This window comes from Mus caroli, unplaced genomic scaffold, assembly GCF_978045245.1.
Source record: "Mus caroli unplaced genomic scaffold, Mus_caroli_1 scaffold_44, whole genome shotgun sequence".
In the NCBI taxonomy this organism is placed as follows: Eukaryota; Metazoa; Chordata; class Mammalia; order Rodentia; family Muridae; genus Mus; species Mus caroli.
In genome coordinates, this window is record NW_028227299.1 from 914,782 (window position 1) to 986,870 (window position 72,089).

Genomic DNA, 72,089 nt, shown 5'->3' on the forward strand with positions numbered 1-72,089 from the left:
GTTTGGGTTGTTTTTAGAACTTTGGGGTTTTGGGTGGGTTTTTTTTTTTTTTTTTTTTTAGAATTTTAGGATGTTTTATGGGTTTAGGATTCTTTTTAGGGTTTCAGGTTTCTATTTAGGATTTAAAGGTTTTGTAGGTGTTTTTTTTAGAGCGTTTTAGCGTTTTTATTTGGGTTTCAGGTTTTTGATGTCTCTTTATTTTTTTATTATTATTATTTTAGGCTTTTTTTTAAGGGTTTTAGGGTTTTTTGGGTTTTTTTACTTTTTTTGTTTTTTTTTTTTTCCTTTTTTAGAATTTTAGGGTTATAGGGTTTTTTTAGTTTTATTAAGGATTTTAAGGTATTTTTTATAAAAGTTTTTTAGAGTTATTTTAGGGTTTTTAAATGATCTTAGATTTTTTGTTTTTTGTTTTTTATTGAGTTTCTCTGGGGATTTTTTTAAGGCCTCATGGTTCTATGTTTTATGGTTTTAGGGATTTTTTTGGAGGGTCTTCTTAGTGTTCTTGAGTTTTTCAGAATTAAAGGGATCTTTTTAGTGTTTCAGGGTTTGTTTTTTTAAAGAATTTTAGGGTTTTTTTAGGGTTCATTTATGTTTTTTTAAGATTTTATGTTTTTTTTCTTTTGCATTATAAGTTTTTTTTTTTTAGGGATTTAAGGATTTTTAGTGTCTTTTTAGGGTTCTAGAGATTATTTTTTATGTTAGGTTGTTTTAGGATTTTTAAAAATAATTTAGTGTTCTAGAAAAAGAGAGAGAGAGAGAGAGAGAGAGAGAGAGAGAGAGAGAGAGAGAGAGAGGAAGGAAGGAAGGAAGGAAGGAAGGAAGGAAGGAAGGAAGGAAGGAAGGAAGGAAGGAAGGAAGGAAGAATTATTTTATGGACATTTTAGGCTTCTGCATATTTTGGTTTTTTTTAGAATTTTAGGTTTTTGTTTTTTTTAAGTGTATTAAGGGTTTTTTTTAAGATTGTTTTATAGTTTTTTATGCTTTTCTGGTTTTCAGGGTTTCAGTTTATGTTAAGTGGGTTTTTTTTAAAGGATTTTCCATGTTTTTTGTTTTGTTTTGTTTTGTTTTTTCGGTTTAGGGATATTCTTTAGGGGTTTTCTCCTTTTTTAGTTTGTGTGTGTGTGTGAGTATGTGTGTTGTTGAGTTTTTTTTTTAATTTTTAAAGTTTTATTTTTGGGGTTTAAGAGTTTTAGGGTTGCCAGGAAGTGGTGGCCCTTGCCATTAATCCTGGCACTTGGGAGGCAAATGTAGGTGGATTTTTTGAGTTTGAGGCCAGCATGGTCTATAGAGGGAGCTTCAGGACAGCCAGACATACACAGAGAAACCCAGTGTCCAAAAACTCAAAAACTCAAAAAACAAAAAAAAAACAAAGAAAAAACAAAAAAAAACAAAACACACACACACACACACACACACAAACCAAAAACCTCAAAACCTCAAAAAGAAAAAAAGAGTTTTAGGATCATTTTTGGGTTCTTGTGTATGTTTCTTCTTTTAGAATTTTAGTATTTTTGTTAACTGCTTTTAGAAGAGTGTTTTAGATTTCCTTTTTTTTTTTTTTTTTTTTTTTGGTTTTCAGGATTTTAATGTATTTTAGGTCGTTAGGTCGTTTTCTTGTTTTTTTAAAGATTTTGTTTTGTTTTGTTGTTTAGGCTCTAAAGGTTTTTCTTTTAGGGTTTTTGGATTTTTTTGTTTGTTTATATATTTGTTTTTTAATGTTTATGAGTATTTTTTTTTAAGGTTTTATTTTTGGATTTTAAGAGTTAAGTGTTGCAAAGAAGTGGTGGCTCTTGTCTTTAATCCCAGCAGTTGGGAGGCAGAGATAGTGGATTTCTTAATTCAAGGCCAGCCTGGTCTACAGAGGGAGATCCCGGACAGCCAGGGATACACAAAGACACCTAGTCTCCAAAAAAAAAAAAAAAAAAAAAAAAAAAAGGAAAGGAAGGAAGGAAGGAAGGAAGGAAGGAAGAAGAAAAAAAAGTTTTAGAAATGTTTTGGCTTCTTGTGTATTTTTTAGACTTCTAGAGGTTTTTTAAAGGGTTTTTAGAGTTTTTAGAAGAGTGCTTTACAGTTTTTTGTTTGTTTTTTGAGTTTTTTGTTTTGGTTTGGTTTGGTTTTGGTTTTCAGGCTTATAGTGTGTTTTTAGTGTTTTTTCTTGTTTTTTAAAGGGTTTTAGAGTATTTTAGTATTTGGGGGTTTAATTTAGGCTTTATTTTATTTTTTTAGCCTTTTACTGTATTTATTAGGGTTTGTTGTTGTTGTTTTTGTTATTCTTGACTTGTTTAATTTTTTTTTTTTTTAGGTTTTATATTTTTGGGGTTTAATTGTTTTAGGGTTGCCAGGCAGTGGTGGTCCATGCCTTTAATCCCAGCAATTGGGAGGCAGAAGTAGGTCGGTTTTTGAGTTTGAGGCCAGCATTGGTCTTCAGGGGGAGTTCCAGGAGATCCAGAGATACACAGAGAAACACAGTCTCCAAACACTCAAGAAAACAATACAAAAAGCAAACAAAAAAATGAGTTTTAGGGTCACTTTTGGGTTCTTCTATGTTTTGTTTTGTTTTGTTTTTTAGAAATTTATTGCTAGTACTACTATTAATATTATTATTATTTTAAATATTAAAAAATTGTCACCCAAGGAGCTAAAGGGATCTGCGACCATATAGGTGGAACAACAACATGAACTAACCCGTACCCCCAAAGCTCATGTCTCTAGCTGCATATGTATCAGAAGATGGCCTAGTCATCCATCATTGGGAAGAGAGTCCCCTTGCTCTTGAAAGAACAATGCAAAACAATTCATTTAACAAGTATTGGTTCTTTGATAATATCACTAATATCAATAAACTCTTATCTAATTTAGCTAAAATAAAAAGAGATAATATCCAAATTAGCAAAATCAGAAATCAAGTGGGGGGACATAAAAACAGACACCTGATAGATCAGAAATTTTCCCAACATGCTTCATCCTACCAGAAGGACACTTGCTCAACCAAGTTAATTACTTCTGTATTCATAATAGTCAGCAACTAGAAACAACCTACATGTCCATAAACTGAAGAATCGATAAAATATGTTATAGTTATACAATGGAGCATTACTCAGCTGTTATGAAAAGTTGACATCAGGATTCTGCAGGCAAATAGATGGAAATAGAAAAAAAAAAAACACATCCTGAGTAAAATATCCCAGTCCCATGAAGATAAATATGCTATGTGTTGATTTATATGTTGATATTGACTAGGGTGGAGAGTTTTTTGTCAACTTGACACAAAGTAATGTCACTTGAGAGTAGGGAACCTCAATCGAGAAAATGTCTCCATGAGAATGGGCTGTGCAGGCAAGACTGCAGGGCATTTTCTTAATTAATGATTGATAGGGAGGAATCCTTCCCATTTTTGGTACTGCCATCAATGTGCTTGTGATTCTGAGTTCTTTATGAGAAAGCATGAAATCATGAGGAACTAGCCACTAACCAGCATCCATCCATGGTCTCTGTATCAGCTCCTGCCTCCAGGTTCCAGGCCCATTTCAGTTCCTGTTCTGTCTGTCTTTAATGATGAACAGCAATGAAAAAGTGCAAACCAAATAAGTCCTACCCTCCCCAACTTGCTCTTTGGTCATAGTGTTTTGTGACAGTAATAGAAACACTAACACATTGAACATTACAAAAGTGATAGCCTGTCTACAATCGGTAGATCCACAGAAGTTAGGTATAGAGGAAGGGACAGGGGTGGAAACAGAATAAGGAAATAGAATGGATCTTATTAGCGGAGAGAAGTGGTCAAGAAAGAGATGATCAGGTGGCATGGTGGGGGGAGATGGGGTTGAGGAAGGGAATGCAGGGAGAGATAGTTGAAAGAGAGGGATAGTAGATGAATGATGACAGAAAGGCAGTGGATTTGGAGGGAAGGAGAGGTAGGATAAGAACTGTGGGGAGTAAAAGTTGGGGGGGACAGTAAGCAGGGTCTATTATATAAGAGATTAATATATTTTCAATTTTACTAGAATGAAAAATAAATTAAGCATGGCAGAGGGGCTCCCAGGACTATACATTTTACCTTCAAACTACTGGGCTTTAATGGATTCTTGGTGAGGTGAACCACCTAAAATGTGAAGTGTACTAATTCCATAAGTATCCACATGGGCAATAGTGATGATATCATGTACATTTGGGAATAAGGGTTTACATAATCCTTTAAGTCAGCTTTATATAACACAGTATTGGGTAGCTTTGCTAGCTAATCTGTGTTTGAACCTCAAGATGTGAATGGTAGAAGGAAAGACAAAACATTATGACCTATACTTCTGAATTCCATATGTATTTTATATACCCTGCAGTAACATATTGGATAAATACATGTTGGGTGCTGTGCAAGAGGAACAGCAAAACCATTAGAACTTGGGATGTGGCCCAGCAGATAGCCCAAGCAAGGTGGTTGTGCCTGGGAGAGGCAGTGTCTGAGGATTGTGTCCTGAGGATTTCATGCTGTTGTGGAGTTTGGTTCTATTGCTAACCTCACATCACATACCTCATAATGTATGAGTTACATGAAAACTCTAAGGGGTGTTCCAGTCCCTCACTTTGGCAATGTCATTGTCATCCACAGTGTTAGTTAGATTGAATTTTTTAAAGCATTGCTGCTGGGGCAGATTAATGATTCAACCACCACTCTTAGAAAGAATTACTGTAAAAAAAATGTTTGTTTTTTCTTTTCAAAAGCTGGGCTGGTGATCAGGGGATGATTAATTCCTTGTACCCACTTTCCCCCCTCAGATTCCTGATATGATTTCATAAAAGCAATCTATTCATTAGAATAGATGTGCACCATGAGGATTAAAAGTAGAAAGGGATGATTGGTTTTATTTAAATTTTTAGTTCTCTGATTCTTTTAAGATTTTTGAAGGATTAATTTCTGAGGTATAATGAAGTAATTGATCTTTTCTTTATAACAGCAAATTACCATCTGCCAGTAAGAGAAAGTGGCTGAAAAAATTACTTTAATGCTTACACCTTGGTAATCTATAACAAGTTGCTTAGTTAGAAATGTGTGTGGGTTCTTGGAGATAATTTTTTTATGTGTAATTTCTAAATGGTTCATCATGGGAGGATATTGGGGGAGATGCTTTTTCTTACATATACTCATAATTATTCACTAGAAGAAAATAAAAAGTAACCACAGTGTAATTTTTATACTACTTAAAAGATTTTGCAGGGATAAGTAAGCAGTGCAAGAAAAATATAAAGTTGGAGTTTTGCTCCATCCACTAAATGTGTGTACGTGTATGTATATATGTAAAATTGTTTGAGCTTCTTAAAGTTTGCTTCCTCTACCATGTGTGTAAATCTGTCTGGCCACCAAACCCACATCCCCTCCTTGGATCACTGAACCCACTGTCACAGCTAGTCTTGGATGGACAGACAGCAGACAGACAGATGTCTATTGGGTATGAGTTTAGCATGTATAGACCTCAAAACCCAACAGGGCTACACCTCCTAATACTGCCTCTGTGGACCAATTACATTCAAACTAACAAATCTACCTATCTACATGCATACATATATTCATAGATGAGAGATAAACAGAGAAACAAGGGGGAAGATAGATAGATGATAGATAGTTAGATAGATAGATAGATAGATAGATAGATAGATAGATAGATAGATAGATAGATAGATAAACAGCTGCATACATAACTACATAAATACATTCATTCATACATTCATACTTATACACATAGATGATTGATAAACAGGTAGATGTGATGATAATCTAATCACTAATGGCATGATGTCATTTAGTTCACACACACACACACACACACACACACACACAAAACATAGTTTACTGTCCCCAATTAAGATATCAAACTGCCAAGTCTTCTACAAATATACCCACAAAATACACAATGTTCATTTGATGTGCATAGATTTGATTAATGACTAAGGTTTCTTTATTTCTGGCTAGTTTTAGGGGTTGCAACCTAAAAACGATTTCTCATACTTCTTCATTGCTTCAGATATTATTTTATAATACTTAGTTCAGTAGACAGAAATGCTATAGAAGGTATTTATTGTGTTGGAGATATTCGGTCATATGCCCTTAGCAACAAGGTATATCTTTTTTAGATATATCAGTAAGAAATGATCTTCCAAATGACTTCAAATATAACTGTCATTAGGTGGAAAACACAGCACAAGAAGCAGTTTTGCACATAAAATATACATTCATGTGAATATTGATTAAAATGAATACATTTGTAATATAGAATTACGAAGTGGTATGTCTTTGAAACAATAGGGAAAAAAGGTATGCATACATTCTGATTTCAAAAAGAGTAGGAAATGTGAAACATTTAAGCAGTGGGTTACTGGTTTATAATGCCAGTAGATGACTCGCATAACAACAAAATAACAAGATGTCCTCTTCTAAACTGAAAAGAAAACAGCAATAACAACAACAACAAGAGAACAACAACAATTAAAAGTAACCGTGTCATCTGTGGCATCTTCAGGAGGATGTGCAGCAATCTGAACATGGTTCCAAGAACGTGGGCATGTGTCTAGTGCTCTGTCAGCCTGACAGGTTTGTATTAAACAATCAATGTCTGTATACTAAGGTTGGGACCACTCCACTGATGATGAATGCCCTGAAGATGATGAGTGCTACTTCTGGATCTACTTGCTGCTCTGGAGACTTTAAACCTGAGGGGAGGAATGTTATAATGATGACCAGGAGAATGCCCAAAACCTCTTTGTCCACATTGTGAAAAATCTGATGTCTCTTTGAGGGAAGTGGAAGATCTGCTTGGCCAAAAGGTACAACAAGAGTCATGTTGAACAAAGATGCTAATATAGACACCCGACACTTAATGAGAAAGGACTTTCTGAAGTACCCTTGGTCAGAGGTGGAGTTTTAAGATCCCATTAGTCATGGTATGTGGACACTATTGACAGCCTCATATTCCTCAGAAGAAGAATGTACCCAACAATAGTCAGAGAAGTATGACTAGTAGTCTCGTAGGTTAGAAGACAAGGGACAAAGGAAAGAAATAAGATGTGATGTACTACTCTTCAGGAGAAATTGGAGATCATAAAGCTGTTTATAGAGGAAAAGAATCATGTTTGGTTGGGTAGAGTTTAAATTTTCATACTCTTTCCTTGATATAAGATCAAAGTTCCAGCCTACCTCAAGCAGTGCAGCACATTCCAGTTACTGCTTTAGCAGCTAGCAGCTCCTCATCAAAGACTAGAGCATCTGTCCACTGTAGTGAAAGTTGTTCTGGGTCAGGCAACAAGTCTGAGCATTTATCAGAAAACCTTGTTGACAGTCCCACACCAATTCTCCTTCTTAAGAATATGTTCATATGCTAGGTCTAGGTATGAAATGTGAGGAACATATCACTGTAGTTTCTGCCTTGAGGCATCCAGCTTCTGTTCTGGGCTGTACTTGCTAAGCTTAGGCTCTGGAACCTTAAGTCTGGGTGGTCTGGAGGTCCCTTCTTGTCGATTGAAGTATTATAGGTCCTAAAGATAGGGTGGGGAATGCATGAGGACCCTAAATCAGAGGAGGACAATGCAAGCTCCTCCTTGGTCAGAAAAGCTTATTTGAAGACAGTTTGGGTAAAATGAAATCTGAGGTTCTCTGGTAAATCAGAGGCAGTAGAATAGAATCCCTTTGATCCCAACAGAAGGATCTGAGGCCCCATTAAATAGACTTAGTAAGTCTATTCCCACAGGACAATATTTAGAACATCTGAGAACCCTTTGGATATTAGTGGTCTGTAGCTCTCTATTGGAACCAACAAGTCTGAAATTCTATTGTTAAGAAGAGAAGTAGCTGCTGTATAATTAGGAAGAGGGAATAGTCTAAAATCCAATTCGGTAAAAGAGGATACTCAGATTTCCTTGGGTAACTGGAGACATATCCAATATCCCTGTTTGCAGAAGAGGAATGGTTTCTGACTCTCTGGGCATAGGTGATGGATCTAAGATGCTCTGAAGTAGAAAAATGAGAGAGGATCTCCCAAGGATTGTACGGAAGAGGCTCAGCCTTCTTACTCTTATGTATACAGCCCTACTGAGCAGAAGTCGAAGGTTGACTGATACCTTGAGAATTATAGAATGTTCCAGCACTTGCTACATCAACAACTCCAAACTTGAAATCACAATGAAGAATATGCATCATTTGAATATCCTTGGTAGGCAAGACAGCAGTCTTAGAAGTATTCTAAGAGGGTGCAATGCAGTAGTCTCAGGGATAGTATCCTCCTCAAAAATATATCCATCCATATAGTCCTATGCATGGAGGACAGGAGATCTCTGTCTAAGGGTAGACAACAAAGACAATAATCTGATTTACCCTTGCATTGATACTCTTCTGATTGGGATCTCAGTCCAGAGTGCTCTGAGATCTCTTAGCTCAAAACAGTTCTTCCCAGGCCATGAAAATTAGAAGGGAGTTAAATGATATGCTGGGAAGGTGGGTAATCTATGGGGTTTACCTGATCACACAGGCCGTGTCTGGAGCACTTTCTGTTATGAATGTCTAAATCTTCCTCTGTAAGATGGGGGGAGGAGTTTGTGCAGCTTTGCACAAAAGTAGGACTGTTGTACCCTTCATCAAAGAGGTAATGTGTCAAAATTCATGGGAATAAGGGAGGTGAAGCACCCTGATCATAAGCAGGATTTCTGAAAAACTCTGTGCAAAAGTGAAATTCTATATCTACTTGTCTCTGGCTATTTTCAATAAACTAAGAAAAACCATTTCACATTGGAGAATATATAAATACCTTATAGAGCATAGGAAGTTCCAGATCAGCTTCCAATGCTTTTTCAGTATTTAGAATATACATATATTTTGTGTGCTGTGTGGACAGCAGGCAGCAATTGTTCCAGTATTCCAACAGGTTGGATGGTTATCTTTGATCTATGATTAGTCAGATGAAATAAGTCCAAGACCCCTTTCTTCAGTAGAGGAATGTCTCAGAATATTTGTAGCAGGAAGAAGTTTGGAAGTAATTGTAGACAGTTGAGATGAAGCAGGCACACAAAGTCAAAAGAACAAGATCTATGGACACCTTACAAGAGAGGGTAGGCATGAGTTCCCCTTGGGCAAAAGGAAATAGATCAGGCATTTCTAGAAGGCTTTGTTGTCTACTAGTCAGAAGGGAAAGAGAAAATATTTATGAGTAAATGTGGAGTGTCTGTGGCTTACATAGGCAGAGGGAGAGGTGCTGGGACAGGATCACATTTACAGACCTCTTGGACGGAGGGTGTGAATTTGAGGACCTCTGGAATAAAAGGACTCATTTTGATGTCTCTTTCAGATGAGGTGTTTGATGTGAGCTACAGTTAAGTGGAATATTTGTGCCCTCCTTTATCAGGAAGAGAATGATTTGGAATCATTCTTAGTCAGAAAGGGTAGTTACTTAGGACTTTTTAGCTGGAAATGGAGTTTGGGGCCTGGGGCAGGTAGAGATGATCTCAAGCCCTGTCAGTCTTACAAGATAGATATTGAACCCTCTTGTATACAGAGAGTGCATTTGATATATGATGGATAGAAAATGGTGGTCTAAGCATTGCTGTTTAGGAGTAGAAGATTAAAGCAGACTTTGTGTCTGTTTAAAGTCCCAAATCTCTTTACAGATAAAGGAGTGACCTAGCTTAACTTGAGCAGGGCAGGTGGGACTGCATCACAGCTTAGAAGATTCCCATCGCCCTGAAGGGAGCGCCATCTTGGCTCCAGGACTCCGCCGAACTTAGTCTGCACAGGTGAGAGTGAGGACCACAGAGGCAGACAGCTTCTGGGACAAGCGGGAGCCACAGAGCCGCTGAGACAGCACCCTTTTGGGGCCTCAGACATCCGGCACTCTCCCAGCCGGAGGACAGTGGTCCACCCTGCAGGGAGAGCCTTCTTGGCTCCAGGACTCCGCTGAACTTAGTCTGCACAGGTGAGAGTGAGGACCACAGAGGCAGACAGCTTCTGGGACAGGCGGAAGCCACAGAGCCGCTGAGGCAGCACCCTTTTGGGGCTGCAGACATCCGGCACCCTCCAAGCTGGGAGACAGTGGTCTGCCCTGCACAGGAGCCCTCTGCCTCAGGAGCAGGGAGCACATCTTGGATCCAGGACTCCACCGAACTTAGGAACTTAGTCTGCACAGGTGAGAGTGTGCACCACAGAAGCTGACAGCTTCTGTGACCTGCCAAAGCAACACAGCATCTGGGAAAGGTCCTGTTTTCGGCCTTCTTCTTCGGCCAGGAGGAGGTCCAAACACCAGATATCTGTACACCTTCCCTTTAAGAGGAAAGCTTGTCAGCAGAGAGTGTTCTAACCACTGAAACATAGAGGAGAGAGCCTGTCTCCCAGGTCTGCTGACAGACGGTACTGAGAATCACCAGAAGAACAACCTCTGAACAGAGACAACTATAACAACTCCAGAGATTACCAGATGGTGAGAGGCAAACGTAAGAATCTTACTAACAGAAACCAAGACTACTCACCATCATCAGAACCCAGCACTCCCACTTCGCCGAGTCCAGGGCACCTGAAAAGCTAGACCTGGATGTAAAAGCATATCTCATGATGATGGTAGAGGACATCAAGAAGGACTTTAATAACTCACTTAAAGAACTACAGGAGAACATGGCTAAAGAGTTACAAGTCCTTAAAGAAAAAACAGGAAAACACATCCAATCAGATGATGGAAATGAACAAAACCATACTAGACCTAAAAAGGGAAGTAGACACAATAAAGAAAACCCAAAATGAGGCAACACTGGAGATAGAAACACTAGGAAAGAAATCTGGAACCATGGATGCGAGCATCAGCAACAGAATACAAGAGATGGAAGAGAGAATCTCAGGTGCAGAAGATTCCATAGAGAACATCGGCACAACAATCAAAGAAAATGGAAAATGCAAAAAGATCCTAACTCAAAACATCCAGGAAATACAGGACACAATGAGAAGACCAAACCTACGGATAATAGGAGTGGATGAGAATGAAGATTTTCAACTCAAAGGACCAGCAAACATCTTCAACAAAATTATAGAAGAAAACTTCCCAAATCTAAAGAAAGAGATGCCCATGAACATACAAGAAGCCTACAGAACTCCAAATAGACTGGACCAGAAAAGAAATACCTCCTGACACATAATAATCAGAACAACAAATGCACTAAATAAAGATAGAATACTAAAAGCAGTAAGAGAAAAAGGCCAAGTACCATATAAAGGCAAGCCTATCAGAATTACACCAGATTTTTCACCAGAGACTATGAAAGCCAGAAGATCCTGGACAGATGTTATACAGACACTAAAAGAACACAAATTCCAGCCCAGGCTACTATACCCAGCCAAACTCTCAATTAACATAGATGGAGAAAACAAAGTATTCCACGACAAAACCAAATTCACACATTATCTCACCAGGAATCCAGCCCTTCAAAGGATAATAACAGAAAAAAAAACAAAAAAAACAAACAAACAAAAAAAAACAATACAATGATGGAAACCACGCCCTAGAAACAACAAGAAGGTAAGCCCTCAACAAACCTAAAAGAAGACAGCCACAAGAACAGAATGCCAACTTTAACAACAAAAATAACAGGAAACAACAATTACTTTTCCTTAATATCTCTTAATATCAATGGACTCAACTCCCTGATAAAAAGACATAGACTAACAAACTGGCTACACAAACAAGACCCAACATTTTGCTGCTTACAGGAAACTCATCTCAGAGAAAAAGATAGACACTACCTCAGAATGAAAGGCTGGAAAACAATTTTCCAAGCAAATGGTATGAAGAAACAAGCTGGAGTAGCCATTCTAATATCTGATAAGATTGACTTCCAACGCAAAGTCATCAAAAAAGACAGGGAGGGGCACTTCATACTCATCAAAGGTAAAATCCTCCAAGAGGAACTATCAATCCTGAATATCTATGCTCCAAATACAAAGGCAGCCTCATTCATTAAAGAAACTTTAGTAAATCTCAAAGCACACATTGCATCTCATAAAATAATAGTGGGAGACTTCAACACACCACTTTCACCAATGGACAGATCATGGAAACAGAAACTAAACAGGGACACAGTGAAACTAACAGAAGTTATGAATCAAATGTATCTGGCAGATATCTACAGAACATTTTACCCTAAAACAAAAGGATATAACTTCTTCTCAGCACCTCATGGTACCTTCTCCAAAATTGACCACGTAATTGGTCACAAAACAGGCCTCAACAGATATAAAAATATTGAAATTGTCCCATGCATCCTATCAGATCACCATGGACTAAGGCTGATCTTCAATAACAAAATAAAGAACAGAAAGCCAACATTCACCTGGAAACTGAACAACACTCTTCTCAATGATACCTTGGTCAAGGAAGGAATAAAGAAAGAAATTAAGGACTTTTTAGAGTTCAATGAAAATGAAGCCACAACATACCCAAACTTATGGGACGCAATGAAAGCATTTCTAAGAGGAAAACTCATAGCTATGAGTGCCTCCAAAAAGAAACTAGAGAGAGCACACATTAGCAGCTTGACAACACACCTAAAAGCACTAGAACAAAAGGAAGCAAATTCACCAAAGAGGAGTAGACGGCAGGAAATAATCAAACTCAGGGGCGAAATCAACCAAGTGGAAACGAGAAGAACTATTCAAAGAATCAACCAAACAAAGAGCTGGTTCTTTGAGAAAATCAACAAGATAGATAAACCCTTAGCCAGACTCACTAGAGGGCACAGGGAAAGCATTCTAATTAACAAAATCAGAAATGAAAAAGGAGACATAACAACAGATCCTGAAGACATCGAAAACACCATCAGATCCTTCTACCAAAGGCTATACTCAACAAAACTGGAGAACCTGGATGAAATGGAGAAGTTCCTAGACAGATACCAGGTACCAAAGTTGAATCAAGATCAGGTTAATGATCTAAAGAGCCCTATATCCCCCAAAGAAATAGAAGCAGTCATTAATAGTCTCCCAACCACAGTTCTATCAGACCTTCAAAGAAGATCTAATCCCAGTTCTTCACAAACTATTCCACAAAATAGAAACAGAAGGTACTCTACCCAACTCATTCTATGAAGCCACAATTACTCTGATACCTAAACCACAAAAAGACCCAACAAAGATAGAAAACTTCAGACCAATATCCCTTATGAATATTGATGCAAAAATCCTCAATAAAGTTCTTGCTAACCGAATCCAAGAACACATGAAAACAATCATCCATCCTGACCAAGTAAGTTTCATCCCAGGGATGCCAGGATGGTTCAATATTCGGAAATCCATCAACGTAATCCAGTATATAAACAAACTCAAAGACAAAAACCACATGGTCATCTCGTTAGATGCAGAAAAAGCATTTGACAAGATCCAACACCCATTCATGATAAAAGTCTTGGAAAGATCAGGAATTCAAGGCCCATACCTAAACATGATAAAAGCAATCTACAGCAAACCAGTAGCCAACATCAAAGTAAATGGTCAGAAGCTTGAAGCAATCCCTCTAAAATCAGGGACTAGACAAGGCTGTCCACTTTCTCCATACCTATTCAACATTGTACTTGAAGTCCTAGCCAGAGCAATTCGACAACAAAAGGAGATCAAAGGGATACAAATTGGAAAAGATGAAGTCAAAATATCACTTTTTGCAGATGATATGATAGTATATATAAGTGACCCTAAAAATTCCACCAGAGAACTCCTAAACCTGATAAACAGCTTCGGTGAAGTAGCTGGATATAAAATTAACTCAAACAAATCAATGGCCTTTCTCTACACAAAAAATAAACAGGCTGAGAAAGAAATTAGGGAAACAACACCCTTCTCAATAGTCACAAATAATATAAAATATCTTGGCGTGACTCTAACTAAGGAAAGTTAAAGATCTGTATAATAAAAACTTCAAGTCTCTGAAGAAAGAAATTATAGAAGATCTCAGAAGATGGAAAGATCTCCCATGCTCATGGATTGGCAGGATCAACATTGTAAAAATGGCTATCTTGCCAAAAGCAATCTACAGATTCAATGCAATCCCCATCAAAATTCCAACTCAATTCTTCAACGAATTCGAAAGTGCAATCTGCAAATTCATCTGGGATAACAAAAAACCTAGGATAGCAAAAACTCTTCTCAAGGATAAAAGAAACTCTGGCGGAATCACCATGCAGGACCTAAAGCTTTACTACAGAGCAATTGTAATAAAAACGGCATGGTACTGGAATAGTGACAGACAAATAGACCAATGGAATAGAATTGAAGACCCAGATATGAACCCACACACCTACGGTCACTTGATCTTCGACAAGGGAGCTAAAACCATCCAGTGGAAGAAAGACAGCATTTTCAACAAATGGTGCTGGCACAACTGGTTGTTATCATGTAAAAGAATGGGAATCGATCCATTCCTATCTCCTTGTACTAAGGTCAAGTCTAAGTGGATCAAGGAACTTCACATAAAACCAGAGACACTGAAACTTATAGAGGAGAAAGTGGGGAAAAGCCTTGAAGATATGGGCACAGGGGAAAAATTCTTGAATAGAACAGCAATGGCTTGTGCTGTAAGATCGAGAATTGACAAGTGGGACCTCATGAAACTGCAAAGCTTCTGCAAGGCTAAAGACACCATCAATAAGACAAAAAACCACCAACAGATTGGGAAAGGATCTTTACCTATCCTAAATCAGATAAGGGACTAATATCCAATATATATAAAGAACTCAAGAAGGTGGACTCCAGAAAGTCAAATAACCCCATTAAAAATGGGGCTCAGAACTGAACAAAGAATTCTCACCTGAGGAAAACCGAATGGCAGAGAAGCACCTGAAAAAATGTTCAACATCCTTAATCATCAGGGAAATGCAAATCAAAACAACCCTGAGATTCCACCTCACACCAGTCAGAATGGCTGGTGTGAGGTGGAATCAAAAATTCAGGTGACAGCAGATGCTGGCAAGGATGTGGAGAAAGAGGAACACTCCTCCATTGTTGGTGGAATTGCAGGCTTGTACAACCACTCTGGAAATCAGTCTGGCGGTTCCTTAGAAAATTGGACATAGTACTACGGAGGATCCAGCAATACCTCTCCTGGGCATATATCCAGAAGATATCCCAACCAGTAAGAAGGACACATGCTCCACTATGTTCATAGCAGTCCTATTTATAATAGCCAGAAGCTGGAAAGAACCCAGATGTTCCTCAACAGAGGAATGGATACAGAAATTATGGTACATTTACACAATGGAGTACTACTCAGCTATTAAAAAGAATGAATTCATGAAATTCCTAGCCAAATGGATGGACCTGGAGGGCATCATCTTGAGTGAGGTAACACAATCACAAAGGAACTCACACAATATGTATTCACTGATAAGTGGATATTAGCCCAAAACTTAGGATACTTAAGATACAATTTGCTAAACGCATGAAACTCAAGAAGAATGAAGACCAAAATATGGACACTGTGCCCCTTCTTAGAATTGGGAACAAAACACCCATAGAAGGAGTTACAGAGACAAAATTTGGAGCTGTGACGATAGGATGGACCATCTAGTGATTGCCATATCCAGGGATCCATCCCATAACCAGCTTCTAAACGTGGACACCATAGCATACACTAGCAAGATTTTGCTGAAAGGACCCAAAGATAGCTGTCTCTTGTGAGACTATGCAGGGGCCTAGCAAACACAGGAGTGGATGCTCACAGTCAGCTATTGGATGTATCACAGGGCTCCCAATGGAGAAGCTAGAGAAAGTACCCAAGGAGCTAAAGGGATCTACAACCCTATAGTTGGAACAACATGATGAACTAACCAGTACCTTGGAGCTCTTGTCTCTAACTGCATATGTATCGAAAGATGGCCTAGTCGGCCATCACTGGAAAGAGAGGCCCACTGGACTTGCAAACTTTATATGCCCCAATATAGGGGAATGCCAGGGCCAAAAGAATGGGAATGGGTTGGTAGGGAAGTGGGGGGCGCTATGGGGGACTTTTGGGATAGCATTGGAAATGTAATTGAGGAAAATATGTAATAAAAATATTAAAAATTAAAAAAAAAGAAGATTCCCATCTTCAGCTACACCATGGTAGGCCTGCCAGCAATACAAGCATCATTAATGAGTCATGAGTGTCAGTCTCTAAGCACTCTTGATGCTTATCTTCAGTTATATGGGTGTATACATGTAGGATGGTATGAAGGACAGAAGACCTAACTTTCAGGCTCTGTTAACACAGAGCAGAACTAAGTAAAATTCCCTGGGTCACATGTTTATTTTCCTAGAGGCCATGGTTAGAGGGAAATGATCTAAAGCTCACAATTGGAGGGCTTTGTTTGAAGCCCATGTGTAGGTGGAGAATGCTCTGAGGACACTTTGATTTTGGTCCCCTTAGGCAAAATGAAAATTCTGAGATCCCAAGAGTAAACTCCAGTCATTCTTATAACAGACCTTTGACAGAGGAAGAAGGTTTGGGGTATTATTTGTAACGGTAGAAAGGCCTGAAAGCTACCTATCCTAATCTAATGAATGGTATGAGATGCCTGGAGAATAGGTGCAGTTTGAGTAGCCTGTATTCATAACTGCAACCTCTGGGGTTATCCTGAAATGTTTTGTTTAAAAAGAAAGTGCCTGGGGCAGGAGAGATGGTTCAATGTTTAAGAGCACTGACTGTTCTTCCAGAGGTCCTGAATTCAATTTCCATCATGTACATGGTGGCTCACAACATGGTATCTGGTGCCCTCTTCTGTGTGCAGTCATACATGCATATAGAACATTGTGTGCATAATAAATACATACATATTTAAGAAAGAAAGAAAGGAAGGGAGGAGGGAGGGAGGGAGGGAGGGAGGGAGGGAGGGAGGGAGGGAGGGAGGGAGGGAGGGAGGGAGGAACAGTATCCCTGGCCACGTATAACCAAATAGCAGGATCCAGTCACCAAACTGTGCAGAAGAGGAAAATCTAGTTTACCTTGGATAGTCGGAGAACAGAATATTAGTGCATCATTTGATTCCATCTTTTCTTCCCAGTTTCCACTATCCATATACTGTATATACTATTGGAAGGAGTACAAGATCAACATGCTCTTCCAAAAGGGTTAGTGGTTGTATGAACTCTGAGACTCCCTCATTGTTGTATTAGTCTGTAGATATCCATAAAGAGATGGGAAAACAGCAGTTCTGACAATAACTTCTATTAAGATTACATGCAGGTTAGTTTCTATTTTCTGTCCACTGTCCTACACCCAGAAAGATGTGAGGTCCCACTGTGAGGTTGCAATTGTGTTTGCCTGGCAATCTTGGTCACAGCGAATGGCACTAAAGTATTATGGCTTTAAATTCAAATTTAAGGTGCCCTCAGAATGATGTGGTGCTCTTGGGCATCTCATAGATGGAGGCTATATCTGAAACTCCTATGACTATAGATGGAATAACTGAGACCCTCTTGGCCATAGGAGCCAAAACTGAGATTTCTGTCATCATTGTCCCATGGGACATACACGCTTGGCCAGGAACAGAATGTCTATAGTTGAAAGAGGAAATCATAGCATCCGTTTGCACTATACTGAACTGCATGTGAGTGGATCTGATTCTACCGTCTACAAATGGCATGAGGCTTACTTGCTCTGGAGCATCTTTTGTTACAAGAGAAATGACTTAGCCCCACTTTCAAAGAAACATAAAGTTTGAGGGTATTTCCACTAAATGAGTATATTAGACCACCTTGGGCAAATGTGGATGGTCTGAGTAGGCTTTGTCATAGGAAGGAATTCTGACATTCTCTTCAATGAAGAAAAAAAAAAAGGACTAAGGTAACTTGAGAAGAGAGAGAGTACTGAGCCCTTATGAGAAAAAGAAAATGATGAGAAATAATTGTACAAAAGTATGCATTAGAAAACTGTTGGAGAGTATGTGAGAACCATGCACATCCTGTTAAGCATGAATATCCCTCTTACCTTATTCAGTAAAGGAAATCCCTCCACTGCTCTTCAGCTTCCAACTCTTCCTTAGTTCGTAGAAGTTCCACATCTTGTGTTTAGTCTGGGGGAGTTCAAGCAACAACCCAAGCATTTTTCAAACAGCTTGGATGTCTGTCCCTGGCTAGGTTGCCTCCTCCAGTTTGTCTTAATATATTCATATATGGGCAGCAACAATTTGATTAGATTGCAGAGCATAACATAGGATCCTGTCAATAATTTTCACAGATGTCCTGGGACCACACACCAGAGAGGAACAATATATTTCCCTTGCCATCCTGATAAAAGGTGAAAGGTTTGAATCTCCCTTATTTAGAGAATATAGATTGGATGTAGTTGAAAGACATAAGAGGATGCTTCAGGATTGCATGGCTTGATACACTGTTATTCAAAAGAGCATATCTAATGTCACCTTTGGAATAACAGAATATGCAAGCTTCCTTTTGTCAAAGACAGTGGTTAACATCCCCTCGTGCAGAGGTGGGCAAGATCCAAGGCTGTAGGGGAATGGAAGGACCAAGTCACAGTTCTCTCGACTACAATGTGGAGTATTTGACTAACACAAGAGTTCCGAGAACTGTTTCTCATTATGGAAAATTCTTAGACCACCTTCAACAGAGGAGAAATACTGAATGTCTTGGTTCCTAAGGTAGACGTCCCCAGGACACAAATATCAAGTTCATCCATGGTCAGCAGGGGAAGGTTCTAGACTCCATAGGGTACTGGAGGAATGTTCAGACTCTGCCTCACTAGCTTGCTAGTATTTTCCCCATATGCATACCCTGTGTAACATCTTTGAGAGTCCAGGCAATTGTCACAAAAATCTTCCAACAGGATAAGTAGTTATGCAAGCACTTATTTTTCCTTGAGGCGGTGTTCAGCTGCACACATCTGTGAATAAAAGATATGAATAGTGCATTTTGATGACCAACTTTGAGGCACAGGATGTGAGAGACAATTTCAGATTTCTGTCTTCTTTCCTATGATCTAAAAGGAGAAAATTGTGAGGTATCACTGGTTGCAAATGTGTTGTATGGATAGCTTAGACAGAGGAATTAGCTTTGAAGCAAACTTCATTAATAGGGATGTTTCTGAGGCATGGGCAAAAGACAGGCTCTGGTTTTGGTTCTTTAGTTGCAGAGGTGGATCTGAAGTCCACTAGTGTAAAAGGTAGAGGTCTGAAAAACACAGGAGCTAGTTCTGAGGGTCCTTTCAATAGACTTTGATTTCCCAGGACCCCCTTTGCAGAAACTGCAGATCTAAAATCCATTTGGTGAATGGAAGTAGAAAATAGGCCTGGAATCCTACTGGGAAGACAGGGAATGTTAGATGCTTTTTTATGTAGAATAATGTTATAAGTCTCCCATGGTCTGACAGCTCTTTAAGGAAAAAAGACTCAAAGCTACTTGGCAGGAATAGGAATATTCCATGTAAGGCATAATACATGTTTTAGGCTACAGTTGGCCAATAGGGTCTAGGGCAATGTTAGTCATAGGAGAGTTCTGACATTCCATTCAGTGTAGTGAGAAAAAATAAGTTAACATTGGGAAATGTGGGCCCCATGTAAGAGAGGAAATCTCCGAGGCCCTTCTGAAAGAAGAAGACAGAATCTTCTTGAGGCAGTGTGTGAAATTGTCATATACACTTCTGTCAAAGGTAAAGGTCCCAGTACCTTATATAGTGGAGAATATTCCCAACAATGATCATAAGTTTCCAATTGTTATTCAGAGTTTTGTATTTTCATAGTTTGTGTTAATTCGGGAGAGACAAGGCAGTAACATATTTCTTCTTCCAAAGGCTTTGCATCACTGTTGCTGGCTAGGATACTTCTTTGACTTTATTCATCTATCCAGGTCTACGCAGAATTAATGAAGTTATTACATTTCTATTGACTTGCCTGAAGGCAGATGGCACAGTTTTGTTGCTCTGATTTGGACCTTGGACAATGGGACCTCAAACCAGAGTGGACTAGGGTACCTTGTTTACAGAAGGAGTCACTTTTGGAAATATGCCTGATCAGTTAGTTATAAAACTACTTTGACCATATATGGGAAAGTCATTTTGAGAAAGAGAATATGTTGGGAGGATAAGGAAGAGCAGGAAGGTCACAGTTTACCTTGGGAATTGGAAGATGTCAAAAATAGCTTATGAAGTGCAAATGTCCTCATAGTCCAGAATACCCATGTTTTCTGACACTTTGAGGTGTGCTTGCCAGGAATCAGAACATTTTTCTTACAAATTGTTTGGTAATCTCTAACTCTATGTTTTCCACAAGCTGTACAGCAGCATCCAAGGCATGGGCAACAAAGATGTAACTGCTCCATTTCAAGTGACAGGCTTAAAAATAGAAGTTAGATTAGGGCTCATATTTTTACTGTCATGTCCCAGGACATCATTTCAGAGTGTTTAACATCCTTTCTTTTATTTGAGCATGCCTGACAATCCAGGTCGGAAGGGAAACTTTAGGACCTCCTAGAGGAATAGACCTCAGAATTCTATAGATAGAAGTGGATTTTCTGAGGTATGCATAGTTGTTAAGAGATATTGTTTAAAGTTTCCTTGAGAAAAAAAATGAACATCTGCCTGAGATTTTCATGTCAGTGGCTTTTCTGTAGGGTCCTTAAGCAACAGAATTTGTACTAATCCCCGCTCAAATTTAAGGGTGTGCCTATATTTCCTTAATTCAAAGATAAAATGTAAGTTTCTTCCTTGACAGAGAGAGTATCTATGTTAAGGCTATTCATTGAAACGTTTTTGAACCTAGAGTTTACCTTGAACTGAAGGAAAAATCTGGGAAACATTAGGAAAAATATGTAAGTTTCAGTTCATAATATCAGCAAGTTGTGTGGGATTCTTTGACCTAAATGAATGTCCATTCCTCCTTTGGACATACTGGTATGATCAGAGGCTCCTTTGCTTCAGTGGGAAGATGTGATGCCTCCTTAATCAAAGATAGAAGGAGTGAGTAGCCCTGGGGAGAAAGAAGGTGCTGATATCCTTGTAACAGGAGAGATGTTCAGAGTATGAAAATCCCCATAATATTTTGAGCAAAAATTAAATTGCTTACCTTAGCTCATGAGGTCCTAGCATTGCCATACCTTCTAACAGTTCTTCACAGCCTGGAGTATCCATATCCTTAGCTGAATTAGCAAGACACCAAATATAGATACCATGATTCGTGAAAAGTTTGGGTTTGTGTCCTCAGCATAATTGCCTCCGAAGAATTACGTTCAACCAACCAGAACTGAGTTTGAATGATGATTTCATACCATGTCATGTGACTGTACTCAAAGAAGTTCCAGGATTGGCCTCTTCCTCTTGATTTCTGTGAACTTTGACCAGAGGGAGAAATGCTCCTTGGTCAGAGGTAAAATATCTCATTGGTTCCTGAAGAGAAGGGATTTTTATGAGAGTCCTTTGGGTCAAAGGGGTACATTTTATGACCTCCATCATCACAGGAAGGAAAATACTATAAGTATGGAAAGGAGAAGGTCCCTCAACTCTGTTGGACAGCAGGGGAGTTGCCCTGTTCACCTTCCATAAAGGAGGTTGGTCCAGGCACTCCAGGCCTCCACATTTCAGAGAACTCTAAAAAATTCTTATCTCTGAGGACTCCAATGCAGATTTGACAGCAATCTGAGGTTTCTTCTGACAAGTCGGCTCAATGTTCCTGGATTTGTTCCCTAATAAACTTACAACAGCCACACAGGTGTGGGTGTTGAGGACAGTTACCTTTTTGATGATCAGCTTAAAGAGAGCCTTGGATAAAGACTGAGGTTTTTATACATTGGCAATGGAAATTGAATCCAGAGTTCTCTGGGTTTTTTTTTGTTTTGTTTTGTTTTGTTTTTTGGGGTTTTTTTTTTGTTGTTGTTTGTTTTTTTGTTTTAGATGGTCTAAGGTGTATAAGGTCTTAGGGAGAAGCTCTGGTCTTTCTTAGATGAATGGTAGACCTGAGTCAGTCATGAACAAAGAGCGAAGCTCCTGTGAATTCTTGGTACCAATGATTCAGTCTTAAGCACACTAGAGCTGAGCCTGAATATTTGAGATAAACTCCTCACTCACAAGGTCAGTTATATACCTTGCTTCATCAAAGGGTCATGCCTCAGAGCCCTTCAGTGCAGAAGGAGAAAGAATAAACTGTTTTTACTCAAGGTCAGCTGACCCCTTTGGCATACCTATAATATCAGGGGCTACTATAGTTAGGGGCTGTAAGGCCTAGGCCCTCTTCAAAAGATAATACAACTGAGTGTCAGGCCCCTTGAATTTATGGGATACTTCACTTTTGAGGGTTATCTTAGTCAGGGTTTCTATTCCTGCACAAACATCATGACCAAGAAGCAAGTTGGGGAGGAAAGGGTTTATTCGGCTTACACTTCCATGCTGCTGTTCATCACCAAAGGAAGTCAGGACTGGAACTCAAACAGGTCAGGGAGCAGGAGCTGATACAGAGGCCATGGAGGGATGTTCTTTACTGGCTTGCCTCCCCTGGCTTGCTCAGCCTACTCTCTTATAGAACCCAAGACTACCAGCCCAGGGATGGTCCCACCCACAAGGGGCCTTTCCCCTTGATCACTAATTGAGAAAATGCCTTACAGTTGGATCTCATGGAGGCATTTCCTCAACTGAAGCTCCTTTCTCTGTGATAACTCCAGCTGTGTCAAGTTGACACACAAAACCAGCCAGTACAAGGGTACATGACTTGATGGACTTGCTATTTACTCTGGAGATATAAATTATCCTGGGTCTAGAAGGGTACATCTGAGTCCCCATTGTGACTTCATCAATGCTATTGCATGCTGATAGTAAAAGAGCAATATTTGAGGCCTTCTTAAGATGTTGTTGAGGTCTGAAGTCCTTTCCTTATCATGTCATATGTATCAGGGCATCTTCAGTCATTGAGGACCTATGTGACACCTTTGTTCTGAAGTGGTCATTCTGAGGGGAATTAAAGAATTTCTGAGGTTTCTGATTCTCATATGCCTTCAACACTGGGGAGTTTCTAACAATTTGATGTGGAGGGGGTACATCTGAAACCCCCTTGAGGTGGAAGTTGTGAGTCACATAGGTTCTATTTCATGTATGTGGGTTTTAGTCCCACTTCAAGCATGGGGGAAAACTGTGAGTCTTCTTGGTGATGAAGGAATAATTCTGAGGTTTCTGTGTCAGAAACAGGATTTGGAGGACCCATTGATAGAGTGAGAATGTTGACATATCCACAAACAATCTATAAAGGATGCTATCCTTTAGGGGCAGAAAGTTTCAAACCATGTTGGGGAAAGTAGAAATGCCAAAGACTCTTGTATCTGTACAAGATCAAGGGTCAATTTGGAGAGGAGAGAAGACATGAATATTTCATTACCGAGGCTTCTTGGGAACCTAGAACATGCATATCATGCAGGCCATGCAACAGCTTAATCAATCTCCAGTATGCTAGGGGGCACTTCCCAGCTAGATCTCCTGATAAATCAGCTGCCTACTTCTGAACATGGCAAGGCTTTCTCGTTTCTGCTGGCCAAATTAATGTCTGTGTCCTGGGTTTATGAACCTGCTGGCTACTCTTAGGCTCTTCGACCTCAGGCACCCAGGTCCTACTCCTTGGACAGAGGTAATGAGGATAGAGGATCACAATAAGAAGCACTCAGTGCACCTTAGATAAAGGGAATCGATTTGTCATGGATTAGATCAGATCTAGTAGGTAGGTCTAGGTCCTCAATGATCAGAAGAGGCACATATACTCTCCATGGGGTGAAAATTATATAGCATGCTCTTCTGGCTACAAATTGGGAGCTACTCTTAATCAGAAAGGGGATTCTTATCCTGCTTTTAGTCACAGGTACATATATGATACTTCAATGTGCATCTGAGGCAGCTAGAAGTGGAAATTGTAAGTTTGATAGACAGTTGATGAGAAAAAAAAGTTCTAAATTCATGTTGCTCATAAGGGGCATAGAAAGGGAAAACATGAGGACAGCTTCTGGATCAAAAAAGAACTGAAAATGCCAGGATAGGAGAGAGTAGAGCCCAGGCTGCCCACTTGAGATGGACTGCTTACAGGTTCCATTTGGCAGGTTGAGAAGCTCTGGTGATTCCCTGGGGAGAAGGAGTAAGTCGGAAGCAAAGAGTAAGTTGGAAGCCTCCTAGAGCATTTATAATCTCTCTCTCTTTTTTATAAAAACCATCTGTGAGGCCCAGTTTCTTAGAAGGGGCATTTGAGAGGCCACCTCTTTCAGCCTGAAGCATTCTGAGCCTGAAGCATTCTGAGCCTTTCCAAAACAGGGGTCACATAGCCAGTGTCCCTTTGGTGAGAACAGGAAAGTCTGAGTCCACATTGGTCTGATTGAGAAGGTAAGATACCTCCTTTAGGGGAGAGGAAAGAACTACAGCTCCCCTTTTGCCATGCAATCCTGTTGAGATTGATTTTCATATGATGTGTATATTTGTGGCTTCCTAGGACAGAGTGGTCACAAATTCATATTGTAATGATGGGTCTCTCCAAGGACAGGAGAGAGCAGGTATCACATCCTCTGCTTGAGATATTGTATGTCTGTAATATCTTTGCATAACAGGGGATGTTCCAAAAGGGAATGTGGTACTCCCTTTTGGAGGTATAAATCCCCATAGGATAGGCACCAAAGCTATGGGCTCCCATTTGGCACTTCTGGAATGTTTCTCTCCCTCTTGGACAACAGGACTATGTTTTGAGCCATACTTAGTAGAAACAAGGTAGCTGATATACTCTTGGGCTGATGATGAGAGTTTCACACCTCTACGGGGACAGTCTCCATCTGGAGATGACTCTGCATTCTTGATCTGCAGGAGAAGTTTGCAGGGCTCCTGGGTAACGGGAATTCCTGTGTCTTCTCCTGGTAGAAGTAGCATGTCTGGGAATCTCATGAGGAGAGGTGGGATGCCTGAGGCTCTCTTCATGAGAAAGAGTGGTGGTTCGCATGTATTCTTCTGTAGGGATGGAGGATGGTTTGCCAACCTCATGCTCTGAATTGGATGCATGGGTGTCCCATTGGTCAGAAGGGGCCTTTTCTGATGGGGTTTCAGTAGACTTGGACGGTCTGTGAATGCCTTGGGTTGGTGGGGGATTTCTGAGGCCCTCCTCATGAGATGGTGAGCATCTGCAGGCTCCTTTGGCAGAATCAGAAGTGGAGAGGTTTATGTTAGTCACAATTTTAAGCTTTACACCCCTTTTCTTAGATTTGCAAGCTCTTACCCGCATTTTGGAAGAATGGCAGTGTTTCCAAGCCACATGTTTTGAGCGCACAGATTTCAGGCATGCATGAAGAAGGGCTTGGTCTTGTTTTCCACAAATTAGAAGGTGTGGGAAAAATCTCCTGGAGGAGGAGAATGATTGAGACTTTTTTTTACAAGGGACACTAGATCAGAAACTCAGTTCTGATTATTTTAAGGGGGAGATGCTCCTTTGAGGAGTAGAGGTAGGACTGGAATCCTTTTCTGCATACTTGGAAGATGTGAGGCTACTTTTGGCAGAAGAGATACATTTTAAGGCATCAAGTTCTGAAAGGCAGTATCTGATATACCCTTCAGGAAATGGAACATGTTTCAATATCCTTTGGTTAGATTTGAAACGGCTAAGGCTCTTCTTGAGATGAGAGGAGGGGTAGGAATAATGTCTCCTTCTGCACAAAGGGACAGTCCCTGAAACTCTGTTGAAAAGGAAGTACTCACAGTTTATTGGGGAGATGGCACAGGTTCTAGAGGCCCCTGGGCTGGTTGAGAAAGTTCTAGACTTTCCTGGGGAAATGCTGGTGTTCCCAGGATCCCTTGTTCAGATACCAAACGGTCCAGAGCACCTTCACTGGGTTTCAAAAGACACAGAGACCCTAACACAGATGACAAAGCGTCTAGAGTCCCTGACACAGATTCTGAACTCTTAGAAATCGATTGGGTACATGGCAGAGGTTCTTCTGCCTCTGGTCTAAGTGGTGAAGGAGCTGGTAATCTGAGAGAATCTTGTGTGGCTGATGAAGATTCTATGACCTCTTGGGTGACAGGTGGTATTTCTGCACTATTTTGCATACATGCCCGTGTTTCTAGTGTGTCCTGGGCAGAATCAGAAAGTCCAAGATCTTCTGGATAGGATGGTGAATATCCTAAAGCCTCTTTTTCCAAACAGGGTCCTGGAGTCTCTTGAGATAACAAGGAAGTTTCTGGAAGCCCTTGGGCAGATATTGATGTTCCTTGTACACCTTGGGCAGACAGGGGATGTCTCCAAGACATTAAGACAGATTGTGACACATTCAAATCCAATTAGACAGATGGACAAGGTCCTAGACTCACTATGGAAGATGCTGAAATTTCCAAAGCTCCTGGTTAATTATTGGCTATTCCTGGCTTGCCATGTGTACAGGTACAACCTTCCAGATCCCCTGTAAAGACAGGCAAGAGCCTCTAGCTTCTTGAACAGATAACAAAGGTCTTGGATTCACTTGAGCAGATAGGGACATTGTCAAAGGCTCTAGGGCAGATGATAAAGATCCTAGTGTTCCTTATCCAGATAAAGAAATTACCATGGGTCCTTTGGAAGAGTGCATAGATCCTGAAGGATCTGAATCAGATGGAGCTGTTTGTTGAACCCTTTGTGGAGAAGTCAAAGACTCATTTGTTCCCTGGCATGAAGTTAAAGGTCCCTATGTAGGTTTAGAGAGATCTAAAGGCTCTTCTTTGGAAAGGGAAGGATCCAAAAGGCCTAGGGAAGAAAGTTAGGAACTAAGTTGGGCATAAATTGCAAGTTACAAAGGTGAGTCATTATCAAATATCCTGGGATAGCTGTTGAAAATTTTTGTGCACCTGATGCAAATGATGAATGTGCTAGAGTTCCCTGGGGAGGTGGCAAAAGTTCTACAGAGCCTTATGTAGTTGCTGAAATCCTCAGAGATCCCTGGTCAGATCTCAATGTCCTTGTTGTATTTTGAGCAGGGTGGGTATATCTCTGACACACTGTGAAAGATGGGAGTCTGCTACTGTGTAGTGTGAAATGTGAACTAAGTTCCTATACCTTGTGTATGGAAAGAAGGAATTGAAAACCTTTTGGAAGATGTAGAAGGTTGGGTAGACCTTTGTGGACATTTGGACAGATGTATGGTCCCCTGGGCAGAGAGACCAGGACTCACACCTCCATGAGCAGAATCAGAAGATGCTGGAGTCCCTTGTTCTGAGAAGGAAAGACCCACAGGATTATGAGAACATTCAGAACACTGTGATGTGTTCATCATTGTCTGGGCTGAGATAGGAAGTTTCAGAGGCCCCTGGGCAGATTGCAAGGGTGCTAGATACCTTTGGCCAAATGGGAAAGTCTTTGCACCTCCTTGGGTAGAAGAGGAATGTCTACCAGGTGTTGGAGGTGATGGTGGCAAAGTTCCTAGAGTCGCTGAAGTAGACTGAGAAGATGCTACAGCCTGCCTCCCTTGTGGCAAATGGCCTCAAGCACTCCGAGATTCTTCATATTGTGCCAATATCCCTGTGGCATCTCTTGAATTTTCCAGATTTCTTTGGTTGGGGAAAAAAGAACTTTACATTGGTAAAGTTCCCTCTTCTGCCCTGGAAAGTTCTTTGGGCTTTTGAAAAGATGGAAAATCTTCCTAAACCACTGGAGTATGTACAAGATGCTCCTGAATACCCAGTACTGGTGGGCAATGTCCTATATCTGATGGTGAAGGACAAAGGGTTTCTTGAAATTTCTGTCTAGAGAGGACAGGTAGAGTATCCCTTCGGAAAGTTGGGGACCTTTGTGCAAAATGTTGGGCAGTTGGAGAAAATCCCATATCTGTCTGCCAAGAAGTTGGAGGATGCAATGTATCTTGAGCAGGTGAAACATTTTGTGCATACCCCTGTTTAGGTATGGGCAGTTTTAGAGACTCTTGGGCAGAACAGAAATGGCCAAAAGTCTCTTGGGAAGATGAAGAGCCTAGGGTTCCTTATGAAGATAAAGAAATTCCCAGAGGCATCTGATCAGAAGACACAGACTTTGGTAGCACCTGAGTATTTTGGGTAGATCCCAGATGTCCTCAAATGGGAAGAGAAGTTCCCACAGTCTCCTTTGCAGACATGGACTTTCTTACTGTGGTTTTCTGCAGATAAGAAATTCTCCTCAGTGTCCTGAGCAGATGTGGAAGACCCTAGAGTTGTTTCTTTAGATTTAGTCACTTTCAGACCACTTTCTTTAGATAAACAAGGACCCACAGTTCCTTGCTCAGATATAGAAGATGATGGAGTTACATATAGTGACGCAGAAAATTGCAGATGCCGTCAACACATCTGTAAGTGTGTGAAGTCCCTCGGGTAGATGAAAATTTTTGATTTTTTTCTGAAAATGCTGGGGAAGTTGCTGAATTCAGTTGAGCCCCTTCAGCAGATCCTGAGCTATGTGTCATTACCTGGGCTGAGATGGAAAGTGTAAGAGTCCCCTGGGCTGATTGCAAAGGTGTGAGATTCCCTGGACCAAATGGGAATGTTTCTGCACCTCCTTGAGTAAAAGATGAATGTATACCAGGTTCTTGAGGTGATGGTGGCAAAGTAGTTAGAGTAGGCAAAGCAGATTTAGAAGATTCTGTATCCTCCCTCACTTGAGGCAAAGGACCCAAGATAGTCTCTGTGTGTTTACATTGTCCCAAGTCCAATATCCCTGTGGAATCTGCTGAAGGTTCTAGATTCTTTTGGATGGATGACAAAGAACTTTGCACAGGCAAAGTCCCCTTTGCAGCTGTAGAAAGGTCCTTACACTTTTGAAAGGTTAGCACATATCCTTGAGAGTCTGGACGAGATAGAGGATGCTCCAGGGCACCTAGTACAGATGGTGAGTGTGTTATATCTGCTGGTGAATATGAAATGGATTTTTGAGATTTCAGGCGAGGTAATTAAGGTCCCTTGAGGAATCTGGGGATTTTTGTCTAGAATGTTCAGAAAGTGGAGATAATGTCATAGCTTTCTGGAAATAAGTTGGATGTTGCACAGTCTTTGGAGAAGATGGCACACTTTGTACAGTCCCTTGTTTATTTATGGACAGTTTTAGAGATCCTTGGTCAGAAAGGGAATGTCCAAGAGCCTCTATGGAAGGTGAAAAGCCTAGAGTTCCTGGTGAAGAAAAAGAAATCCCCAGAGGCTTCTGATCAGATGGCAAAGACTCTGAGACCACCCGAGTGATTTGGGTAGACCCCAAAGTTCTGAAGTGGGAGGCAAAGTTCCCACAGTCTGCTTTTCAGACATGGACTTTCCTACTGTGGCTTGTGCCAATAAGGAATGCCTCCTAGTACCCTGAGAAGATGCAGAGAACCCTACAGTTTCCTTAGATTTAGTCCCTTCAGATAAGCAAGGTCCCACAGTTCCTTGCTCAGATCTCAAAGGTGATGATGTCACCTGTAGTGATGTAGTAAGATCCAGGTGCATTTCAGAACATCTGGAAGTGTCTGAGGTCCCTCAGGTAGATGGAGAATATTCATTTGTTTCTGAAACTGCTGGGGAAGGAGCTGAATGCAGTAGAGGCTCTTCAGTAGATCCTGAGATATGGGTGATTGCCTGGGCTGAGATGGAAAGTGTAAGAGGCCCCTGGGCTGATTGCAAATGTGCTAAGTTCCCGGGACCAGATAAGCATGTTTTTGCATCTCCTTGAGTAAAAGATCAATGTCTACCAGGTTCTCGAGGTGATGGTGCCAAAGTTCCTAGAGTAGGCAAATCAGATGTAAAGGATTCTATATCCTCCCTCACTTGAGGCAAAGGGTCCAAGATAGTCTCTGTGTGTTTACATTGTCCCAAGTCCAATATCTCTGTGGAATCTGCTGAAAGTTCTAGATACCTTCGGATGGATGACAAAGAACTTGGCACAGGCAAAGTTCCCTTTGCCACTTGGCAGTTTTTCTTGTGCCCTTGAGAAGTTAACGGCAAAATTTCTTCAACTCCCTGGGCACCTATGGGCTCTCCAAAACTGGATTCTGCAATAAGGGAAGCTTGTCCAGGCACCTTACTAGATGGTGAGAGTAATGGAGAAATTTGAGTTGATGCATTCAGCTCAAGAGTTGCTTGTGGATACAGGGAAGTTGCCACAGCTTTTTGCAAAAATGGTGGAGGAGCTTGACTTGCTTGTGTTTATGGGGAATGGCCAAGAGGCTTTGGGACATGTGGCAATGTTTCTGGCGTCCTTGGTACATATAAAGACATTCCCAAAGATCCTGAGACTGAAAAAAAGTTTTATGAGTACACTGGGCAGACTCCGATGATCCCAGAATCTTTTGGGAAGATGATGATTGCTGGATAGATTGTTGAGTATATGGTGAAAGGCCTAGAGATACCTCAACAGATATGCTAAGTTTGGTAGATAGCAAATGTGCTATATTGCTTGAAACTTCTAAAAAAAGACTCCTGACATTGTTGGTCAGGTTGTGAATGTCCTGTATGACTTGAAGGATGTGGCAAAGGGCCTGTAGTCCCTCGGAGAGATGATGAGGTGTCCTGAGATTCTACTGTATGAGACAAGTTCCCTAGCTACTGTTGGAAAGATGGTGAATGTTCTAGAAACCATAGGATAGATGGCAAAGTACCAACAGTTTCCTGGACAGGTGTAGAATATTCTAGAGTTGCTTGCTTACATCTCACAGTTGTTGGAATGTAGTTTGGGGAAGTTTCTGAGCATGTGGTAGAGATGATGAAGGTTCCACAGTCCCTTGGGAAGATAATAATGTTTTTCTAGTTTCTCTCATAGATTTAGAAGGCCTTTGTTCAGATGGAAAATTTTCTGGAGTCCTAGTTTCAGGTTTGGGAGGTCCCATAGCACCTATAGGAAGCAAAGGATCTGTGGTAGTCCCTTGGACAGATGGCAATGTATCCAGAGACTCTACCTTGTGTAAGGAGTGCTCTAGCTTCTGTTGGAAAATTGCTGAATTCTCTAGTTTCCCTGACATAGATATAGAAAAACCCTCAGTACCCTGGACAGGTCCAGAATGTTCTATAGGCCCTGTTTACATGTCAATATTGTTAGAGTTTCTGTTGTAGTGTGAGGAGTTTTCTGAACATGTGGTGCAGATGAGCAAGTTTTCACAGTCCCTTGGGAAGAAAACAATGGCTTTTTTTTTTTTTTTTTAGTTTTCCCGGTGGATTTAAAACATCTTTGTTCGGACGGAAAATTTTCTCGAGTCCTAGTTTCAGATTTGGGAGGTCCTCCAAACATTGTAGGAGTTAAAGGATCTGTTGTAGTCCCTTGAACAGATGTCAAGTTATCCAGAGATTCTACCATGTATGATGAGTATTCTAGCTTCTTTTGGAAAGATGCTGAATGATCTAGTTTCCCTGAGGTAGTTGTAGAAGAACCCTAAGGCCACTGGACAGGTTCTGAATGTTCTAGAGGCCCTTGCTTACATGTCAAAATTGTTAGAGTTCCTGTTGTAGTGTGAGGAGTTTCCTGAGCATGTGGTGCAGATGAGAAAACTTCCACTGTCCCTTGGGAAAATAACAATGTTTGTTAGTTCTCCTGGTGGATTTAGAAGATCGTTATTCAGATGGGAAATTTTCTGGAATCCTATTTTCAGTTTTGGGAGGTCCTATAGATCCTGCAGGAGGCAAAGGAACTGTTGTAGTCCCTTGGACAGATGGTAAGCTATCCAGAGATTCTACCATGTGTGATGAGTGCTCTAGCTTCTTTTGGAAAATGGTGAATGCTCTAGTTTCCCTGAGGTAGTTGTAGAAGAATCTTCAATCCCATGGACAGGTCCAGAATGTTCTAGAGCCCCTTGATTACATGATAAAATTGATACAGTTTCTGTTGTTGTGTGAGGAGGTTTTTGAGTATGTGGTGCAGATGAGCAAGGTTCCACAGTCCCTTGGGAAGATAACAATGTTTTTTTTAGTTTTCCTGGTAGATTTAGATCTTTGTTCAGACAAAAAATTTTGGGGGGTTCTAGTTTTAGATTTCGGAGGTTCCATACATCCTATAGGAGGCAAAGGATCTGTTGTAGTCTCTTGGACAGATGGCAAGTAATCCAGAGATTCTACCATGTGTGACGAGTGCTCTAGCTTCTTTTGAAAAGATGCTGAATGCTCTACTTTACCTGAGGTAGATGGAGAAAAGCCCTTGGTCCCCTGGACAGGTCCAGAATATTCTATGGGCCCTTGCTTACATGTCAAAATTGTTAGAGTTCCTGTTGTAGTGTGAGGAGGTTTCTGAGCATGTTGTGGAGATGATGAAGGTTTCATAGTCCCTTGGGAAGATAACAATATTTTCTATGTTCCCTTATTAGATGGAGAAATTGTCAGAGCCCCTGATACAGATGGTGAATGTCGCATAGTATCTTGCATACATAGAGAAATTGCAGAAGCCTTCTAAAATGAACTGAAATTTTTCACAGGTCCTTATTCAGATGGCAAATTTTCTAGAGTCCTAGTTTCAGATTTGGGCAGTCCCATAGCCCCTGTAGCAGACAGAGAATATATCTCAGCTTCTTGATTAGATGGAAATATTTGAGCCTTTCTATGAGCATGTTGAGTAGATCCAACAGCCCCTGTCTTATGACGTGATGGTTCTACAGTCTGCTGTAGTGATATAGACTGTCTCAGAATGTCTTTTTCTGATTTGTAGGGTCATGGATCCCTTGTGCCAGTGCTGATTTCACGAGTCCTTTGCAAAGGGAAATCCCCTAGTGTAGATGGCAAAGAATGCAGAGTCTGTTTTGAAGGTTTCTTTTTTTTTTTCTTTTTTTTTCTTTTTAATATTTTTATTACATATTTTCTTCAATTACATTTCCAATGCTATCCCAAAAGTCCCCCATAGTGCCCCCCACTTCCCTACCCACCCATTCCCATTCTTTTGGCCCTGGCATTCCCCTATATTGGGGCATATAAAGTTTGCAAGTCCAATATGCCTCTCTTTCCATTGATGGCCGACTAGGCCATCTTTCGATACATATGCAGCTAGAGACAAGAGCTCCGGGGTTCTGGTTAGTACATCATGTTGTTCCAACAATAGGGTTGCAGATCCCTTTAGCTCCTTGGGTACTTTCTCTAGCTTCTCCATTGGGAGCCCTGTGATACATCCAATAGCTGACTGTGAACATCCACTCCTGTGTTTGCTAGGCCCCGGCATCGTCTCACAAGAGACAGCTATATTTGGGTCCTTTCAGCAAAATCTTGCTAGTGTATGCAATGGTGTCAGCGTTTAGAAGCTGATTATGGGACGGATCCCTGGATACAGCAGTCTCTAAATGGTCCATCCTTTCATCACAGCTACGAACTTTGTCTCTGTAACTCCTTCCCTGGGTGTTTTGTTCCCAATTCTAAGAAGGTGCACAGTGTCCACACTTTGGTCTTCATTCTTCTTGAGTTTCATGCGTTTATCAAATTGTATCTTATATCTTGGGTATCCTAAGTTTTGGGCTAATATCCACTTATCAATGAATACATATTGTGTGAGTTCTTTTGTGATTGTGTTACTTCACTCAAGATGATGCCCTCCAGGTCCATCCATTTGGCTAGGAATTTCATAAATTCATTCTTTTTAATAGCTGAGTAGTACTCCATTGTGTAAATGTACCATAATTTCTGTATCCATTCCTCTGTTGAGGGACATCTGGGTTCTTTCCAGCTTCTGGCTATTATGAATAGGGCTGCTATGAACATAGTGGAGCATGTGTTTTGAAGGTTTCTAGTCTGTGAAGTAAATCAATAAGGTTTCTGAGCATTTGGTGCAGTACATGAGTCTTTTCCACCATCCTTGGTGGATAACAAAGACCCTTGAGGCCCTTGGCAAGATGAGGAAGATACCAAAGACTCAGTAGCAAGAGCAGGTAAGGAAATTCCCACAGGATCTGGGCCAGGCAGCATATGTCTTGGAAAACTTGAAACATTTTTCAAATGTCCTGGAGATCTCTGAGGATGTGAATATGTCTCCATATCCACATCCACAGATGGCAATGGTCATTTAGACACCTTAGAAAGTGAGCGAGGTGGCATATCACCTGGACCAGAAAAAGAATGTCTGAGAGTTCTCTGTGTGGAAGTGGAGAGGTGTGGAGTTTGTTGTGCAGATAGAGATTGTCTCACAACCCCTTGAACAGAAGACAAAGGTGCTACACTTCCTTCTAAGGATGAGGGAGTTACCTGTTGCCACTGGGTGAGTGGCATGCCATTTGGGGAAGACACTGAGACATACTGAGTTAAATCTAGAACTCCATGAATGTGGGGCAAATTTGATGGAGGCTCCTGAGATGACAGAGAAAGGCTCACAGGCTCTGGAGCCACTGGTAAAGTTCCAGGAGCCACAATGTCTGAAGGGGAAATTGCCAGAGCTCCTGGTCTAGGTGGCAAAGTTCCTACCAAACTTTGTGTAGGTTGGCAGATTCTCATTTTACTTGGAAGCGATAACAAAGGTGATAAAGTCCCTTTAGTATTTGGTGAAGTAGCATCTATACTCTGGGTAGTTGTGGAAAATCCAGAGGCCTTTGCAAGGACATCAAAGGTCCTGCAAACCAAGGCAAGCATGAAGAAGATTCCAGAGGCCCCTAAGTTGGGGGTACATGTCTTGAAACTCCTTGTGCTGATGAGGAAAGATCCAGATCTCCTGGAAGGTGGAGTGACTATCCTGAACACCTTGTTGAAGATGGAAAAGTTTTCTGAACAGCTTGGCCAGGTGGCAACTGTTCTATTGTTCCCTGGACATCCAGAGCTCCTGGGGAAAATGCTAAACATCCTGAAGACCTTTGCACAGCTGGTAAAGTTTCTAGATGCTCATGCTTAGATGTTAATGATCTCGCAGATCCTAGGGCAGATGGTAAATGTCCTACAACAAGAATGTTGGAGGCAAAAGGATTTTTAGATGCTTTAGAAGACATGGAAGATTTCTGCTGTGTTTGGGCTAAAGGTACAAGTTCTAGATGATTTTTTTAGATGTGAACTTTTCCTTAGACCCTTGGTAATATAAAGGAGGTTGTGTAGTTCTGAAGTCTGATTTGCTCATGGACAAATAACCTTGAGTATGGGCAAAATGTTCTGGATCATTTGAGAGAAATAAAGAAATTCCCAGAAGCCCTGGGCCAGATGGTGAACATACCAGAGCATTTTGGTTAGACAGAGAAGGCCTTTGAGCCTTTTGGGGAAATGTGGAATGTCCAACATGCACTTTTTCAGACTAGAAACTTTCCACAGTCCCTTGGTCATTTGTGGAACATTTCAAGGCATTTTGGACAGATACAGAAGGTGTGGACTCACCTGAGGAGTAGTTGTAGCTTTTGATCATTCTTGGCAGAAGGAGATGATGCAAGTCCCCTTTTAGCAGAAGTTCTGGAGTCTCTTTTGTCAGGAACAAAGAATCAACTCTTGACCTGTTTTTTCTAGAAACTGGATGCTTGGGGTCTACTACTTCCCACCAGAGAAGGCTGTTCAGATATGGTAGATCCTATGAACATCTGCACAGATGGGGAAGGTCTTAATGTGTCTTGTGTACCTGTGAAAGTGTTGACCATGGCTTCAGAATGAGGGGAAGGTCCTAGAGACACCTATGTAGATGCGACCTCTCCAAGAGCATCATGGACATATGTGAGAGGTCTATGAGACTCTTGCGCAGGTAGGGAGATTTCTTGACCTTCTTGTGTACTAGTGGAAGTTCCAAGAAAGCTTTCTTCAGCTGCGGAAGGGGATAACACCATCTGTATAGAAATATCAGGTATCATAGCCAACTTGATGGGAAAAACAGGTTCCAAGGGCCTATTTAAACATGAAGTAAAACTCAGAGCCTTTTGGGCATTTGGAAGATATTCTGGAAACATTTGTGGACATGAAGAAGGACCAACAGCCCTTTGTCCAGGTGGATAAGAGTCTAAAGCATCTTCTGTAGTTGGGTAAGATTTTCATAGTCTCCTGGGAAGTTTGGGGAGGTCCAAGGATTCTTGTGTACAGGTAGAATCCAAGGAATTCCCTTTTTTAGCTGTATAGGATGCTAAATACTCTTGTGTGTGCAAATCACTTCCCATAACACCTTGTTCACATAGGATTGGATCCAGAACCTTCTGTACAGATGGAATCTGTCCTAGAACATGTTTTTTTTTTTTTCAAGACAGGGTTTCTCTGACTGTCCTGGACCTCACTTTGTAGACCAGGCTGGCCTCGAACTCAGAAATCTGCCTGCCTCTGCCTCCCGAGTGCTGGGATTAAAGGCGTGTGCCACCATGCCCGGCACCTAGAACAACTTTTGTAGATGTGTCACATCCACGAGTAATTTCTAAAGATGGGACTGTGGCTAGAAGTCCTTTTGTAGATGTATCCTGTCCTAAAATTCCTTTATGTGATAGGGATAGTACTCAGAGAATCCTGTACAGGTTTTGGAAATCCTAGCATCTTTGATGTATATGGGGAATACTTTACAGCCTCTCCTACAGATACAGAATGTCCCAGAGTCCCCAAGTGCAGCACACTGTACAAATATGAGCTTGTTTGTCTCACTGGGAGCATTTTGGCAGAATCTTGGCTGTGGGACCTGATGATGACAAGTCGGAAGGGCCCTTTTGGCTGATAGGGGATATTTGAATAATTCTTGATCAGATCGGGACTTTCTGATGATCTGTTGTTTGGAGAGAGCATCTTTCAGTTTTCTGCTAGAATGAGAATGTTCAGGGTCACTTTCATAGCAAGAGAATGATTTAATCTTCCTTTCTGTGGAAGAGCAGATTTAAGAACATGTCTTTGATGCTCTTTCGTAGAGGGGGATAAACCTAGTGGCCCTCTGACAGATTTAGAAGGTCTTAAAACCCCTGGGGAAGATGCTGATGGTTCTTGTTCACTTTGTGTATGTGCAGAAGGTACAAGAGTCCCTTTGGTGGACTCAGGAGTTTCTATAACATCTAGCCTATGTGTGGAAATCTCAAGAGCCCCTTATAAGAATGGCAAAGGTCCTTGAGCTCCTGGTGTAGGTGTGGAAATTTTTGTCTCTGCTTTGGAAGGTATAAGTGGTGTGAGGCTCAGTTGGGGAATTGTGTTTGCATTCACTTCCCTTTGGACTGTAAGAGATGATCTGAGCCCATTTTTTAATGGTAGAGGATTTTGAAAGCCCTCTTGGTTTAAAGGGGAAATTCTGAAACCCCCTTGGTCAGCAGTGTCAGGTCTCAAACTTATTTTACTAGAAGCAGATTGCATAGGGCACTTTGGGGGAGAAGGGAAATAATCTTTGGCTTTCTTTGTGAGAGGACTTAGCTCTATGCCCTGCTTTAACAGCTGTCAAACATGTTGAACTCTCCTGGGGAGAGAAGGTGGAACTTGATACATTTGGGACAAATGAGAAATCACTGATGCTACCTTTGGGAGAAGGAGGTTTGGATCCCTCCTAGTCTGATGGGGCCTGTTGTAGGTCCACTTGACCAGAGGAGTCTTGTCCAACATGCTTTGGAGGAGAAATGGAAAGACTAGAGTTATGTAGGGTAGAGAATAATCTTTTGGAACTCCTTCTGGAAGAGGAGGCATATATGATTTTTCCTTTCAGCACAAGTGGGAAGTCTTTGAGATGCCTGGGCAGATGTGGAATGTCCCATATACTCTTAGAAATATTTGGTTAGTTCCAGAACATCTTGGGTTGATAAGGACGGTCCCTGAGCATGTTGGGGAGAAGTAGAAGATCCCAGATCTCCTTGGATAGATCGGGAAGGGTGTGGGGAACCTAGAATTTGTGGGGAAATTACCTGTTCATGTTGTCCAGCAGAAGATGGCCCAGGCACTGTGTGATCTTCTTTGAACTTTTTACTGGCCTCTCCAGTCCCATGTTTGGAAGATGTTGCAGGCACTCTGGCACCCAACTGGTCAAAATCCATAGATTCTTCAAACACAGTGGACATAGGCTGGCTTCTTTTCACCTTCCCAGGTATGGGCACAGAACATGAGGCTACTCTTTTTCTGGTGGCAGGCTGTAAAACAGATGGTCTGGTATCCCTGGTCAGTGTGTGACTCAGGCCCTCAGGAAGCCTCAGAGGAAGTGTGACTGTCCAGTTTTTGTTCTCTTTCAGATCCTTCAGAGGGTCCGGGGTCCTCTTCTTGGCTGAAGCCTTGGCAAGAGCTTTGAGTTTTCTGTAGCATTTCTGTAACATGAGCATCAGGTTTTGTGAATCTCTGGTCTTCATAGAGATTTGGGCACCTGAACTTGTACAGAGTCGGTCTAAGGAGCCCGGGAGGAGCAAAGTTCCTCAGGCCTCTGCTGGTCAAGTGCTTCCCCTGTTGGGGTAAGGTGTTCCAATCCAGTTGGTGGACTGTGAAGCGGGTCCCAGGCTGTGGACGCTGGGAAGCCAGCAAGAGGTCATCCAATTGGGGTAGGGTATCACTATTCATTTGGGGGACACTGAAACGGGTCCCAGGTCATGGAGGCTGGGAAACTGACAGTCTGTGGTCAGAGGGTAAAGTCTGGGCTAAGGCTTGCTGCCCTCTCTCCACATGTCTGGCCATTTAATCATTAAGGAAATTGTTCAAGAAACATGAAATGGGCCACTGCAAAGGGGCAGCGAATGTACTTGCCAATGATGACTCACAGCAAAAAACAATGCTTAAGCAGCATCCTTTGAGAGCTGTGCTCTCTCCCGAGAACTGTAAACACCTCCTGAAGGAAAAGCGCACAGAACTAGAGTGACCTTTGGCCTCAGGAATCAAGCAAAGTTCAAGAACTGCTGTCCTCATGCCTACATGAGCCAGGCCCGATCCTGGAGAGCAGCTATCCTCATGCCTGCAAGGGCCATTACCAAGCCTAGAGAGAGGCTGTCCTGTGCCTACAGAGGCCAGTCTTGAAATGACTCACTTTGCAGTTCCACTTGAGGTAGCAGTGCAATCATCCAAGCTTTCTGAATGAGGAGGAATGATGAGGAGGTTCTTCCTTTGAGTTCAGACTGGTACCTGGTCTGGTATTTTAGTGATTTTCAGTTCTTAATAGGCTTTAGGGTATTTTTAGCATTTTACTGTTTCTATTTTTTGTTTTCTTGAGGTTTTTTTTTAACTTTAGAGTTGTATTTTGGGGGTTTAAGAGTTTTAGTGTTGGCAGGCAGTGGTGACCTTGCCTTTAATCCTACATTTGGGAGGAAGAGGTAGGTAAATTTAAGAGTTCAAGGTCAGCATGGTCTCCAGGACAACCAGGGTTACACAGAGAAACCCAGTCTCCAAATCTCAAAAAAAAAAAAAAGAAGCTCAAAAAAAAAGGAAAGAAAGAGAGAGAGACAGAGAGAGACAGAGAGACAGAGAGAGACAGAGAGAGAGAGAAAGAGAGAGAGAGAGAGAAAAGGAAAGAAAACAATTTAGCGACATTTTTGGCTTCTTGTATGTTTTTTTTTTAATTTTTAGTGTTTTTATAAGTGTTTATAGGGTTTTTAGAAGAGTGTTTTTAGAGTGTTTGTTTGTTTGTTTTCAGGCTACTAGTGTATTTTTAGTTTTTTTGTTTTGTTTTGTTTTGAAGGATTTTAGTGTGTTTTAGGGTTTTGGTGTTTTATTTATGCTTCAGAGTTTTGTTTTGTTTTGTTTTGTTTTGTTTTTGATTTTAGTGTTTTTCTTAGGTTATTTTGATGTTGTTGTACTTGAATACTTATTTTAAAATTGAGGGTTTGTTATTCTGGTATTTCATAGTTGCCAGGCAATGGCAGCCCATGAAGAAAGAAAGAAAGAAAGAAAGAGAAAGAAAGAGAAGAAAGAAAGAAAGAAAGAAAGAAAGAAAGAGAAGAATAAAGAAAGAGAGAGTGAAAGAAAGAAAGAAAGAAAGAAAGAAAGAAAGAAAGAAAGAAAAGAAAGAAAGAAAGAAAGAAGAAAGAAAGAAAGGAAGGAAGGAAGGAAGGAAGGAAGGAAGGAAGGAAGGAAGGAAGGAAGGAAGGAAGAATAAAGAAAGAGAGAGTGAAAGAAAGAAAGAAAGAAAGAAAGAAAGAAAGAAAGAAAGAAAGAAAGAAAGAAAGAAAGAAAGGAAGGAAGGAAGGAAGGAAGAAAAGAAAGAAAGAAAGAAAGAAAAGAAAGAAAGAAAGAAAGAAAGAAAGAAAGAGAAGAAAGAAAGAAAGAATAAAGAAAGAGAGAGTGAAGAGAAAGAAAGAAAGAAAGAAAAGAAAGAAAGAAAGGAAGGAAGGAAGGAAGGAAGGAAGGAAGGAAGGAAGGAAGGAAGGAAGAGAAGGAAGAAAGAAAGAAAGAAAGAAAGAAAGAAAGAAAGAAAGAAAGAAAGAAAGAAAGAAAGAAAGAAAGAAGAAAAGTATTTTATGGATATTTTGATTTCTTGAGTATTTTTTTTTCAGAGTATTAGAGTCTTTAAAGTGTTTTTTTAGGGTTTTTAGAACATGGTGGCCCATGCCTTTAATCTCAGCAATTGGAGGCAGAGGTAGGTAGACTTTTGAGTTAATGGCCAGCTGGTCTACAGAGGGAGCTCAAAACAGCAAGGGATATAGCAAATCCAGTCTCCAAAACTCAGACAAATAAACAAACAAAAACAAAAAAATCAAAAATAAGCCCAGTTTTGGGGTCATTTTTTGCATTTCTTATATAGTTTTAATTTTTAAAGTTTAGTGTTTTTCTTAAGAGTAATGTAGGGTTTTTAGGAGAGTGTTTTAGAGCTGTTTTTGGTTTTCAGTATTTTAGTGCATTTGTAGTGTTTTATTCTTTTTAATTTTTTTTTAAGGATATTAGAGTTTTTTAGGGTTTTAAAGGTATTTTTGTGGGGGGGTTATGACTTTTGCTTTTTGTGGGTTTTTTTTTATTTTGGGGGGGCAGTTGTTTCTTAGGGTTTTTTTTTGTTTGTTTGTTTTGTTTGTTGTTTTGATTTTTGGTTTGGTTTGGTTTTTTTTGTTTGTTTCTTTGTTTGTTGTTTTTTTTATTTTTTTGTGTCTGTTTTTTGAGACAGAGTTTCTCTGTATAACCCTGGCTATCCCTGGAATTCACTCTGTAGACCAGGCTGGCCTCAATCTCAGAAATCTGCCTGCCTCTGCCTCCCAAGTGCTGGCATTAAAGGTGTGTGCCACCTCACCAGGCGTTTATGTGTCTGTGTGTGTATGTGTCTGTGTCTGTGTGTGTTTATGGGGTGTGTGTGGTGTGTGTGTGTGTGTGTTTATGTATGTTTGTGTTTGTTTGTGTGTGTGTGTGTTTGAGAAGTTTTTAAATTTAATTTTAAGATTTTTTTTGTAGTTAAAGAGTGTTACGTTGCCAGAAAGTGGGTGGCCCTTGCCTTAAATCCTAGCAATTGGTTGTGGATTTTCAGTTTGAAGCCAGCCTTGTCTACAGAAGAACTCCAGGACAGTCAGGGATACAGAGAGAAACCCAGTCTCCAAAAAACTCAAAGAGAGAGAGAGAGAGAGAGAGGAGAGAGAGAGAGGAGACGAGAGAGAGAGAGAGAGAGTGGGAGGGAGGGAGGGAGGGAGGCTAGGGAGGGAGGGAGGGAGGGAGGAAGGAAGGGAGGGAGGGAGGGAGGGAGGGAGGGAGGGAGGGAGAGGGAGGGAGGGAGGGAGGGAGGGAGAGAGAGAGAGAGAGAGGAGAGAGAGAGAGAGAGAGAGAGAAAGAAAGAAAGAAAGAAAGAAAGAAAGAAAGAAAGAAAGAAAGAAAGAAAGAAAGAAAGAAAGAAAGAAAGAAAGAAAGAAGAGAAAGAAAGAAAGAAAGAAGAAAAAAGTATTTTATGGATATTTTGATTTCTTGAGTTTTTTTTTTTTTTCAGAATATTAGAGTCTTTAAAGTGTTTTTTAGGGTTTTTAGAACATGGTTTTGAGGTATTTTGGTTTTCAGGCTTCTGCTGTATTTTTAGGATTTTTGCTTGGTTTTTACAGGATATTAGTGTTTTATATGATTCTGGGGTTTAATTTAGGCTTTATATTATTTGGTTTTTTTTAATTTTCCTGTATTTCTTAGGGGTTTTTATTTTTGTTCTTCATTTTAAAAAATGTAGGGTTTTATATTGGGGAATATTTCTTTGGGGTGGGGGCTTGCCAGGCAGTAGTGGCCCATGCCTTTAAACTCAGCAATTGGGAGGAGGAGGTAGGTAGATTTTTTAGTTAATGGTCAGCCTGGTCTACAGAGGGAGCTCCAAAACAGCCAGGGATATAGGAAATCCAGTCTCAAAAACTCAAACAACCAAACAAACAAATAAACAAACAACAAAAAATAAGCCCAGTTTTTGGGTCATTTTTGTATTCTTGTATAATTTTAATTTTTTAGAAGTTTAGTGATTTTCTAAGGGTAATGTAGGGTTTTTAGGAGAGTGTTTTAGAGTTTTGGTTTTCAGTATTTTAGTGCATTTGTAGTGTTTTATTCTTTTTAATTATTTTTTTTTAAGGATATTAGGTTTTTTTAGGGTTTTAAAGGTTTTTTTTCCTCGGGTTTTATGATTTTTGCTTTTTTAGATTTTGGGGGGGGTGTTTAGTTTTTTTGGGGGGGCAGTTGGTTTCTTTTTTTTTTTTTTTTTGGTCTTTGGTTTTGGTTTAGTTTGGTTTTCTTTCTTTGTTTGTTTGTTATTATTTATTTATTTTTGTGTCTCCTTTCGAGACAGAGTTTCTCTGTATAACCCTGGCTATTCTGGAATTCACTCTGTAGACCAGGCTGGCCTCAAACTCAGAAATCTGCCTGCCTCTGCCTCCCAAATGCTGGGCCGTAATTTGTGTGCCACCTCACCAGGCGTTTATGTGTCTGTGTGTATATGTGTCTGTGTGTGTTTATGGGTGTATGTGTGTGTTCATTTGTGTTTGTGTGGTGTTTGAGAAGTTTTTAAATTTAATTTTAAGATTTTATTTTTGTAGTTAAAGAGTGTTAGGTTGCCAGGAAGTGGTGGCCCTTGCCCTTAAATCCCAGCAATTTGGTAGTAGAAGTTGTGGATTTTGAGTTTGAGGCCAGCCTTATCTACAGAGGGAGCTCCAGGGCAATCAGGGAACACAGAGAAAATCAGTCTGCAAAAATTTAAGAGAGAGAGAGAAGCAAGCAAGCAAGCAAGCAAGCAAGCAAGCAAGCAAGCAAGCAAGCAAGCAAGCAAGCAAGCAAGCAAGCAAGAAAGAAAGAAAGAAAGAAAGAAAGAAAGAAAGAAAGAAAGAAAGAAAGAAAGAAAGAAGAAAGAAAGAAAGAAAGGAAAATAACGCTATAGACATTTGGGGCTTCCTGTGTATTTTTTGTTTTTTGTTTTTTTACAATTTTATTGTTTTTGATACTGTTTTGTAGGGTTTTTAGAAGAGAATTTTATAGTTGGATTTTTGGTTTTTTTTTTTTTTTTTTGATTTTCAAGATTTTAGTGAAGTTTTAGTGTTTTTTGGATTTTTTTTTTTAAGGATTCTTTTTGTTTTAGTGTTTTGGGGTTTTAAAAAAATTTTTTTAGAATTTTATCTTTCCTTTTTTTGTTTATATGTGTGTTTGTCTGTGTTTCTGTGTTTCAGTGTGTGTGTTTTAGAGTTTTTTTTTAATTTTAAGGTTTTGTTTTTGAAGTTTAAGGATTTTACAGTTTCCAGAAAGTAGTGTCCCTAACCTTTAATCCCAGTAATTGGGGGGCAGAGGTAGTGGATTTCTGAGTTCGAGGCCAGCATGGTCGAGAGAGTGAGCTCCAGGACACCTAGAGAAACACAGAGAAACCCAATCTCTAAAGTCTCAAAAAAACAAAAAAACAAATAAACAAACGAACAAACGAACAAACAATTTTTGGGTCCGTTTTGCGATCTTGTGTATTTTTATGTTTTTTAGCATTTTAGTGTTTATCTTAAAGGTTTTGCATGGTTTTAAGAAGAATGTTCTAGAGGGTTTTTTGGTTTTCAATATATTAGTGTAATTTTAGTGTTTTCCTGTTTTTGTTTTTTGTTTTTTTGTTTTTTCTTTAAGGATATTAGGGTTTTTTAGGGTTTTGGGTATTTTTTTAGGCTTTATACTTTTTTTTAAAATTTTTGTGAGTGTGTGTGTTTGTGTGTTTGAGATATTTTTTAAATTTAATTTTAATTTTTTATTTTTAGAGTTTAAGAGTTTTAGGACTGGTAGGCAGTGCTGACTCTTGCCTTAAATCAAAGAAATTGGGAGGTAGAGTTAGTGGATTTTTGAATTCGAGGCCAACTTGGTCTACAAAGTGAGTTTCAGAAGAGCCAGAGACACAGAGTTACCCACTCTCCAAAAACTCAAACACACACACACACAAACACAAAGAAGTAGTAGAAGAAGAAGTAGAAGAAGAAGAAAGAGAGAATGAGAAAGACAGAGAGAGTCGGGGAGGGTTTGGAGCCTGGGAGGGAGGGCAGAAGGAAGGAAGGAAGGAAGGAAGGAAGGAAGGAAGGAAGGGAGGGAGGGAGGGAGGGAGGGAGGGAGGGAGGGAGGGAGGGAGGGAGGGAGGGAGGGAGGAAGGAAGGAAGGAAGGAAGGAAGGAAGGAAGGAAGGAAGGAAGGAAGGAAGGAAGGAAGAAAAAGAAATAAAAGTATTAGGGATATTTTGACTTCTTGTGTACTTTTTTTAGATTTCTTTGGGTTTTGAAAGGGTTTTTTAAAGTTTTTAGAAGTGTGTTTTAGAGGCTTTTTTTTGGATTTCAGGCTTCTAGTGTATTATTTAGTGTTTTTTCTTGGTGTTTTAAGGATTTTAGTGTACTTTAGGGTTTTGGGGTTTAAATTAGGCTTTACTTTATTTCTGTTATTAGCATTTTACTGTATTTCTTAGAGTTTTTTTTATTTTTGTTCTTCATTTTTAAAAATGTATAATTTTATATCAGGGAATATTTTTTTGTGGGGTTGCTAGGCAGTGGTGGCCCATGCAATCACAGCAATTGGGAGGCATAGTTGGGTGGATTTTTGAGTTAATGGCCAGCCTGGTCTACAGAGGGAGCTGCAGAACAGCCAGGGTACAGGAATTTTAGTCTCCAAAAACTCAACAAAACCAAAATGACAAAAAACAAAAAATAAACCCAGTTTTTGGATCTATTTTTTTTTCTTGTATATTTTTAAATTTTTTTTTTTTAGAATTTTGGTCTTTTTCTTAAGGGTAATATAGGGTTTTAAAGAGACTGTTAAGATCTGGTTTTGGTTTTCAGTATTTTAGTGTATTTGTAGGTTTTTTTTTTTTTAAGGATATTAGGGTTTTTTAGTTGTTTGTTTTTTGTTTTGTTTTGTTTTGTTTTTTGTTTTTTTTTTTTTTTACTCTTTAAGGGTTATTTTTTTAGGGTTTTAATGAATTTTAGTTTTTTAGTTTTTTTTTTAGGTTTTTTTGGGGGGGTTGTTTTTTGGGTTTTTGTTGTTGCTGTTTGTTTTTTGTTTTGTTTGGGGTTTTTATTTTTTGTTTGTTTGTTATTTATTTTTGTTGTTGTTTTTGTTTTTTGAGACAGAGTTTCTCTGTATAACACTGGCTATCCTGGAATTCACTCTGTAGATCAGGAGGGCATCAAACTCAGAAATCTGCTTGCCTCTGCCTCCCAAGTGCTGGCATTAAAGGTTTGCCCCACCACAGCAGGTGTTTGTGTGACTGTGTGTGTATGTGTGGTGTGTGTGTGTGTGTGTGTGTGTGTGTGTGTGTGTGTTTGTGTTTGAGAAGTTTTTAAATTTAATTTTAAGATTTTACTTTTGTAGTTAAAGAGTGTTAGGTTGCCAGGAAGTGGTGTCTCTTGCCTTAAATCCCAGCAATTGGTAAGTAGAGGTTGTGGATTTTTGAGTTTGAGGCCAGCCTTGTCTACAGAGGAAGTCCAGGACACCCAGGGATACACAGAGAAACCCAGTTTCAAAAACTCCGAGAGTGAGAGAGAGACAGACAGACAGACAGACAGACAGACAGACAGACAGACAGACAGAAAAAGAAAAAAAGAAAGAAAGGAAGAAAGAAAGAGAGAGAGAAGAAGGAAGGAAGGAAGGAAGGAAGGAAGGAAGGAAGGAAGGAAGGAAGGAAGGAAGGAAGGAAGGAAGGAAGGAAGGAAGGAAAAGAAATAAAAGTATTAGGGATATTTTGACTTCTTGTGTACTTTTTTTAGATTTCTTTGGGTTTTGAAAGGGTTTTTTAAAGTTTTTAGAAGAGTGTTTTAGAGGCTTTTTTTGGATTTCAGGCTTCTAGTGTATTATTTAGTGTTTTTTCTTGGTGTTTTTAAGGATTTTAGTGTACTTTAGGGTTTTGGGGTTTAAATTAGGCTTTACTTTATTTCTGTTATTAGCATTTTACTGTATTTCTTAGAGTTTTTTATTTTTGTTCTTCATTTTTAAAAATGTATAATTTTATATCAGGGAATATTTTTTTTGTGGGGTTGCTAGGCAGTGGTGGCCCATGCAATCACAGCAATTGGGAGGCATAGTTGGGTGGATTTTTGAGTTAATGGCCAGCCTGGTCTACAGAGGGAGCTGCAAAACAGCCAGGGTACAGGAATTTTAGTCTCCAAAAACTCAACAAAACCAAAATGACAAAAAACAAAAAATAAACCCAGTTTTTGGATCTATTTTTTTTCTTGTATATTTTTAATTTTTTTTTTAGAATTTTGGTCTTTTTCTTAAGGGAGGGAGGGAGGGAAGGGAAGGAAGGAAGGAAGGAAGGAAGGAAGGAAGGAAGGAAGGAAGGAAGGAAGGAAGGAAGGAAGGAAGACAGACGAAAGAAAGAAAGAAAGAAAGAAAGAAAGAAAGAAAGAAAGAAAGAAAGAAAGAAAGAAAAGAAAGAAAGAAAGAAAAATTAATTTATGGACATTTTGGGTTCCTATGATTCTCTTTTTTTGTTTTTTTTACAAGTTTTTTTTGTTTGTTTGTTTGTTACAGGCTTAGTAGGGTTTTTAGAAGAGTGCTTTAGAGTTTTTGTTTTTTTCTTTTTTTTTTTTTTTTGTTTTCAATATTTAAGTGAATTTTTAGTGTTTTTTGGAATTATTTTTTTAAGGATTCTAGGGTGTTTTTGTGTTTTGGAGTTTTTAAAAGTTTTTTTAGGGTTTTATTTTTCCTTTTTAATGTTTATTTGTGTGTGTGTGTTTGTGTTTGTGTGTGTGTTTTAGTGTTTTTTGTTTTTTTTTTAAGATTTTCATTTGAAGTTTAAGGAGTTTAGGGTTGCCAGGAAGTATTGGTCCTTGCTTTTAATCCCAGTAATTGGGGGGCAGAGGTAGTGGATTTCTGAGTTCGAGGCCATCATCGTCTAGAGAGTGAGATGCAGGATAGCAAAGAAAAACACAGAAACCCAATCTCTAAGAACTCAAAAGAAAAAAAAAAAAAAAAACAAACACACAAACAATCAAACAAACCAAAAAAAAAAAAAAAAACCCAAACATTCTTGTATATATTTTTTAAGTTTTTTTAGAATTTTAGTGTTTTTCTTAAGGGTTTGTAGGTTTTTAAAAGAGTGTTCTAGAGGATTTTTTGGTTATCAGTATTTTAGTGTACTTTTAGTGTTTTTTTTTTAAGGATATTAGGGTTTTTTAGGGGTTTGGGGTAAATATATTCACAAAGGGGAACCATACAGTATTATTGAATTCCTCTTCAGAATGTGGGAATCTCAAGTAATACAGAGAACATGGATCAGCAAAATCATTTGAATTTCCCTGTCAGTAAGAGGGACTCAATTCATGGCAGATTCTATGGGACACTTACTTTCTTACACCACCATGGTGAGATTTCTGGCTTTAAAATTTTAGTACAGACATGGTACCCTCTCAGAAGCACTGATTTATATGTATTAATGCCCTAGTGGACATATTTTAACTATGAGTGCTCAGCATCTAACTATACAGTCCTGAAGAACTATTCATCCATCCTCATAGGATGGCTAATGGAACAGACAGTTAGCATGGCCATTAGTGATGCTATTCCTAGCATATCCAATGCTATGTATGACATGGCCCATGCACTCCATGAGATGAATGTGCAACAGGTTGATAATCAGGCAAAATACAATGGGAAAGGAGCTAGTTCTCACTGCTTGAAGGTAGAGTTCTTTCAATTAGATGATGTTATGTGTCCTCAATTGCGTAGCTGTTTAGAGTATCTCTAATGCCCACACTGAACAAAATAGGGACTATTTCTCCAAATAGACAGATTTCTGGATATTTTTTCCTAAAGAAAAAAGAAATGTATTGATTGTTATAAATGCTAATGGAAAAGGAAGTCTCAGTCCATGAATGAATTTTGTGGTTTAATTTAAATCAGCTGAGTATTCATCAGTATACATTTTCCAAAATTGGATCAGTTTGTTTCATGAATGTTATCCATAATGGGAAGATACGTTTTATTTATGTTTGTCAATTATATTGAAATAATTTTAAGAAAGATTTTCATTTGTGCTTCCAGTTATTCTGCCAGCATTGTACTTTCTGGGTAATTTTCTTGGTTTTCTGAGAGTAAATAAACAAGAAAGGTGTTGCTATTTCAGTTCAGCTTATATAAATCTGTTTAAATGTGTGAAAGTGTCTTTCTTACTACACATACACACACACACACACACACAGAGATACATATGTTTATATGCATACCTATACATATAAAAGTGTGTGTTTGTGTGTGTGTGTGTGTGTGTGTGTGTGTGTGTGTGTGTGACTTACTCTTTCTGTTCACGTGTATTTATATTTGCTGCTTGGTACATACATATTTATGTTTCTGTATGACTGTGGAAGTGAGCAAATTTTTTTCTAAGTATGAATTTCTTTCTGTAAGCTTGTTTATATATGTGTGTATGTTTCTGTGTATTTTTGTCAGATTATGTATCTTTGTGTACCATTGTATGTATTTTGTGAGTGTTTGTATATGCTTATATCTGTGTTTGATTTTGCATATTTGTCTTTTTGTAGTCATCATTGAGAAAACTGAAATTCTTGCATTATTATGATAATTTCAATTATACAATTACTTTCATTGTGGTTTCACTCTGTAATTCTTTAAATCAAGTTGCCTTTACTAAGAAATCAAAAATTATTTCATAGCTTGACGGGATGGTGTATATATTATAGTGCAATGCTTGTCTTTTAGTTCCTTCCTGAGAAAATCCATCTCACTGGTCCTCTTGGGGACAAATTGATTATGAAACTAGAGAAATATTGAAGTTAGACTAAGACATTTTTCATTTCGGGAATATCTCATGCCTTGGGATTAAAGTGAAGATAGGAAATTTCAGCCTATATTTTCCACATGGTCATGACATACACTTATAAGTAAACATGATTAAATTAGACCCAGGAAGTAAAAAAAGTGGGTGTGTACTAACTTAGTATTATATCATACACAGGAATACACACTGTCATGTGGATACACTGCAACAAATTGAAATGAAATATTTTGTCACCTCATGAACTGATTCTAGGCTTCCATATTAACGTTTTCATTTTTGTTTTTGATTTTTTGGTTTTTGGTTTTTGGTTTTATTTTATTTTATTTTTTGTCATATTTTGACTAATGCTTTGAAGATTACATATATACCTAAAATATATCTTCTTCATATTGGCACGTTTTCTGAAATTTAATGAATATAAAATATTTCTTCAGAACTTCTTGGTATTCTGTCATTTAAATTAACCAAAATTCTCTTCCTATCAATTTGATATTACACAGTAAACACCATTACCTTGAACCTCTTCAACAGATGTTAATAACAGTGAAACTAATGTTACAGTTATGAGGCACTAAGAAACATAATCACTAACCATTGTCATTAAACACAAAAATGTTTTCCAAAGTTCTCAATTACAGAAATTCATATTAACAGAAATATCACTTTTTAATAAATTTGATGACCCCTTTCACACCTTAAAAGTAACACAGATAGATGTAGTACAAGATACAAAGTTTTAAAACACCAATAACAGAAGCCAGATAAAACTCATAAAAGAAGTCAATTTTTCAATAAACCATAGGGAATGAATTAATACTATAGTGAATGAACTCAGGAAACAGTGGCAAAAGGGTTTTGTCTTTATAAAATATATGCAATCATATTGTGGTTCATAAAGTTCCCTTCTCTGGAATAAATAATCTATTTGATATCAAAATCAAAACCAAAATGTAATTTAGAGAGGCCCCTTGGACTTGCAATCTTTATATGCCCCAGTTATGGGGAATGCCAGGGGCAAGAAGTAGGAATGTGTAGATAATAGAACAGCGTGTGGGGAAGGTATAGGGAACACTGGGGATAGCATTTGAAATGTAAATAAAGAAAATATCTAATAAATAATCAAAAAAAAAAAAACCAAAAAAACCAACAAAAAGTAATTTAGGAAATCAACAAAGTTAAATCATATATCTGAACACATATTTCAGGAATACTTTCAAACATTCATTTGATACATAACTTCAAATTATTTGGTTACAGTGCATTTATCATGTTTTGGATCAATCTTAATTGTTCCTCCAGTGATGTATAGAAATATTTACTAGTACATTCTCCATCACATACTTACTCATTTACTTCCTTTGTTTCCTCTGGAAGAAATAAAGTTCTCAAAATTATTTTTTAAATTGTATTCATCATTTTTGTTTCATGGAATTTCTTTCCTGGTATCTTCCAATAAAAATGGATTAGGCAAGTGAATATATGACCAGGCATAGAAACTGAGTCCCAGGACCAACAGGGCTACAAACAGAAACCATCTGTCAAATATAACTATCAGAGAAAAAAAACCTAAAGAATCAACAAATATGAAATCAGAACATGCATTCTTATTTCCAGTAGGAACATATTCAAGACAGAATACTGTCTAATTTTTAAGCTGTTCTTCTGGCTATCAAATCTACATATATCTTATTCAACAATTGACAAAATTGGGAGAACAACATGGTTGAAATAGGGGATGGTTGGAAGAACCTAAGGGAGTGTGTGACCCAAAGAATGACCAAGACTCATTGTCAACTACTCTGGACAACTAAGAACTCTTAGATAATGTGCCACTAACTAGTCAGGAGACCCCAGCTGATATGAAGTCCCTGATACTTATACAGCATAGAATTCCCTGACCTGGCCTCAATGGAAGATCATATGCCTAAATGTAGAAAGCCTAGACACGTCACACCAGGGGGTATTTAAGCCACACACGTTTCTGAGCCTTCTTTGTCTACATCATCATTATGAAAAAAAGATTAACTACGGAAGGATCTTTTATTCCTTGCATGTTTTTCGCGGGCAAAGAACAATAGCGCGGGACACCTAAACACCAGAGAAACTGGAGGTTCTATGGATTAGGAATATGTGGGGGTTGGGACGTGTGGATAACCTATTGGTGATGAAACTGGGACTTGGATAACTTTTCTATTGTAAAAATAAGAGAAAGGAATGTAAACAAAAACAAAATGAAATTCATAAATTTTGTAGATATGTCAGCAAGCAATTATCATTTTGTTATGGAAGAGAGGAAGAGGAGGTTAAAACTGACATTATCATGTATTCAATTATTATCATAGACTGACCTCAGTTTCTGCGTCTGATTGAAGTTCTGGATTAAGAAAATTCTAAATAGATGGAATGTGAGCCAAAATTTTGATTATACTACATTCTAGAAAATAACATTTCCAAAAAGAAAAGTGAATGTTAGCAGCTGCACTAAATCCTTCACATTCATACAGTCTCATACCATAACAGTATGTGGAATTGGTCTAAAATGCATCATCATTAAAAAATAAGTATCTCTTCTTTAATTTAGTCTTCATAGAAACATCCCTTTAAGGAACACATTCTGCATTAACATCCACATTTTACTCAATGCCTGGAAGATGTCATGCTTGCATAGAAAGTCTTGATATTCAAACTGCAGTTTAAGAGACACAAAGACTGTTATGAAAAAGCTGATGAGGATAGAGGAACAGAACTCAGATATTCAGCATTGGCAGAACATTCTCTGAACACTTGAAAAATATTCCTAGAATCTCAAAAATCTTATCTAATACTTGCTTTCCATGAATGCATTTTTATAGAGAAACGGAAATAAAGCCTTTGAAGCACAAAATCGCTATCTGCAAATATTCCATGATTCAGTACAATTGCAATAACTTTTCTCTTTTTATCTTTTTATTTATTTAATTGTTTTTTACAGTCCAGATATTATTTGCTACCCTAATCACCCTCCAATTGTTCCACATCCCATACCTCCTCCACACCTCCCACTCTCCACAAAGATGTCCCCACCCCTCAACTCCATCCCATCAGAAATCCAAACTCTCTCGAACTTCCATTCTCTTGAAAATTAGGTTCATCATCTCAGATTGAACTCAGACCCAGCAATCCTCTTTTGTATGTGTGTTGGAGCTCTTGTGTCAGCATGTATATTCTGTCTCCTTGGTGGTCCAGAGTTTCAGAATTCTTGAGAGAGCAGGTTAATTGAGACTGTTGATCTTCCTACAGCGTTTCCCTTCTCTTCAGCATCTTTTAAACTTCGTTATTTCAACAATAGGGGTCTGCTGCTTCAAGCCATTTGTTGGGTGCAACTATTTGCATCTGACTCTTTCAGCTACTAGTTGGGTCATTAGGATCAATTCTCAAACTTGTTGCAGTTGGTACATTAGCTAATGAATGGGGTAAACTTGCTGAACAAATACATTCTGTTTGACCACTCTTGCTTAATAGTAGTTTTTCTTGATTTACCAATATCAACTTCACTATACAACACTAAAGTTTACATCTCACAGAGATGGCAATTTCTGAATGAGAAAGTACATAACTGATTCTAAACCCAATATAATCAGGGTGCAGGGTTTTCTAATAAAAAAATGGTTTGAGTGGATTGAAGGGGGAGCACCGGTCCTGAGGCAGGTGAGGTGGTCAGATGAGGGATGTTGAGGGGGAAATCTAATAAGGAGTTAACATTTGAAATGAAATTAAACAAAATAACCAACATAAAAATGGTCAAATATGGAACAGACCATTCTACATTCACCAATAGAGTTACTGATACATAATAAAAATATCAAGATTTTCTGAAACATGATGAGTGATATGAAAATATATTGAAGTAGACAGAAAAGTCAAATCATTCGATTATACATAAAGATAATGAGCATTATGAAACTGAATCCTTGCTGTGCACAAATATTATTCTATGACATATTTGTCTAACAGATGGATATGTGTATATATGTATGATATGCATATGCTTCTATGTGTTACATAATGTATATATAATTGTGTTTCATTGTTTATATGTATATATGTATTTATACAATAAATATATAATACAACATATAAATATATATATAATACTATATATGTACATATATATTTTTTCTGTTTATACATAAATATAAGGACATCTTCAATAAATTATCATGTACTACCAATTAAAATTTTGAATCTGTACTAGTAGGACTTACCTTGCTCCATCAAACATGTTTAAAGTCACCAATAGACAAGTATGCCAACAAATAGCAAAAATATGCATTCACAAAACTGTGGTCTTTCTCACTCTTGAAGATATTTAGAGATGAGTTTTCCTTAATTTCCCTGTGTTTATCTCCATTCAAAGTGGAGTCTTGAAGTCTTTTAGATCACTACAAGAATTTAATGATGAATCCTATTTTACTGTTTGTTATGCTTCAATTTCATGTAAATTATTTTGTTGTGTGTGTGATTCTTGATCTTAATTGGTCATTCAAACTGAGGTTACTTGAGCCTGCAGTAAATTTCGTTTTCATTGATAGTTCCTTTTTCTGTTTAGATTATTGTGAACAAAATTATTAGTATGTGGCTTTCAAAATTACAGTCACTATACTAAAATTGAAGTACACACTGGCTTTACAGCTACCCAAGTCTATCATTCCCATTTGTTCCCTCATTAATGATCCCTTATGCAATCAGGCTGCACATTTCATTCTCTTTGATGTTATTGATGTACATTTAGAATAGGTCCATAACATAGTATGCACCAAAATTACTGCCCTTTACTCTCTCTTGTAATATCATATCTACCTTGTGTTAGAGATCTACACACTGGCATTCTTGGTGGGAAATCTTCCTTGCATATACAATTAAGTCATTTTCTTGACTTTCAGCATGCTGGTGTTCTGCATTGGCTAGGGTATACTCTTTGTATACTGTGCTTATTTTTCTATTTGAAAAATCGACTGGCCAGAATGTACAACAATGTACAGTTACAAAATGAAAATACACTAGAGCCTTGGAACACTGAACTGACCATAATTTTCACTGGTTTTGTGTATATGCAATATGCCAAGGTAATATATCTGAGAGTGACAGAAACAGATTGGGCAGGAAGAAAGAGACAGAGACACAGAGAGATAGGATGGGGTGTATAGGATGGGGTGATGAGATGATGGACGTTCTTGATTGTAAAATGTAAATGAAGAGTATATCTAATATAATATTGAAAAAAAGAAAAAAGGAAAAAATAGAAATGTTTGTACAATATATAATTTTTTCAGAACACCACACCTCATACCTCAAATGTATACAGTTTTCAATTGTCATGCACACTTGGTACATCTCAAAAGAAAAGATGATAAAGAGTTGCCCCAAAAGTTCTGGAAAGTGCTAAAGAGAAAGCCTAGCAGTTAAGCTCTTGCATAAATGCAACATGGATGTAGAGACCATCTATTAGTCCATCCCAGAACGCAGGGGAAGAATGCTTAGAGAAAGCTGTCTAGAAAAATGACCCATACCAAGAAGCTTTGCCTCTGATTAAGACACCTTGTTTCAATGAACAAGATAGACACCACAATAGCAACATTTCCTGATTCCGTCTTGGGCTTCCACATGTGTGTGTATGCACATGTAGAGGACAAACTTTCATATATACTGCTCTCTCTCTCTTTCTCTCTCTCTCTCTCTCTCTCTCTCTCTCTCTCTCTCTCTCTCTCTCTCTCTCTCTCTCTCTCCCCCTCTCTCTCTCTCTCTCACACACACACATAGTCTATCTTACACACACACACCCAAACACACACAGACACACACACTGACACACACTGAAAAAAAAGAAAGGTCTGAAATTTGAAAGACTAAATAGCTAAAATCAGAAATAACTGTGTTGGAGCTCAATGTGGAAGAAGAGAAGTACCAGAGGGAGTGTTATAAGTGTGTTTGTCTGTTCATGTCAAAGCATAAAAGACATAAACCTAGGGCTACCTGCTGTAGGTCCTTGAGGCTTCAAGGACCTTCAAGCTGGAGCTGGGTTACTGTTGGTAATTGAGGGTCTGCAGTGGACTGGCCACAATCAGCCCTCCCAAATCTGTGGAAGAAATCATTGTCCTGGTATAGGTGGCCAGGGATTTAATGATAAAGTGTCAATCAGCACATACACAGAGAGGGTGCTGTATCTGAATATAATTTCTCTAAGCGAGCATCAGATTATTGATACAGAAGTGAATAGGAAAGTTATATGAAACATCAGCAAGGTAGAATGAGGCAATTGGATGCTTAATGTCTTTTACACAAAACATAGGAATGGAAACATAATGACTAGCAGGAAAAGGGCAATAAAACAACTGGAACTAATTCTGATCTAAGTTCAGCTAAATTCTTAGAAGCCAAATGTGAGGACTTTATGACCACACCTTGCCAATAGCTTTCACACCCAAGCCATGGTACCAATTATGGAGTTCATCTCTAGCTAACATTCTAATGAATAATGTTCCCCTAAATCCACAGCCTGGTCTACTTCCTAAACCATTGTAAATTCCTGTACATGAGAGAGATTGTATGGGTGATTTTTCTACTTATAAGTAGTGAATTGTGCCATGCATAATTATAATAAGAATTCAAAACTTACTTTACTAAACTTGGTCTGAGAAATCTAACTCTATGAGGTATATGGTAATGCCTGATTTCTTTCACTATCTCTCTTACAATACTACAGATAATTCTGACTTTAAGTGAATAGGTAACTTTCTTGCTGAATTCCAAGCCCAACATCCTCCCTCCTCTTCCTCCTCCTCCTTCTTTCTTCTCCCTCTTCATTTTCCTGTTCTTTTGTTCTTGTTCTTGTTCTTGTTCTTGTTCTTGTTCTTTGTTCTTTGTTCTTTCTTTATTCTTTGTTCTTTGTTCTTTGTTCTTTGTTCTTTGGTCTTTGGTCTTTGGTCTTTGGTCTTTGGTCTTTGGTCTTTGGTCTTGGTCTTGGTCTTGGTCTTGGACTATCTTGGTCTTATTGTTCTCGTTCTTATTGTTTTTGTTCTGGTTCTGGTTCTGGTTCTGGTTCTTCTTCTTCTTCTTCTTCTTCTTCTTCTTCTTCTTCTTCTTCTTCTTCTTCTTCTTCTTCTTCTTCTTCTTCTTCATTTCTTCCTTCTTCTACTCCATCTCCTCGACGTCCTCCTCCTCCCCTTTCCTCTTCCCCTTCTCCTCCACTTCTCCCTTTTCCTCTTCTTCACTTTCTACTTCTCTTTCTCCTCTTCCTTCTTATTCCTCTCTCTCCCTCTCTATTCTCCCTCCCTTCCTCCCTCCCTCCCTCCCTCCCTACCTCATTTGATCCCACTCCCTGAAACTTTTACAGACTCTCCTCAAGGACTACTGGTCATTAGTGATTTTGTCCTTCCAAACTCTGATATCAAGAATGGTCTCCTGAAGCCTTCCCTATTGCTGTTTTTTTCGATATAAGCCTTTTAAATTATTATTTAGCTGTTTTACAGAAATCCTCTTATATATTTTACCCCATCCCACCTCCAAGCCACGTTTTCTTGTGGTGGGAGCCTCCAGACTTTCAAACTCACTTTCTGTGTGGTGTTGTTCAGCCTGAGAAACCACATAATCTCTGGCTAGTGTTAAATTTGGTTGTAGGGTTTTTGGGCATTGGGCTAGATACAGACCGCTTGGTCTCCAGTCAAGCTGAAATCCTTAAACCTAGTTAAATCTAATGGGTGGTAATTTTCATCTACACAGGAAGGAATGCATTTCCTCACTACTTCTGGATACCTGGCTCCTGGTGAACTTGCCAAACCCACAGCCCAAACAGGAGAGTCTAATTTGCTAGCAGTCACATACAAATTGATCAAAGCTTCTTACCTTTAGGTTAGATTCCTCCCAGTTACATAGCAACAGCAAGATAACAAGCCCACTATATGAGGGGTCTCACCTCACTCTGTCCCTCTTACTCTCTCTTACTCTCTCTCTCTCTCTGTCTCTTACTCTCTCTCTCTTTTTTTTTTTTTTTTTTTTTTTTTTTTTGGTTTTTTGAGACAGGGTGTAGCCCAGCTGTCCCGGAAATCACTCTGTAGACCAGGCTGGCCTCGAACTCAGAGATCCGCCTGCCTCTGCCTCCCAAGTGCTGGGATTAAAGGCGTGTGCCACCATGCCCGGCCTGTCTCTTACTCTCTTAAGCTTTTACATTTTTATTCTCTCTAATAATTTACCTCTCTCTCTAAGCCTTCACCTTTCTTACTCTCTAACTTGCTTTCTGTCCTTCCTTCTATCTCTTTTCCCCTTCTCTCATTTTGGCCATGACCAGTCTCTCTCTCTTTCTACCCTTTATATTTGCACTGCCTGTCTATAATAAAGTTCTAAAACCATACACTTTCAATATTTATCAAGGCCCATTGTGGGATGGCAGAGACTGAGAACCTGGTACCAGTGTCTTCCCCTAGTCCACCCCCATCCATGTACAGTCAGTTGATTCACACAGCTAGATGAACATCCCGGGCTTCATGGTAAGCATCATTCAGTCCTCCTGTGTCCACTTTCCTGAGCACAGAAGCTCTTGCTGGCCATGTGCTCTCTCACTTCCCCCACTTCCCATGCACCCATAGTCTCACACTGGACACTTAAAGTTACTACTAATTATTAAATATAAACTGCATGTAAATTAAAATAATCATCTCCTCATTTGTGTTGGTAACATCTCACATGCTAAACAGCTATTTGTTAGTATTGCTTACCTGTTGACATTGAAACCATATACTTCTTATTACTTTTGGAGCTGTTCGATTTTTTTTTTTTCTCTTCCAAGCAAGATGAGGACTTGAGCCATTTCTGGTGACATGTCTTTGGGTCACAGCACTTAAATGATCTAGTTCCATTTTCTCACAAACTGGAGCATCTACATTAAGCCCTCACCTTGGGACATCTACAGCATGTCCCAGGGTTCCATTGGGAAAGATCCCAAGTTATGATTGTTTTCTCTGTCCAAAGTACATGAGATTAATTTTGCAGACCCCATAGTGGCTTTTATGAACTCTGTGTTATTATAGTTTCAAATCCTCTCAGTTCTTGGCTGAGTTGCTGAAAGACGCCTTGCTCTGTGAACCAGCTGCCATTGTTTTATTAAAGTGATTTGATGGATCATTTCAGCTTTCCTAGCTCCCTTTACTGAGAAAGGCAGCTTCCCTCTGAGGATATAGTCCCAGAAGATGTTGGATGCCTCAAACCCTTCCCTGGTGGCAATGGGTCTCTGCAGACAAGGAACTAAGGCTTTTGAAACAAAATGGAAGAACTCCTTGGTGTCTTTTTCTTGCTTTTCTAAAATTCTGAAAACCATTTTTTTTTTTACTGGGTATGAGATAATTTATTCAGTACAATATTTCCCAGTTCTATTAACTTACATATAAATTTCATGATTCTTCTATATCTGAATAGAATTTCATTGTCTATTTGTAACATATTTTCATTATCTATTCATCATTTGATGGACATCTAGGCTTCTTTTCACCCCTTTAATTTTAATAGTGTAACCCAAGTTTATTAGACACTCCCTTGCCAATTTCAATTTCTTAAAAGCCTACATTTGTGTGAATTCTGATATCCAGTTATCTTTCAAATCATCAAAAATCTATTCACATGTATACTCATGAGTATAGAAAACTTTAGTGAGTACACTGAAGAAGAACACTGAATTTATTTTTTGTTGTTGAAGTTTAGCCAACCGCAAAACCGAACTACTCTCATTTCTAATTATGTGCTTTGTCTGCTACCAAGGAGGTTCACTAATATAAAGGAACTGGGAAATTTTCATAAGATCAGTCAGGTCAAAGATATTGCAATGACAACCATCTTCTTCCTTTTAAAGGGCTCTGAAATTTAATTCTATCATCTCTCAATTTTCCCCCTTCTTCCTCTCTCTTCTCCATTTTCCTTTCCTTCTTTTTCTTACCCCTTCCCTTTCTTTTTTTTTTTTAATGTAATGAAGTTTTAATAAAGAACGTATGTTATTTGCAGTGGTGCTTCTATTGGTTATAAAAGACTTAATATTTTAAGGCCTTGCTGGCTGGTGCTTGTTAACTTTTCTGATGAAATTTTATTTCTTTTTCTTTGTTAAAGAAATAAAATTTCATCAGAAAAGTTAGATCTGCCTTTTATTTGCTGTGTGACCTTGGAAATATTACACCTTTTGTCATTTCTTTTTTTCTTTTATTTTACTTTTAATATTTTTTCATTACATATTTTCCTCAATTACATTTCCAATGCTATCCCAAAATTCCCCCATACCCTCCCCCCGTGTTGCGTCCAACTGGGCCAGCAAGAAAGAAACAACCACCGGTTCTTCTTAAATTAGCAGTTTACTCAGGTAGCTTCTCTCTTCAAATCCCCCAGCCTCTCTGGTTACAAGTGTTTTTGTTTTTTTTTTTTCCACTCCAGCCACAACCAAGCCCCCACCAATCACCACAGATCACATCACCTCACCAGGCAGGTTTGCTCAGCCAATCAGGGATTAGGGGCAGGCCATTCACCAAACATGGGCTTGTTTACTGCCTGGAGCAGATTTCTGTCCAGCTGGCCAGGGAGCCCAGAATGGCTTCCCACAATTCCCCCTTTTATATTTTTTTGAACAAGCTCCATTGGGTGAAGAGAGAGGTCTGATCCCCAATGTGCAGAAATAGGAGCCATGTACAGGATTGACTCTTAGGCTCACAGGTTTGACCCAGAGCAACCCTGACCTGCTCCCGTGCTGTTTTTCCTGGGGGAAGGACACTAGGACACTCAACCCTCATGCAATCAGACATAACTCCCAGAGATCATCAAACAGCTTCCAGACTAACCTCTGTGCAGTGCTTAGCCGTACAACCCTACAGAGCAATGGCTTCATTGTTTATTCTTCATGGCAGCAAGCCAAATCTGAGGTGACTGCCCTGCTTCCACTGTGGCAAGAACTTGCACGACCATGGCGGCAGTGTAGACCTGGGCATTCCGAAACCTACACCTACACCATACACCCAAAATGCATGCCAAAACAAGGGCCACAGTAAGGGCACCTATCCCAGTCCATTCTTTCCCGATGGCAAGCCAGGATCCACTCAGGTAGAATTCACAGTGACAATCGCTGAGCGAAGCTCATTCATCTTGCCATCAAAATTTGCAGTCCAATTTAAACACCAACAGTATCCCCCATCTGGGTTCCACACCCATCAGGGGCAGACACATGCTCATCACCAGCAAGATCAGCTTCTTCATTCTAGAACACACACTGGCTCTGTGCGATACTGTGGAAACATGCAAACAGACCCTCTCCCCCAGGCTAACATGGGATCCGGACCATTCCATGATCCTGTAAGCACATCCTTCCATTTAGCATACCCCAGTTTACTGGGGCTGGTATTAGCATGTTGTTCAGCAGCACAGTGACCTTCCTTATCCAATTGCAAAAAATTTAAGGTAAAAAGAGCTAAGGAGAGTCTTATCTTTGGGGTATGGCCATAGCCTATTCCCCCCTTTTGTTTTATTAATAATTCTTTTAAGGTTCTATGTGCTCGTTCAATGATTCCTTGGCCTTGAGGATTATATGGCAGGCCGTGTTTAACTTGTACTTCCATCTGTTGACAAAAAGACACCAGGGTTTTGGAAGTATATGCAGGGCCATTGTCTGTTTTAAGTTGTTGGGGCTTACCCCAACCTTCCCAGGCCTCCAAACAATGCTGTATAACATGGGAGGCCTTTTTCCCTGCCATGGGAGATGCATAAACCATTCCTGAACATGTGTCAATGGATACATGAACGTATTTCAATTTGCCAAATTCTGAAAAAATGTGTCACATCCATCTGCCACACCTGTAAAGGGAGCAATCCTCTAGGATTCACTCCACAAAAAGTTGGGTGTTGAAACTCAAGGCAATGGACACAGGTAGTCACTACATCCCGAGCTTGTGCTCTAGAGATTCCAAATTTTCTCTGAAGAGCTATAGCATTAACATGAAATTTAGAATGAAATTGTGAGGCTAACTCCATAGGGGATGCTAAAAATATGAACTCCATACGAGTACAAATATCCACAATATAATTTCCCCTATTTAAGGGTCCTGGAAGCCCACTATGGGCATGGACATGTCCAATATATAATGGTTGGTGTCTTTCCCACAGCAAGTTCTGTAATTGTAAGGCCAAGGCTTGGATGGTATTACGAGCCTTTATTTGGCCTGCCACTTCTAGGGTTAAAACTAAATTAACTACATATTGTGAATCTGAAATTATATTAAAAGGAAAATCACAATCCTTAATGACTTCAATAACTATTTTTAATTCCACCATCTGCGGAGTACAGGGATAATACTGCTTGACCACAGGATCTTTCCCCTCTACCATATATACTCCACATCCGGTTTTTGATTCATCAGTAAACGCGTTAACTGCATCCTTAATGGGTGTTTTCCTCACTACTTGAGAAAAAATGACTGGATGTTCCTTAAAAAAGATTATTAACGGATGTTTGGGATAATGATTATCAAATGGGCCCTCATTAATACAGGCTAAAATAGCCCACTCATCAATATTTGCTGTTAGGACCTTTGGCTGATACACATCATAAGGGATTACAATAGATCTGGGTTTTATACCAAAATATTTTAAACAATGCTGAATTCCCAAAAGGCCAAAGAAGCCACTGTTGTAGGGTAATGATCTAATGTCCTCCCAGTGGATATTTTGGAATGGATCCATAACAATAGGCCTTCTTGCCACAATAATCCTATGGGTTGCATCTCAGTAGGTAATATTATCAACATGATGGGTAATCCTTCTCTACAACGCTGAAGCTGGGCTTTAATCAATTCTTCTTCCACTAGGGTAAGGGCCTTTCCAGCTTCGGGTGTTAATTCCCTTTTGGAACTTAACTCTGAGTCTCCTTCTAAAATCTGAAACAGAGGTTTTAATTTAAAAATGTGGACACTGTGCCCCTTCTTAGAATTGGGAACAAAACACCCATGGAAGGAGTTACAGAGACAAAGCTTGGAGCTGTGATGAAAGGATGGACCATGTAGAGACTGCCGTATCCAGGGATCCATCCCATAATCAGCTTCTAAACGCGGACACCATTGCATACACTAGCAAGATTTTGCTGAAAGGACCCAAAGATAGCTGTCTCTTGTGAGACTATGCAGGGGCCTAGCAAACACAGGAGTGGATGCTCACAGTCAGCTATTGGATGGATCACAGGGCTCCCAATGGAGAAGCTAGAGAAAGTACCCAAGGAGCTAAAGGGATCTGCAACCCTATAGTTGGAACAACATTATGAACTAACCAGTACCCCGGAGCTCTTGTCTCTAGCTGCATATGTATCGAAAGATGGCCTAGTCGGCCATCACTGGAAAGAGAGGCCCATTGGACTTGCAAACTTTATATGCCCCAATATAGGGGAATGCCAGGGCCAAAAGAATGGGAATGGGTGGGTAGGGAAGTGGGGGGCACTATGGGGGACTTTTGGGATAGCATTGGAAATGTAATTGAGGAAAATATGTAATAAAAAATATTAAAAATTAAAAAAAATTTTGGGATCTTCAAATTAGGCCGAATCCAATTGATATCGCCTAACAATTTCTGAAAATCATTTAAAGTCTGCAAGGAATCAACCCTCAACTGTATCTTTTGAGGCCAAATGGCCATAGGGGCGATCCTTCTTCCTAAATAGGACACTATTTTATCTTGTTGCACTTTCTCTGGTGCAATATACAAACCCCATTGCCTCAAACTGTCCACCATCTTTCCATAGGCTTCCTGCAAATACTTTTCATCCTTTGCTGCAAGGAGGATGTCATCCATAAAAGAACACAGTGAAGTTTGGGATATTCTTTCCTAATTGGTTCCAATGCTTTTCCTACATAAAGCTGGAACATGGTATGACTATTAGCCATTCCTTGAGCCAGCACCACACACTCAAATCTTTGATCAGGCTCTTCATGATTACAGGAGGGCAAAGAAAAAGCAAATCTAACACTATCTTTCAAATCCAAGGGAATGGAAAAGAAACAATCTTTAATATCAATTACTATTAGAGGCCACTTTTCTGGCAGGGCAGATAAGAGAGGCAGACCCCTCTGAATGGAGACCATCACCTGAATCTGTGCATTAATAGCTCAAAGATCATGTAATAACCTCCATTTGCCAGATTTCTTTCTGATAACAAAAATTTGGTATTCCATGGATATACAGAAGGATGAATATGACCCAAAAGATATTGTTCTTCAACTAATTCCTTAGCAGCTTATAATTTTTCTGAGGATAATGGCCACTGAGGCACCCACACCAGCTCCTCAGTTTTCCAGGTTATGGGAATGCATCCCCCAGTAGCCTCTAGGAAAAACCCATTCCTTCCCGAGGCTTTCTTTTAATTGGGAGAATCGGGGACTTACTTCCTTGCAACCCTTTTCCCAACCCGAAGGATGGGTGCCATCCCATATCTTTCATCATCTTCTGGGAGGCATCAGAATATTCATTAGTAAGTTTAAATTGTAGACCCTTCAACAAATCCCTGCCCTATAAGGTAATGGGCAGCTCAAGCACATATGGTTGAAACATCCCATCATGCCCTTCCTTATCTTTCCAAGGGAGCATCCTGGCACTTATCTCTGGACGCTTTGCATAGCCCAGGCCTTGTAATATTTGTCCTGATTCCTGAATTTGCCATCCTTTTGGCCAGTCCTTAAACCAAAAGGTAGTAAGAAAAATTTTTGCATCCTTCGCTCTTAGCAGCTCATCGAGCTCTGAAAAAAATTGGGTGTGACTGTGACAACCCCATACCTAGTCATTCACGCCCTCAGAAAATTTACTCAAATGGTTAGAAAAAGAAACTCTCTTACTTTCACTACCCTCTTACTTTCACTACCCTCTTACTTTCACTTTCTCAACTCCAGAGCCAGAGAGCATAATTGTCTCTTTACCGAGAGCCAAATCCCAATCCTGGGATAGTGAGTTACTTACCATACTCATCCTGTCAACAGACCCTGACTGCAGAAAGTTCTGAACCTCTTCGGTGGGGGAATCGGGTCCCGGGTTTCTTCATCACCATTTCTCTCGTCCAACTCGGCCAGCTAGAAAGACACAACCACTGCTTCTTCTTAAAGCAGTTTACTCAGAAAGCTTCTCTCTTCAAATCCCCTAGCTTCTCTGGTTACAAGTGTTTGTTTTTTTTTTTTTTCCCCACTTCAGCCAAAACCACGCCCCCACCAATCACCACAGGTCACATCCCTTACCAGGCAGGTTTGCTCAGCCAATCAAAGGATTAGGGGTGTGCAATCCACCGAACATGGGCTTGTTTACAGCCTGGATCAGATTTCTGGCAGGCTGGCCAGGGAGCCTGGAATGTCTTCCCACATCCCCCACTTCCCTACGCACCCATTCCCATTTTTTTTTTTTTTTTTTTTTGGCCCTGGTGTTCTCCTGTACTGGGGCATATAAAGTTTGCGTGTCCAATGGGCCTCTCTTTCCAGTGATGGCCGACTAGGCCATCTTTTGATACATATGTAGCTAGAGTCAAAAGCTCCAGGGTATTGGTTAGTTCATAATTATGTTCCACCTATAGGGTTGCAGATCCCTTTAGCTCCTTGGATACTTTCTCTAGCTCCTCCATTGGGGACCCTGTGATCCATCCACTAGCTGACTGTGAGCATCCACTTCTGTGTTTGCTAGGCCCCGGCATAGTCTCACAAGAGACACCTATATCTGGGTTCTTTCAGCAAAATCTTGCTAGTGTATGCAATGGTGTCAGCGTTTGGAAGCTTATTATAGGATGGATCCCTGGATATGGCAGTCTCTAGATGGTCCATCCTTTCGTCACAGCCCCAAACTTTGTTTCTGTAACTCCTTCCATGGGTATTTTGTTCCCATTCTAAGAAGGGGCACAGTGTCCACACTTTGGTCTTCATTCTTCATGAGTTTCATGCGTTTAGCAAATTGTATCTTATATCTTGGGTACCCTAAGTTTTGGGCTAACATCCACTTATCAGTGAGTTCCTTTGTGATTGTGTTACCTCACTCGGGATGATGCCCTCCAGGTCTATTCATTTGCCTAGGAATTTCATAAATTCATTCTTTTTTATAGCTGAGTAGTACTCCATTGTGTAAATGTACCACATTTTTCTGTATCCATTCCTCTGTTGAGGGGCATCTGGGTTCTTTCCAGTTTCTGGCTATTATAAATAAGGCTGCTATGAACACAGTGGAACATGTTCCTTCTTACCAGTTGGGACATTTTCTGGATATATGCCCAGGAGAAGTATTGCTGGATTCTCCGGTAGTACTATGTCCAATTTTCTAAGGAACCGCCAGACTGATTTCCAGAGTGGTTGTACAAGCTTGCAAACCCACCAACAATGGAGGAGTGTTCCTCTTTCTCCACATCTTTGCTAGCATCTGCTGTCACCTGAATTTTATATCTTATCCATTCTGACTGGTGTTAGGTGGAATCTCAGGGTTGTTTTGATTTGCACTTCCCTGATGATTAAGGATGTTGAACATTTTTTCAGGTGCTTCACTGCCATTCGGTACTCCTCAGGTGAGAATTCTTTGTACAGTTCTGAGCCCCATTTTTTAATGGGGTTATTTGAATTTCTGGACTCCACCTTCTTGAGTTCTTAAAGATCCTTTCCCAATCTCTTGGTGGTCTTTTTGTCTTATTGATGGTGTCTTTTGCCTTGCAGAAGCTTTGCAGTTTCATGAGGTCCCATTTGTCAATTCTTGATCTTACAGCAGAAGCTATTCTATTCAAGAATTTTTCCCCTGTGCCCATATCTTTGAAGCTTTTGCCCACTTTCTCCTCTATAAGTATCAGTGTCTCTGTTTTTATGTGAAGTTCCTTGATCCACTTAGATTTGATCTTAGTACAAGGAGATAGGAATGGATCGATATGCATTCTTCTACATGATAACAAAGAGTTGTGCCAGCACGATTTGTTGAAAATTCTGTCTTTCTTCCACTGGATGGTTTTACCTCCGTTGTAGAAGATCAAGTGACCATAGGTGTGTGGGTTCATTTCTGGGTCTTCAATTCTATTACATTGGTCTACTTGTCTGTCACTATACCAGTACCATGCAGTTTTTATCACAATTGCTCTGTAGTAAAGCTTTAGGTCAGGCATGGTGATTCCATCTGAGGTTCTGTTATCCTTGAGAAGAGTTTTTGCTATCCTAGGTTTTTTGTTATTCCAGATGAATTTGCAGATTGCTCTTTCTAATTTGTTGAAGAATTGAGTTGGAATTTTGATAGGGATTGCATTGAATCTGTAGATTGCTTTTGGCAGGATAGCTATTTTTACAATGTTGATCCTGCCAATTCATGAGCATGGGAGATCTTTCCATCTTCTGAGATCCTCTTTAATTTCTATCATCAGAGACTTGAAGTTCTTATCCTACTTCTCTTACACTTCCTTACTTAGAGTCATGCCAAGATATTTTATATTATTTGTGACTATTGAGAAGGCTGTTGTTTCTCTAATTTCTTTTTCAGCCTGTTTATTCTTTGTGTACAGAAAGGCCATTGACTTGTTTGAGTTAATTTTATATCCAGTTACTTCAACGAAACTGTTTATCAGGTTTAGTAGTTTGGTTGAATTTTTACGGTCACTATCATATCATCTGCACAAAGTGATATTTTCACTTAATCTTTTCCAATTTGTATCCCCTTGATCCTTTTGTTGTCGAATTCTGGCTAAGACTTCAAGTACAATGTTGAATAGGTAATGGAGAGAGTGGAGAGCCTTGTCTAGTCCCTGATTTTAGTGGGATTGCTTCCAGCTTCTCACCATTTACTTTGGTGTTGGATACTGGTTTGCTGTAGATTGCTTTTATCGTGTTTAGGTATGGGCCTTAAATTCCTGATCTTTCCAAGACTTTGATCATGAATGGGTGTTGGATCTTGTCAAATGATTTTTCCCCATCTAACAAGATGATCATGTGATTTTTGTCTTTGAGTTTGTTTATATAATGGATTACATTGATGGATTTCCGTATATTAAACAATCCCTGCATCCCTGGAATAAAACCTACTTGGTCTGGATGGATGATTGCTATAATGTGTTCTTGGAATCGGTTATCGAGAATTTTATTGAGAATTTTTGCATCTATATTCATAAGGAAAATTGGTCTGAAGGTCTCTATCTATGTTGGATCTTTCTGTGGTTTAGGTATCAGAGTAATTGTGGCTTCATAGAATGAGTTGGGTAGAGTTCCTTCTACTTCTATTTTGTGTAATAGTTTGTGCAGAACTGGAATTAGATATTCTTTGAAGGTCTGGTAGAACTCTGTACTAAACCCATTTGGTCCTGGGCTTTTTTTGGTTGGGAGACTATTAATGACTGCTTCTAATTCTTTAGGGGATATGAGACTGTTTAGATCATTAACTTGATCCTGATTTAACTTTGGTACCTGGTATCTGTGTAGAAATTTGTCAATTTGACATTTCACCCAGGTTTTCCAGTTTTCTTTAGTATAGCCTTTTGTAGGAGGATCTGATGGTGATTTGGATTTCTTCAGGATCTTTTGTTATGTCTCCCTCTTCATTTCTGATTTTGTTAATTAGGATGTTGTCCCTGTGCTCTCTAGTGAGTCTAGCTAAGGGTTTATCAATCTTGTTGATTTTCTCAAAGAACCAACTCCAAGTTTAGTTAATTCTTTGAATGGTTCTTCTTGTTTCCACCTGGTTGATTTCACCCCTGAGTTTATTTCCTGCAATCTACTTCTCTTGGGTGAATTTTCTTCTTTTTTTTTTTCTAGAGCTTTTAGGTGTGTTGTCAAGCTGCTAATGTGTGCTCTCTCTAGTTTCTTTTTGGAGGCACTCAGAGCTATGAGTTTCCCTCTTAGAAATGCTTTCATTGTGTCCCATAGCTTTGGGTATGTTGTGGCTTCATTTTCATTAAATTCTAAAAAGTCTTTAATTTCTTTCTTTATTCATTCCTTGACCAAGGTATCATTGAGAAGTGTGTTGTTCAGTTTCCACATGAATGTTGGCTTTCCATTATTTATGTTGCTATTGAAGATCAGCCTTAGTCCATGGTAGTCTGATAGGATGAATGGGACAATTTCAATATTTTGTATCTGTTGAGGCCTATTTTGTGACCAATTATATGGTCAATTTTAGAGAAGGTACCATGATGTGCTGAGAAGAAGTTATATTCCTTTGTTTTAGGATAAAATGTTCGGTAGATATCTATTAAGTCCATTTGTTTCATAACTTCTATTAGTTTCACTGTGTCTCTGTTTAGTTTCTGTTTCCAAGATCTATCCATTGATGAAAGTGGTGTGTTGAAGTCTCCCACTTTTGTTGTGTGAGGTGCAATGTGTGCTTTGAATAATTTTTGCTTCCTTTTATTTTTGTTGTTAGAGTTGGCATTGTTTTCTTGTGGCTGTTTTTGTTGTTGTTGTTGTTGTTGAGGGATTACTTTCTTGCTTTTTCTAGGGCGTGATTTCCATCCTTGTTTTGGTTTTTTTCTGTTATTATCTTTTGAAGGGCTGGATTACTGGAAAGATAATGTGTGAATTTTGTTTTATTGTGGAATTCTTTGGTTTCTCCATCTATGGTAATTGAGAGTTTGGCCCCGTAGAGTAGCCTGGGCTGGCATTTGTGTTCTCTTAGTGTCTGTATAACATCTGTCCAGGCTCTTCTGTCTTTCATTGTCTCTGGTAGAAAAATCTGGTGTAATTCTGATAGGCCTGCCTTTATATGTTTCTTGACCTTTCTCCCTTACTGCTTTTAATACTCTCCCTTCATTTAGTGCATTTGTTGTTCTGATTATTATGTGTCAGAGGAAATTTTTCTCTGGTCCAGTCTATTTGGAGTTCTGTAGGCTTCTTATATGTTCATGGGCATCTCTTTCTTTAGGTTTGGGAAATTTTCTTCTATAATTTTGTTGAATATATTTGCTGGCCCTTTAAGTTGAAAATCTTCATTCTCATCAACTCCTATTATCCATAGGTTTGGTCTTCTCATTGTGTCCCGGATTTCCTGGATGTTTTGAGTTAGGGTCCTTTCACGTTTTGTATTTCCTTTGATTGTTGTGCTGATGTTCTCTATGGAATCTTCTGCACCTGAGATTCTCTCTTCCATCTCTTGTATTCCGTTGCTGATGCTCACATCTATGGTTCCAGTTTTCTTTGCTAGGATTTCTATCTTCAGCGTTGCCTCACTTTGGATTTTCTTTATTGTGTCTACTTCCCTTTTTAGGTCTAGTATGGTTTTGTTCATTTCCATCACCTGCTTGGTTGTGTTTTCCTATTTTTTTTAAGGACTTGTAACTCTTTAGCAGGAAGTGAATTATTAAAGTCCTTCTTGATGTCCTCTACCATCACCATGAGATATGCTTTTAAATCCGGGTCTAGGTTTTCTAGTGTGTTGTGGTGCCCAGGACTGGGTGAGATGGGAGTGCTGCGTTCTGATGATTGTGAGTGGTCTTGGTGTCTGTCAGTGAGATTCTTAAGTTTTCCTTTAGCTATCTGGTAATCTCTGGAGTTAGTTTTTATAGTTGTCTCTGGTTAGAGCTTATTCCTCAGGTGATTATGTTAGCCTCTATCAGCAGACATTGGAGACTAGATCTCTCCTTAGTTTCAGTGGTCAGAGTACTCTCTGCAGGCAAACTCTCCTCTTGCAGGGAAGGTGCCCAGATATCTGGTGTTTGAACCTACCTCCTGGCAGAAGTTGTGTTCCACTCACAAGAGGTCTTAAGATCCCGTGGAGGGTCCTGTGAGGACCTTGGGGGTGTCCGGAAACTCCACACACAAGGAAAGTCGGTGCTGGAGTGGACCAGAAGGGACTTGTGCCCCTGATCAGGATGGGTTATCTGCTTCCCTGGTTAATGCAGTCTCAGGTTCCGCATGATTGGATTGGAGCAGACACTGTGTTCCACTCACCAGAGGTCTTAGGATCCCGTGGGGGAACCTGTGTGGGTCCTTTCGGGTGTCTGTGGACTCCCCGGACCAGCAACCCTGATGCTATAGTAGACCGGAAGTCTCTGAAAAACATTCTTACCACTGGAAACTATTCACACACATTAAAATTGCTCTAGGCTGAAAAGTCCAACTTACATTTTAATCCTGATACTAACAGACACATGAGTTATAAGGATGATATTTATTGAAAATATAAAGTATGAGTTCTTACACTCTCTGTCTGTTTGTGGAACACTTTTTTCCCTTTTTGACAGCTTAAATTTCCTATTTTATTCAAATCCATTTTTTAAAATCCATATTACTTTAAAATGTTTAGTGGTAATTATTATAGTTCTCTATAACATGTTCCAGCTGAACCATGCCCCCTCTTTATGTTCCTAAATGGACTTTTATTTAAAAAAAATCTTCCTAATGAAAATCTATTTTGTTATTGTTGTTGTTGTTGTTGTTGTTATTGTTGAATGTTATTTCTTGATTTCGGGATTTTTTTTTAATATTAATAAGGGATTGATAGTTCTCCATAAGTTTCCTTTCACACACCCACAATATAATTATTTCGTTTAAAAATAGGGTGAATCCCTATATGTACATAATCAAATGTTTCTGATTCAAATTTTGAACAAAGATATCTAGCTTCTATCTTTTTCCATTGGTGTTCCTTTTCAGGGAAATATAAATAACAAAGCCTACCAACAAAGAGTAAGGACTTTTCAAAAGTCTCATCTTCTTGGGAATTCTAATTTCCAAAGTTTACCTTCATTAAGGGGGATGGATTTTGAGCTTGCCAAGAGCATTTGGATGTAAATTTTCTTTTTGTTATACTTGATTTCCCTTTGTGACTTGAAGTGCAATCTACCCACAGACAAAAAGAGATATCTAAAACTAGTTCTCATTATCTCCATCTCTGTTATTTGAGATTTTTAAAGTTGAACAGGAATGTAGTGAGTGCAGATTTTCTCCATGAACTTCCTAAAAAAAAGAGCAATAGTCATTTTCCACAAATACATTTAAGAGACATACCAATGAAATTGGAGGGGTTCTCAGTAAATATAAAATCCCTCTAAATGAAGATTTTTGTGTTTCCATACGTGTGTGTGTGTGTGTGTGTGTGTATTTCCATGTTTGTGTGTCTGTGATTCAGTATGTCTAGGTGTATATGTAAATGTGTATGTTAGGATTTTATTGCTGTAAATAGGCACAATGATCAATGAATGTTTTAAAAAAACAACATTTAACTGGGGCTGGCTTACAAGTTCAGAAGTTCAGTCCATTATCATTAAGGCAGGAATATGGCAGGATCCAGGCAGGCATGGTGCATTTGGATCTGAGAGTTGTCCATCTCCAGCTTAAGGCTGCTAGGAAATGACTAGCTTCCAGGCAGCTAGGCAGAGGGCCTTAAGGCCTGTGCCCACAGTGATAAATATCTTTCAACAAATCCATACCTACTACAACAAGGATATTAGATCCAAGTAGGGCCACTCCCTGGGCCAAGAATATTGAAAACATGAAATATGTTTTTGAATGTTTGTGTGTGTATTAGTTTGGGTTGTATTGCCATGAAGAGTCACCAGGATCATGGTAACTCTTGGACACTTTGTAACTTAGTTTCAGAGGTTTACTCCATTATTGCAATTATAAAGCCACAGTGCTGGAGAAGGGGTAGCAGATGGAGAATGTGTGTCACACCTGGACACATTAAGCATAGCAGACCTCAAAGCCCAACACCACTGTGTTATATTTTCTCCAACAAGGCCACACCTACCCCAATAAGGCCACATTCACTTCAACAAGGCCACACCTACTCAAGAAATGCCATACCTACTCCAACAATGCCACACCTCCTAACATTGGCACTCCTATTGGCACTACTTGTTCAGGCCATTTAAAATTATTCTTAATGCTGTTCAATGGACAAAAGTTAACTTTAATGAAATAAGTACAGAATGATTCAAAAAATAAACAGGAATGTGTATATCTTGGATACTGTTCTATTGCTGTGAGAGACATCATGGCCAAACCAACTTATAAGAGGAAACATTTAATTGTGCTCTTACAGTTTCAGAGGGGGAGTCCAGGACATTATGGTAGACACCATGGCACACATGTATAGAAAAGTATCTGAGAGCTCACAAGCTATGTTCCAGACAACTGACATAGAGATAAGAGAGAGAGTGAGAGGGAGAGGGAGGAGGAGAGGGGGAGGGGAGAGGGTGAGGGAGGG

The 72,089-nt window shown here is 39.3% G+C and overlaps 4 pseudogenes; all 4 read right to left on the minus strand.

The window, feature by feature from the left end:
• Positions 1-24,628: 24,628 nt before the first annotated feature.
• On the minus strand, positions 24,629-29,408 carry LOC146999734 (uncharacterized; annotated as a pseudogene).
• A 231-nt stretch (positions 29,409-29,639) lies between these two features.
• On the minus strand, positions 29,640-31,248 carry LOC146999735 (uncharacterized; annotated as a pseudogene).
• Positions 31,249-31,745: 497 nt separating this feature from the next.
• LOC146999736 (uncharacterized) lies at positions 31,746-34,132 on the minus strand (annotated as a pseudogene).
• Positions 34,133-35,848: 1,716 nt separating this feature from the next.
• LOC146999737 (uncharacterized) lies at positions 35,849-37,677 on the minus strand (annotated as a pseudogene).
• Positions 37,678-72,089: the final 34,412 nt, after the last annotated feature.